This window comes from Osmerus eperlanus, chromosome 5, assembly GCF_963692335.1.
Source record: "Osmerus eperlanus chromosome 5, fOsmEpe2.1, whole genome shotgun sequence".
NCBI classification, from domain to species: Eukaryota; Metazoa; Chordata; class Actinopteri; order Osmeriformes; family Osmeridae; genus Osmerus; species Osmerus eperlanus.
The window spans coordinates 13259043-13330786 of NC_085022.1; the positions used below are offsets into that span (position 1 = coordinate 13259043).

A 71744-nucleotide genomic window follows, 5' to 3' on the forward strand; every position below is an offset into this window, starting at 1 on the left:
CAGAGATGGAAGAAGAGAGGGATGGAGGGAGGGAGGGAGAAAGTGGTAAATTGAGAGAGAGAAAGAGAGAGAGACGAATCCGGGGTAAAGAGTGAGAGAGGGAACGAGGGAGAGCGGGAGAGAAGGAGCGGGGTGGGAGGCAGGGTATTGGGTGACAGGGTGACTTGGAGCCAGACTGGCTGCTACTGACGGATGTGTTGGTCAACCTGACAGGTATGACAAACTGCCCCTCAGTACACAGCTTTACTGGACACATTGCTTTTCACACTGATGTGAAACCCTTTATGGGCTATTAGAGTTGGCATCGCTACATATCATCAAACAATCCTGGAACAGAACCAGGAATCTGCTACAATAAACTTTAGATGGTGTCAAGAAGGAGTCAGCTGTGTCATTGTCATCAGTAAATGAGAAATGAAATGTTGTTGGGTGTGGATTTTGAAGATGCAGTACAGTGTGCCAAGCATTCAGCCTACTGTGAACACAATGAGAGTAAAGTGAAGCCATGAGCACTCATATAATAATGTGAGTAAAGCGCGGAGACGGACGTCTGTCTAAAGTAGAAATATGAACCTGGCTGTATACTCTCACCCTCCTCACATGGGCTATTCATATCACAGGCTCCCTGTAGCCTGGGGGCCTATGTGTCTGTGTGTGTGTGTGTGTGTCTGTGTGTGTGTGTGGCGCCCTTGTTGCCTGCTTGTCTGAGTGTTCCACAGAAGGCAGGCCTATCAGGTTCAGGTTCATGCCCATTCATCACAATGCAAACAAGACATTTGATTTGGTTTACAACAATGTCACCCTAACCACAAGGTTGCACGCTGTAGTGTGTGGATCGTCTTATGGTCTTTCGTTCTCCAATGTTTCGTTTTGAATCCCCCCTCCCTCTCTGGGGGGGGGGGGGGGTATATATTAATAGACCCTGCTCCTCCATCTGCTCCCTCCAGCAAAGGTGAATGGGCGAAAGCAAACACTACAACATGCCTGACCTGCTTTCACCAGACACCAGTCATCCTGCTTTCATCTCCTCCACCCATTTCCTTCTCTTCTTAATGCAAACCTTATAAACCAGCCTTATAATACATCGAAATAGGGTTGACAATATACATTATTATTACATTATATTCCCGTCATAAAAGCACGATATCAAGTCAAGGCATCTTTCCTTTATTACATGTTTCGTACATGAGTGACTGGTCGGTTTTATGAATGCCCTTGATACTTTTTGTAAAATGGACCACAGCACGCCCTGTTCAAGGTTAGAAGAGTGGGTCCATGAAAGCACACACACACACACACACACACCACTCTTCCAACTATATTGTGTTAGGTTTCAGGCTCCTTCTCTTCCGTGTCCCAGGAGCAGAGAGCATTTTAGTGGAAAAATATATTATCTTCCCCTGGGGTCAATGTTCCTGTGCTCCCTGCTCTAGGGCCTGCTTTTGTGCTGACCGGTCTAGTCTAATACCTATAAGGTGGTCTTAAACACACACCCCCACATGTACACACACAGACACACACACAGAGCACAACTGTGCTGACAGGAACTGGGGCACATGGACTATGTGACAAAGTTCAGAGTGCTGTGGGACCAGTGTGGTTCTCACATTAATGTTCTCTGTCCCTGCGACTGGGAGCGTCTGGCCCAGAGCTGGACACTATGGCCATTGTGCTGAGAGGCTGACCACTCGCTTCCGCTCAACTACCAGGTGTTCAAGGGTCAGAGGTCAGACAGATGACCGTGAGTGTGTGTGTGTGTGTGCGTGTGTGTGTTGGAGAGACTCCTGCTATGGTAGTTACTGAGTGCTGATGACCCCCTGTTTCTTGTGAAAATGTTTAGTCTTGCCTACTCTCACTCATTTTCCCCCTCCTCCCTCACCTTCCCCCCTTTCCCGTCCTTCTCCTCCCCCTCCTCCTCCCTCCCTGCCCTCTCACTGCATTGAGTAGTTTACCACTCATCAGGTGTTATGTTAGAGGCCATTCTTGCTTGGACTTGATTAGCGTATGGTACTCCTGCTGTGTGTTTAAATCAGCACCTTGTCACACGCAAGGTGACACACACACACGCACACTCGCGCACACCCGCAGACGTCTCGGCCACAACACCGGCCACCTGTGACCGACCCTCTCAGGGAGCGCAGGGGGGGTCTGTGGGAGGTAAGCTTTCTAGAGATTGCGTGGGAGGGAGAGGCGGAGGAAAAAGAAAGAGGGTTCTAACATCGGAGGGGAAACGCAAGGGGCGTTGTGTGTTTTTTCCCTCTGCTTTGGATGTTCATTCAGGAGTGAGAGAATAACAATGGGACTGTCGGGGGAGTAAGCACACACTTTCCATGTCCCTGAGAGCTCTGTAAATTCCACTCTCGCAGCCACGCCTGGGCCACACTGTCACCCACAGCTGCCGCTCGCTCGGCCACAGAGACCACAGAGAGAGAGAGGGGGCGGGGCGGGTAGAGAGAAGTTCACTAGATGTAGTTGTGTGCGAGGGACTCTGACTTGGGATTGGTCATACCCATTGTGTGTGTGTGTGTGACCAGCCGGTTTGATTGGCGCAGTGTCCAATGAAACCGGGTCATCCCCTCTCTGTGGTCCATCTGGTTTCTCCATCTACCGCCACTGCTACTACCACACACACACACACACACACACACACACACACGTACACACACTAACTAGCCAGGCACACTATCAGGAATCAACACAGCACACGATGCTGGTCAAGACCGGGAGGAAGATTTAGATGACGGAAATGAAGATGACCAGTCCTGTCACACACAGCCGATGGGCCTTACAGTAAAGCCTGGTCCAGGGTGACTCAGCCCTGGTAGTATGGCCCTGGCCGCTTCGTCCAGGTCCAGTTACCAAACATCTCTCTCCCCCAGGTCTGAATAATAAACAGTGGTTCTGGCCAGGTTGGATCAGAGGGGCCTGTGTGTATTTTTTTACAGGAGAAGGCTGAGGGCTCCATCCTAATACCCTAATGCCTTACAGATGGCCCTGCTCTCCTTAGTAAACTCAGGACATACCCTGGCTGTCTCCTGCTTCTTTGATGTTCCCAACCCCCCTTCTCTCCATGGGGGTCCACGTGGACCTTTTTTCCTTTTTGCCAGACGACAATTTGTCAGAGGTTTAGCCCTAAGCCCTCACTGACGTCACCTGCAGTACCTTGATGTGTATCACATGTGTGATGGGTTATGTTGTCGATTGCCAGTCAGTGCTGGTCTCTATGTGAGGAAGGTAACATTAGGGATTACATGTTGACGTCTACTGAGTGTGTGCCCTGGCTGAAAACACAGTCACCTGTAGGTTCAGAGCCATGTCCACCTGGGAAAGTAGAGTAAACAGCATGAAATTCCCCATCGCCTTAGACTTCCTTATTGGATTAACCAACCGCTAGAGTGGGTATAATGGGTTTCTTTGTGAAGAGTTTTTTCACAGATGGAAGAGGTGCTGGATGGACAGACTACTGATACAGTGCAGTCTTCCAGGGAGCATCTTCATGCAAGGTCTTTAAGATGGTCAAGGTTTACCACCCACCCCACCCACACACACACCCCCCCCACACACAAACACACCCCCCCCCCCCCCCACACACACACACCCCCCACACACACACACCCCACACACAAACACAACTACCCTCTGTCCTATCTCTCCTACCAGTGTACGTATCAAGGTCAGGGGTCACATCACATTCTATTCTAATGGCATTCATAACCTCACGGATGATGACACAAAGTCAGTTCCTATCACCACATTCATTTCTCTCTTCACTTCCCAATTACAGCTGTGCAGGCATCTAAAGGTTAGAACTAATATGTGTAGCGTGTGTAGCTGCTCTGGCTTCTCCTTAATGGAGGTCAGGGTAATGTCATCTCTCGGTTCTGAAACGGCTGAACGCTTCAGTACAACACGTCAGGTGAAATGGCCGCCGCCTGCAAAGCTGGCACACGAACTCTGTCACGTCCTCGCATTCACGTCCTCACGGAGTGTCGCATCCTACTGGGGAGAAAACCGAGGACATAAATTATGTTTTGGCCGCCTTTAGATTTCATTAGGGTGCAGTATGGTTTATTGCTGTAAAATGAAACTGCCTGCAATCCAAGTTTTACTTCCTAATGGTTACCATGTTGGGTTATTATGGTTTAATGTCCAGCCTGTAAACGCTCCCTGTGGGTCTTCTGTTCTTGTGTTGTCCCCCCAGTAGCCTGGAGGAGGGTAGAACTATTTACCAAGCTAACCAAAAGCGTGCTAATATGGCCTGACATATACTGTAATTAAACCTCAACTTAGAACACAACTATCTTGTGGCAGTTTAGAATTAGAACCAAGGCAGCCAGCCAATTGTCTTGTGCAATTTAGATTTGATTTGATTTAGATGAGATTCAGCTGATGGAACCTATCATGCCTCAACTCCACCATTAATCATCTGCTGGAGTTTATGACAAAATAATTTTTCATAACAGGATGATCGTGAATGCTGTTGTTATAACTCTTTTTGGGTGACCAGTCACTCAGTCCTCATATGATATGAAATGGGGAATTTGCTTCATGGTACAGAGGACTTTTGTGAAGGTAGACACACACACACACACACACACACACACACATACAGTGGCAGTCTGGCAGGCAATTTCACCCAGTTTGGGGCAAAATAAACTAACAAAATGAACACTGGATGCTTGTGGTTTTTAATTTAGTGTCCTGATGGCTGTGCAACAGTCCTGTGGTGACATTGGATAACTTTACCACCCTGCCTGGAGGAAAGTGGGAAGCGGACCAGGACATGTACATCCAACCCCCAGCGCGGACACCAACCCCCAGCCCTGAAACTAACCACTAGCCCTGACACCAACCTCCAGCCCTCAAACCAACCTCCAGCCCTCACACCAACCTCCAGCCCTCACACCAACCTCCAGCCCTGAAACTAACCACTAGCCCTGACACCAACCTCCAGCACTCACACCAACCTCCAGCCCTCACACCAACCTCCAGCCCTCACACCAACCTCCAGCCCTGAAACTAACCACTAGCCCTGACACCAACCTCCAGCCCTCACACCAACCTCCAGCCCTCACACCAACCTCCAGCCCTGAAACTAACCACTAGTCCTGACACCAACCTCCAGCCCTCACACCAACCTCCAGCCCTGAAACTAACCACTAGCCCTGACACCAACCTCCAGCCCTCACACCAACCTCCAGCCCTCACACCAACCTCCAGCCCTCACACCAACCTCCAGCCCTGAAACTAACCACTAGCCCTGACACCAACCTCCAGTCCTCAAACCAACCCCCAGCCCTGAAACTAACCACTAGCCCTGACACCAACCTCCAGTCCTCAAACCAACCCCCAGCCCTGAAACTAACCACTAGCCCTGACACCAACCTCCAGCCCTCACACCAACCTCCAGCCCTCACACCAACCCCCAGCCCTGAAACTAACCACTAGCCCTGACACTAACCTCCAGCCCTCACACCAACTCCCAGCCCTGAAACTAACCACTAGCCCTGACACCAACCTCCAGCCCTCACACCAACCTCCAGCCCTGACACCAACCTCCAGCCCTCACACCAACCTCCAGCCCTCACACCAACCTCCAGTCCTGAAACCAACCACCAGCCCTCACACCAACCTCCAGCCCTCACACCAACCTCCAGCCCTGACACCAACCTCCAGCCCTCACACCAACCTCCAGCCCTCACACCAACCACCAGCCCTGAAACAACCTCCAACCCTGACACCAACTTCCAGCCCTGACACCAACCTCCAGCCCTGACACCAACCTCCAGCCCTGACACCAACCACCAGCCCTGAAACAACCTCCAGCCCTGACACCAACCTCCAGCCCTGACACCAACCACCAGCCCTGAAACAACCACCAGCCCTGACACCAACCTCCAGTCCTGACACCAACCTCCAGCCCTGACACCAACCTCCAGCCCTCACACCAACTTCCAGCCCTGACACCAACCTCCATCCCTGAAACAAACCTCAAGCCCTGACACCAACCTCCAGCCCTCACACCAACCTCCAGCCCTCACACCAACCTCCAGCCCTGACAACAATCTCCAGCCCTGACACCAACCTTCAGCCCTAACACCAACCACCAGCCCTCACACCAACCTCCAGCCCTGACACCAATCTCCAGCCCTGACACCAACCTCCAGCCCTGACACCAACCTCCAGCCCTGACACCAACCTCCAGCCCTCACACCAACTTCCAGCCCTGACACCAACCTCCATCCCTGAAATAAACTTCAAGCCCTGACACCAACCTCCAGCCCTCACACCAACCTCCAGCCCTGACACCAACCTCCAGCCCTCACACAAACCTCCAGCCCTGACACCAACCTTCAGCCCTAACACCAACCACCAGCCCTCACACCAACCTCCAGCCCTGACACCAATCTCCAGCCCTGACACCAACCTCCAGCCCTGACACCAACCACCAGCCCTGACACCAACCTCCAGCCCTAAAACTAACCACCAGCCCTGACACCAACCTCATGCCCTGACATCAACCACCATCCCTGACTCAACACTTTATGATTTATAGATTTTATGATGAATGATGTGTCTAGCATGAGTACAGTAGTAGTGTCAGAATCATGGAAACGTCCCCCCACCACACACACACACGCACAAACACACCCATAAACAGATGGATTCAATATTACCCATTGAGAGGAAATTTCATAGCAACTGCAGAAAACATAGTTTCTTCAGAAATTGTGTATCGGTTCTCTCTCTCTCCCTCTCTATCTCTCTCTCTCTCTCTCTCTCTCTCTCTCTCTCTCTCTCTCTCTCTAGATTCACATATCATCATGAATGGAGCTTGTATCCTCAGTGGGGGTTGGGGTGCACTGTTTGGATAATGATATGGAGGCACCATTTCACTCAAAACACACTTTCACTCACAGTGGCCGGGTTTCCCAGATTTGTTAAGAAGCTCTTAACGCCAAGAGCTTCTTAGGAGCGTTCTAAGAACGCTCTAGAACGCTCTTAGAACGCTCCTAAGAAGCTCTTAGCGTTAAGAGCTTCTTAACAAATCTGGGAAACCCGGCCAGTGTCTGTCAGAACACAAATGTATGTGCATGTGTATTAGTGACGCACATACACACCTAACCACCCAATGCTCTCTCTCTCTCTCTCTCTCTCTCTCTCTCTCTCTCTCTCTCTCTCTCTCTCTCTCTCTCTCTCTCTCTCTCTCTCTCTGTGGTCCACATGTGCTGTTGCTTTACATGTGATGGTATATGAACATATAAATGAACAGGAGGAAAATGATGGCTCAGAGGTGGCCTTGGGTGTGGGTTGTCGTTCGTGTGTGTGTGTGTGTGTTTGATACCTTTAGGTGGCAATTCCACTGCAACACAGAAAAGCAGTTATGACAGTACAAAAACCACATGCAATTGAAATGTATATGAGGTTGGTAAAAGTGCATGTGGTGTGTGGGCATGCGTGCGTGTGAGAGAGAGAGCGAGAGAGAGAGAGAGAGAGAGAGAGAGAGAGAGAGAGAGAGAGAGAGAGAGAGAGAGAGAGAGAGAGAGAGAGAGACAGAGACAGAGACAGAGACAGGGACAGAGAGAGAGAGAGAGAGAGAGAGAGGGAGAGAGAGAGAGAGAGAGAGAGAGAGACAGATGAAGGTTGGTTGGGATTTTTTAATGGATTGTGGGAGTGCCCCGGTGGAAATCATTGTAATGGGGACTGTCAGAGACAAGGAAATGAAACCAACTTTAAGATGTCAGTGTGTGACTATATGTCATGTGCGTGTGTTTGTGTCTGTGTGTGTCCTTTCTGAATGACTGGCTACAGAAAGCAGGCTGTATGAAGTCATGTGTTGGACTGGTGCATGGGAAACAGTGGGAGTGCTGCTGGAATAATATGAATGGTTCCTGGGCAGTCTACAGCTCACGGGAGACATATGATTCACCGTGACAGAGGGCCATGTGGAACACTGGAAAAGCACCTTTCCATCACATGCACTGTTAAAGGCCCATGAGTGGTGTATGTAAACATTTAATGATTACATAGCGAAGCCTTTTTGTGATTTGAGGTTGGCATGGTCATTGCATTTGGAATTTCAGTTCAACAACAATGAGCCACGGACCATCAATAGTAGATACTTTACCACACTGGCAGTGATACAGATAAGAACAGCAGCAATATTTAAGGCAGACACAGCAACACAATTATATGTACGCACAGCCATAAACAAGCATGCACACACACACACACGCACTCACACACACACACACACACACACACACACACACACACACAGTGGAGGAGTGTTCCATCCTCCGTGGAGAGATGTTTGTTTCCAGGTTCATTCTCTCACCAGAAGGAGAGACTCTGTGACCTCCTACAAACACTCCTTAATCCCACATCAGCTATCCCAAAGGGAGGACACAAGTAGCAGGCAGGCAGGCTCAGTGCCAGCCCCAGCCCCAGCCTCAGCCCTAGCCTTAACCTTAGCTTCAGCCTCTGCCTCACCCTTAGCCTCCAGCCTCAAGCCTTTAGCCTCCAGCCTCCAGCCCCAGCTCCAGCCTCCAGCCTCTAGCCTCTAGCCTCCAGCCTCTAGCCTCCAGCCTCTAGCCTCCAGCCTCCAGCTCCAGCCCCAGCTCCAGCCTCGAAAATGACTCCTGTGAGTATAGACGACATCTCTGCTCCCAGGTGACAGAGAAACCCAGCGCACAAACACACGGTCTCTATCGTGCATGCTCCGACACTAACACAACGGCAACCAGGAGGGCATCTTTGTGTGTGTAAAAGAGAGGGAGGGAGAAGAGAGAGCGCGGGGCAGAGCATTGTGTGCGTTACAGAGGAGGGGAATCACTGCCCATTCAAACTCACCTGCTGTTACTCCCACCCCCCCATGCTTGGCTACACAACCACAAACAAATGATCTTTACTCGCGTTCGCACACGCACCCACTTCACACACACACTGGAAACTGTACAGAGATCTCCCCGGCCTTGACAGAGTGAGTGAAACGTGTACGTTTGAAATGTTACGTTTGAAATGTCTTCCGTAGTGCTGAAAAGAGATACAGTAAGGTTAACCGACATAGGCATTTACAGTGTCACTGTCTATCGAAGGGACTCTGTACTTGTGATATGTGTCTTGGTGTCACAGGTAAATGTTTGGTGATTGCCTCCTTTGACTATGTGATAGAGGTTTCTATTTGCAGTGAGGTCATAGTAACAGAACTAGCGATTGTGCCAAGAGATACACCCAGGAGACACACACAGATGGTGTTGTGGATGCTGACAGGTGTGTGTGTGTGTGCGTGTGTTCGTGTGTGTGCACGAGTGCCATACCAAACTGCTTCTCATTCCCTCTCTGTGTGTTGATGAGGGCAGGATTTAGTTAGAGAAGTATTCTCCAATCTGATGCTGGTAGAACTCCCATCAGCTTGTGTCAGAGTAAGAGAGCGCAATATGGATTTGTCTCCAATGTTACCGATATTCAATGTAACAGTGCCACTGTTTTCTGTCTTACATTGGTACATCTGCTTGGTTGCTCGGTTAGCCTACAGGTAGTTAATGTGGAATGCTATTAAACTGGTTCTAGGATTTCCACTCCACTGTGTGTATCTCTGCTCCCTCTAAGACTGTCAGGCTGTTGCTCCAGCAGGGCCAGATCTACACTACATTACAGAACATGTCTGGTCCTCCACCTGGGTGACTTCATTCCAGCGCCCTTCCCCCCTTCCCCATCGTACTACCCCCCCCCCCCCCCCCCGCCCCCACCCCCCCCCCTCCCCCCACCTCTGTACGTGACCTCTACAGCAGCCGTGAGTGACAGGCCTGCTTTGATCAGAGGATCTGCTGGTGTAACCTGAGGATGCATCTGAGACTCTCCCCCACATGACTCAGCTCCATCACTCTTTACCAGGCTGACTGCTGCAGCCTGTCCCCCCCGCACGCTTTAAAGGGAGAGTTCTCCCAAATAATGATGTTATGGAAGCTAATTGGACTCACGTTAGCACTTTATTTATGATTGTAATTATTTTGAACTTGTTGTTATCTTCTACTGGAGGCTAGCCTGTCATGGCCACTTGGAGAGTAGGGTTTGGCGTTCTCCGTGACAGAGACTGGGTGTAAAAAACCTTTGAGCGCCAACCGTTAAACCCTAATGACAGTGTGCATTAGCTGCCCACTGTCCCCTTCATTCTCTTCATTCCCAAATTGAACAATATATAATTAACAGTCATTTAAATGCCTGTAATGTCTTAAGTGAGCAGTGGAGTGCCTCAAAGACTTTCAGGTTTATTTACTCTCTTGCTGTACTGTGGGGACTAGTTAAAGGTGCTGACAGTGGCTCATACTTTTGTGAGTCGTGCGCACACACACACACACATACACACACACACACAAACACACAGGCAAACACACACGCTGAGGCTGCAGCCCATTAGGCAGAAATAGATACCTCACAGCTGCTCCGTCTCTGGAGAGAGAGAAGGGAGAGAGAGGAGTACAGTATGACTCCATTCTCTTCTACATGACTACTCCCTATGTGCCTTCACACTTAATTACAAATCAGAGAGAGAGAGACAGGGAGAGAGAGAAAGAACGAGAGAGTGAGCGAGCAAGACAAATAGGGAGACAGAGAGCAAGACAGAGAGAGAGGGAGATAGAGAGAGAGAGAGAGAGAGAGAGAGAGAGAGAGAGAGAGAGAGAGAGAGAGAGAGAGAGAGAGAGAGATATGCATGTATTCATGACATTTAATGTGTGTCATTTTATGGTCCTCATTGGACAGACAGAAGCAGCTGTGGAGATAGAGAATTGGAGCAAAACAGACCGGGTATGCCAATAAGATAGGAATTCTTCAGAGAAATTAGGAATGCTAAGCCTCTCTAAAACATAAGTCAATAACAGTAATTCATGTTCAACTGGCTGCACATTGCTTTCAGCTGGACTCCAGTGCAGCTCAAAGCGCACACATTGTGTTCTGTTGGCTTCAGAGCCGGATACCAGTTTGGCCGAGCCGCTTAGAGGTCCGAACGCAAAACTCGGTCCCATGAAGCATGTCAACGCTGAAACACAGAGGTTCAGAGGTGACGCATTTCCCCTCGTCATGGTCACTTGTTGGAGAGCAAGAAACGTTGCCAGGGTTTCTGCTTCTCCGTTCACAAGGCAAAGCTGCACCTCTCAGTCAGGCTGGCGGGCCAAGGTCTCATGGAGGAGAGGTTAGCCGAGGTTAGCATCCTGACTCTGCTACTGCCCAACCAGCGCCTGTAAAACAGGAGTGGGCTCTGAGAGAGGGGCCCCGTCTGAACACAGAAGGTATGGAAACCTGGAAGGGCTTTCTCGTGAAACAAAATAGCTACCGTTTTGTCAGGCTTTGAAATCGCATCTCGGAGCGACATCAAAAGATGGTTGCTTTGTCGCACCAACTGGGGTGCGTGAGGGGTGTTTGTGTATGTGTGATACCGATTGTTCTTGCTCGGACTCCAGTACATGTTTTCACGGTGAGCACTCGGCTGAAGGATGGAGGGATTCGAGGAGAGAGGGCCATCACCAGGATTCATTTTCCTTCATTCAGGCAGGCAGCAAGCATGGCCTCACTTATGCTATTTCCTCTCATTACAACCTCTTCACACAAAGCGTGTTGGGGTCAGTGAACACAGGGCTAATTGAGTCTTCAGATACCTCCTCAAAAATCTGCTCCTAGTTTTCTCCTGCCATGGCCTGTCACTGAGATGACTGAGCTACCAGCCTCCTTCAAGTGGTTGTTATGGTTTCGCCCTGGAATGGGCATTCCTGGTAAACGTTTGCTGGCAGTTAAATATTTCTTTTATTAGGGACCCTTTGTTGATGGCCTGGATGAATTAGGGCTCTTTCAATGGTCTGTTGGTGGTTTTTCTGACCTTAGCAAAACCAGGAATGTCACAGGAATGCTTTCAGATGTTGTGTATCAATCTACCCGTCAGTCTTCGTAAAGTCCTTATTGCAATAATCCATCAAAAGTGTACTTTTCCAAAAACAATACACACACATTTGTGTATATGTTTTTCAAAACGCATTACAAAAATGCTTTTCATAACAACAATCTGGACTGAAAAAGGGCTGAAGTGAATTTTTTTTTTCTGTCGAGGGATTCAACTTTATGGGTTTGCAGAAGTCTGGAATCAGTTACCTGATTATTGGGGCAAATTTAAGTCGGTAGCTTTATTGAGTTGGCGAGGTAGCCCATGCAAACCCTCTAAAGGACTGTTATGTCAGGGCAAAATATATGAGGTGCTGAAAGATCTAGTTAAGACATCCTCCCATTGTTACATTAAGGTGATTTATCACATACACCATCTTTAACCATGATTAACCCCAGGCCTGGCTGACAGATGATATCAGAGGGGTTATCTTGGTGAAGCTCCCCTCTTCACCTCTCTCAGTTTCAGATCCACCTCTCTCTAATGGCTCTCTACTGAATTCCTCCAGCCAGCAAGCCCTAATGGAGGGCCTTGTTATGTTCGGTGGAAAACTCTCAAAACAACATTGTCTTCTTACCTCTGGAAGATTGCCTGGCTCTTCTCTTTTCCAGTGTTGGGCCATTTTAATGATGTAGCAGATTTTTGTTGAATGTTTGTTTGCTTTGTTTGTTTGTTTGTCTGTCTGTCTGTCATATCATCTTTAAACAAACAACCAGTGGAAAATGTTTGCCTGGATTAACTCAAGGATAATCCACTCTTCATGAGATTACTGGATTAGTAAACATCTTGGCTTTCAACTCCTGCTCAGTGGCTGTAATTCCCTGTGGAGTTGATCTCCCTCCATCCCACTCCTCTTTTAAACCTTGTGCCTACTTTCTTGTCCCAATCCTTTCGAATATCAACACATTTATAAACATTCTTCTGATGAACAGCTTTTCTACTACTGTTCATTTTATTTACTGCCTGTCCTCCTCCTGACTCTATCCTTCCTGAACCCTCCCCTTTCTCCCTTCCCTCTCTTCTCCCTTCCCCTCCCCCATCAACCCCCCCCCTCTTTCAGCCCCCCCCCCCCCCCCCCCCCTCCGTCTTTCACCCCTGCCCTAGTGGTGCTGACACAGACGGATGCCCGGCCTGTTCGTGCTAGCTGACCCGTCAGGTGGACCCCTCCGCCCCGCCGGACGCTTCTGTTTGCAAACTGTGACAAAGTATCAGATTCACCCCTTTCTGTGAGTGCAGGAAGCGTGGAGGAACAGGGGATCCGGGCATGTTCCTTTATTACCCCTACGCCCTCACACACAAGTCACACACCAACACACCAAAGCAGCATGTAAATACAAGGTTGACTTGTGAGTTCTGAAGACAACCTGTCATTTGATTGACTTATTTTAAGGTGATGAAGACATCGCCATAACTTTTTTTTCATACGGTCTGTCTGAGCCAAATGCAGTTATCTTAATTTGGCAAATGAGTTGTTCAATGTGGAGGAGACTAATTAAGATAAACTTAATGAAGGTAGCACTAATTAAGAAATGATGAATCACCGTGTCTGATACACTCATTAAAACACAATTTCCCGTTCCTTTGTTGCTGCGCTTATCTGAAATTACAGCAGATGGTTGGCAGGGAATACAAATGGAAAAGTAGTTCCTTTTGTTTCACTGCCTAGATTGGCATGAGTCCATACTTAGAGAGAAGGTAGTCTACGTCGAGCAAAAGTTTGGAACCGTTGTCCCTCAAAGCTTCCTCTTCTTATGCTTGGCCGGTAAGAGAGCAAGCTTGGTGCTCTGTAGGTGAAGTGATGAGGTAACAGGCCCTCAGGAGGTGTAGGGGAGGATACAGGTGAATACAGGTGTGGTGATAGCTTGAGGGGACAATGTGTGTGTGCGTGTGTGTGTGTGTTTGGAGGTGTGGTTGTGGTCTGGAACTGATTGGGTGTTTCTTCTCATTGCATCACTGCCAGGGAGGAAGCGCTGTTCCATGAAGTTACAGGCCATCCTCGTTTTACGACGGACCTCCGCTCCAAAGCGCTGCTTTAAGGGTAGTAAAATCGACCCCTAAGAACAGGGGTGGAGTGGTCACTGCTTGGCCAGTTCTAATGGGGTATCCACCATAGAACCTTTAAACTGTCAAGCACCAGTTGTGGCTTGAAGGCTGCCCTTTAAGAACAGCAACTCAGTGTGCTCGCGTGCCAGTCCTTAACGAGAGCTCGATCCAGACACAATTTCAAATCTCCAGACATATTCAAGGCCATCCTCTGACAGCTTGTCAAGGTCCCATTGCGTGTGTAGCATTCTTCACAACCAAACGCACAAACACACACACACGCAGACACACTGGCGCACGTACACACACGAACAGGGACCAATGTCTGTGCAGGTGTGTGAACAGGAGCAGCATCTCTATGAGGCTGTCAAGTGTCCTGACCCATTTAAACCTGCCGCAGAGCGCGGTACGTAGGGGAGGGTGAAGGTGTTCTACATGTGAGAACAAATGCGGAATGATCCGGAACAGTGAACTGTCATGTCCAGAAGACAGCATGGAGCAGGATTAAACACAATCTCATAGATGTTAGCAAATAGTTCTGCACCAGTGGCCAACAGAAACACACACTGAATGGAGCTCAGTGAAATGATTGGAAAAGTTGGCTCAGTTTTTTCCCCTCCGCTTGGATGCTTCTGTGTCTTGTTCTCGACGTGATTCGCGTGAAATTCTGTTTGTCTTTTACGAGGATTTCTGATTGTCCCGTCCATCTGTGCTGTGAGCTGTAGACTGAGTGTCCTCTGAGCTGTACTCACCAGACAGTCAGGGTCTGAACACTGCTCAGGCAGTCTGGGGACAGCTCCAACACTACTGCCACAATACATTATGCAACAGTATGCCACCATGGTAAACTGTGCATACAGCCCCAACCCTTCCAGCCAGTAGAGTGAGACTCATGGTGGGGGCAGGGCTGGAACACAAAATGCCCTGGCGCTCATGATTTACTCAATTTAACATTGTGTTCCCTAAGTAATGCTTTGTAAGAGTGTGTGGTTTAAGTGTATTACCTTGCTAACTCAATGCGGGTGTTTGATGATGGTAAAACAAAAGAGAGTTAGCAGCAAAGAATGGGTGACTGTTCAATGAAAACACCCCAGGCACTTCACATCACTGTACTGTTAGCTCATTAACAGAATGTGCGTGTGACAATCAGAGAACAACAAAAGGAAGCAAAAGAGGAGTAGATGAACAGCAATGTGTGGTTACATGAGCCAAGTGGGTACTAGAAAAGACTAAATGTGTTACTCTGGGCTCTGCTGTGTGTGGTGCCTTGGCGGGAACTGAAGGCTGACTAGCATGGTGTGAGGCACAGGACTCTGAGGGAACGGGCTTCTGGGCAGCTGCTTTCTGGACATGAGTCTCTGGTTGGAATGGACCAATGTGGTCGTCTCTTACGTCTCTTCCCCTCTCATCTTCTCCTCTCTCATCTCCTTCCATCTCTTCTCCTCGTCTTGCCTCTGTTTTCGTCTCCTCTCCTTTACTCTCCATACCTGCATTACCCGAGTGTAGTGAGAGTGCTTGTTGTTATCAAAGCAGTAATCAGAGAAGAGGAGATGGTTTTGTTTACCTTCTCTCTTCCCTCCAGGTAACAGCTTTTCTCACTCAGCCATGAAAACCCCAGCAGTTATTGATACTGTGGCAAAGGGGTCGTACAATAATACCCCTTCTCTTTCCATGGCTTGCTAGGACTAATTCTGAGGCTTCAACTCTCGTTAGTTGTTGAGTGCCCAGTATTAACTTACAGGAATGTTGGCTGTCTGCAAAAAAAGTGAAACTTAACACACGTGAATATCTTTTGAACGTGACATTTTTACACAGAATTTGAAGCACATGTTAATATTAAGACGAGGAATGACTGTATGAGGAAAAGAGGAAATGAAAATCATGTCCTCAGTCTGTGACAATCGTCTACATCATACCAAACAAACTGGAATGATTGGCAACCGTAACTTTGCACTTTAAGTCGTTTTATTGGTGCACCTGGCTGGCAAATAGCGGTTGCGGTATGTGTGTTAATCAGCTGATGTTGTGAAAACTTGAGGAGGACAGGAAGAGAGTTTCTGTGCTTTATGTCTGGTCTTGTTGAGAAAATTCTGGAATGGAGAGAATGGAAGAACCTATGAAGTTTTGAATGAGAACGACAAGGACGAAAGAACCATCCAAAAGATGTAGAGTATGAAAATTGATTGGGGAAAAGAAGGACAGAAAGAGGTGGGTGAGTACTGAATGGAAGAGAAAGAGATATTGTGTGTGTGTGTGTGTGAGAGAGTGTAAGAGAGAGAGAGCGTTAACACCTGGACTGACCAACCCAGGGAGAAAAGGCATGTTGTGTCAAATGTCTGTGGTGTGTGTCGAGCAGTAAATTAAAATGAGGTGCAATTTCCAGCTGTCCAATTAGTCTGAAATTGGTGCTGTCTGTTTTATCAGCCTCCCTGGGGCTTTGTCCACCCTCTGAGGGCTGTCTGTGTTCAAACACGAAGGACAGACACGACAGAGAGAACGAGAGGAGGGGAAGAAGGAATGGAATAGAGAGTGGAAAAGAGAGAGAATGACCGGACAAAAAAGGGGAGGGGCAGAAAATCGTTTTTTCTTTCAGGAGCCATGGTTGTCTCTGAGCCGATTTTTCAGACCGACAGACTGTGGCCTTCTAGGGCGACGCTGTCACTACACACCTACCATGACAAAACATCGATGCATGGACATAGCTCAGATAATGGGTAGCCTGGGAGATAATGGATGCCCCTGACCATGGTCCTGCCCTGATGACCTCTCACCTCGTAAGCCTGTGTGCCTGTTGAGAGATTGTGTTGAGTGATGTTCAGCTGTGGGCGGGGACGACTCAACACTCGACACAAACACTAACTAATGATCCTGTAGCCTGGTCCTGTCCTCTCGGCCTGAAATGGTTGGTCCTGAATGACCTTGTTTTCCCACACACACACACACACACGCACACACACACACACACACACACACACACAACACACACACGCACACACACTAACTCCAATCCATTGGGTCTAGGTGATTTAGAGGTGGTGGTCCCATTATACAAGATGTAGGGCCAGGATCCTTGGAGATTATCAGGTTTACATCCATCTCAAGGTTCTTAAGGAAGTGTCAATTTCAAATCCTTTGTGTTTGACCTCTTCTTAACACTAGAGACCCCGGGAGAAAGCAGCCTGGATCGATTAAAACACACACACACACACCATCTTTACCCTTCGTCATTAATCGGGACAGGCAATTCATGATGCACAAACATCAGAGCAGACACTTTATAGTCTTCTGTCAGAGGTCTGTATCACATTCGTGGAGCTGACTTGTATAAGTCATGGTAACAATCATCACAGCAACATATATGGATGGAGACATTTATTTCTTCTGGACTGCAGGATGATCAGAAACCATCAGAGATTGGCACAGAACCATTAGCCTCCACCTCCCCCAACCACCCTCTGTCCTCTGAAGGTGTCTGCTGAGGCAGAGATAAAGAGCCTGTATTGTGTGTGCTCCTCATTTGTTCAGGATTCCCAGATACCCATCAGGCATCCATCAAAAACAACTGCTGACTTATGTTCTCCAGAACCAGACCTGGATAGGCTTCTCTTCTAGCACAATATATGGCCATGAACCTGTGACCCCGCCTTTGTTAACGCCGTGCCACGTACTAACATTGCTGCAGAGGTCCTGGAGAGGTTGAACGGTCACTAGTACTTTCTTCTCCGCTGATCTAACAGGATTAGATGGGTGAAAGTGAAGGGTTCTGCTGTATTGTATTCACCAGTCAGATCAGCGATTACGATCTCAATCCTGGGGTGGAAGGATGGGTTGATGGTCTCCTAATGCTGGAGCAGAGTTAAGATTTAGGACTAACCCAGAGTGACACAATGTACCCCTGGCCGGATCGCTCGTCACTCATGATCAAAGAGATAGCGTGAGTATGTATCCCGGCTTGGGGCAATTGATCTTTAATGACGCTGACCTTTGACCCCTGCAGTCTTCACAGTCCTCAGAGCAGCAGTTGTCGCTCTCTTATCGATTGTGTTTTTCCATGTGAGGGGAAATGGGTTTGTGTGTGTGTTTGTGCACGTGGTTTTGGGTGGTGGGGGGTTGTCTACAGGAGCCATCCAGAGCTCGCTCTCAACAGACAGCTTCTTGTTCCTGACAGAATCAGGACATGCAATGTTGCTCTCTTCTTCTTAAATGTTGGTTATTATTTCAACTGATTTTGCAAAACTTGGCTAAACATTTAACTGAACAGAGAAAGATGCCTCTGTCCAGTGTATCATGAGGTATTTTTTAACGTTTAGATTCTGTTTGAAAGGGGAACAGTGGCTTCTGTGTCTCCCTAACCACTTTGCTTTGGGCACTGCCCGCAAAGAGGGAAAAAGAGCCCTCAGTCACTCACTTTTTAGCTTGGGAGAAGTTATTGTTATGTCTACTTCTAGAAGGTGTACCGGTGTACCGTTACATGCTCTCTTCCTCTTCCACTCTCCCTCTTTCACTCTCTCTCTCTCTGTCTAAATCTCTCTCTCTCTATATATATATATAAATCGCTTTTTCTGTCTCTTCCTCTCTCTCTCTTTCTCTCTCTCTCTCTCTCTCTCTCCCTCTGTCTCTCCCGCCTTCTCTCTCTCTCATTTTCCTCTCACTCATTCTCTCAATGCCAATCTCTGTTCAATCCCTGTTTCTCCATCTGACTCATAGGGTCACTGGGCGTGTAATACGCCTTGCAGGGGGACAGAGAGAGCGAGGTGTGTGTCCCTGGTCGGAGAGTGTGTTATCACAGAGGAAGGGAGGCGTGTGATGTCTAGACCACTGGCTGCCCCTGGCAGTGTGGAGCGGACGTAGGCCAGGCCTTCTGAGTCAATAAACAGCAGCAGTGATGGGTTTCAGCTTGCCTTTCCCCCCACACCTCCACCCCCTCACGGACAGACAGACAGGTCTCTACCAAGCGCTCTCCTCCTCCTTCATCACTGCTTTTCTCTCTCTGTCTCTCTCTCTCTCTCTCTCTCTCTCTCTCTCTCTCTCTCTCTCTCTCTCTCTCTCTCTCTCTCTCTCTCTGACTCTCTTCCTCTTGTGTAGGAGTGTATAGTGGAGCAGGACTAACCTCTCAGATATTGCAAGTGTAGGTGTTTCGTGAGTGTGTGATTTACGACTCCTTGTACTGTAAATCTGTGAAACGGCTTCACTTTTACAAACCTCGTAAAAATATACGGCACATGTGACACGCATCCAGTCTGATGATTGAGTGAAAGATCCAAAACAACTTGAGCAAGGGAAATATATTTTCCAGAGACAGGTTGTAATATAATAATGTGCCTCTGATGGGTCAGGTAAAACATTGCACAATACAGCGCCCTTATCAATTTGTCTGGTGAGAGTCTTTAATCTGAAAAATAATGGTATAAATGTCCATTACAAACCCAAATCATCAGGTATGATAATCATCTGATGGCCATTTCAAATTGGACTTTGTCTAAACTATGAGATTAGACTGCTGTGACAAAGATCAGGGATTAAATCCATCTCAATCCCAGAACAGCTGTGAGGGCATCAATGGTCCTTTCCTGGGAAACCAATAGCACTAATATTATGGTGAGGGTAATGCGTTGACAGATGGCTTGGACAGAGATGGTGTATCTGTAAAGTCCATGGTCGGTCTGGAGGATGTCCTGTTAGTGTTCCAGCCCTGCAGGGCTGAGAAGAGTTTAACACGATAGGGCAGACCAAATGGAAAAGGGATTTGACTGTATATCAGAGGAGGTCGGCAGCCTTCTCCAAGGCTCTTTCTGCTCTGTCATCACTTGGGTCTGTTTTGCCAGAAGCTGTCGTCAAAATCAGATAGTCAATTGGCCAAGTTGTATCTGGGTAGTTTATAACAAAGCTTTTGTCTGACCCAGCCCCAGATACTAGCCCACCTGGGTCGCTGGTGGCCCTGTAGACACACACTGAAGCCTTCCAGATCTCCTCCGTGTTTGTTTCATCTCCCAGAAAGTGGATGCGACTCAGAGTGAGACGGTCTATCCAGAATAGAGAGATCCCAACGGAGGTGATGTGCAGGTAGACTCAGGCTGAATATTTCATGGAGGATGATAAATTCATGTGGGTGGTGGTGTTGGAGGGCTGAAGTCCTATAGAGGGCTGCTGACGCTAATGTTGATGGCTCACTGGGCCATAGCTAAGGCACGCACCTGCCTCTTCGCTGTGTGCTGTGGTCCTACATGTCTGCATGCACAGGCTATCTCTGTGAGTCTGCGTTCATGTTTGTTTGCTTGTGCACGTGTGTTTGTGTATGTGTGTGTTTGTGTTCAGGAGCCACGTTATGGGTGGGGCTGTGGAGATGTTGAGGACATTATACTGTTTCCAGTCATTTATTCATAGCTCTGTGGTACTTCACTGTATTTGTCATCCATTTTTCATTAAGAAAGAGTAAATCACCCAACAGCATGTGGTTCATTCCATTATAAATACTGCACGCCAGTTGCTGTCTATTTATGCCGTACTTTTTCAGTTTGTCTTGATGAGACATGCATGGTGGAAAAAGGCCTTGTTACTTGGCTTGGGTACACTGTTGACACTGGGTACACCAGTTTTGTGTGCAACTTTTAATGAGGCATTCAGTCAAAGTGTTTCCCCATAGTAGAAAAGAAAAGTCAAGTCGTTTCCTCCCCAGAGTTTCCCTCAAGACAGCCCTTGGAGATCAGTAGTGGAGCAGAGGGGTCTGGTGGCTGGTGGTGTGGATGGGGTCTGGTCCTGGTGGCTGGTCCTGGAGGGTGGTGGCTGGTGGTGTGGCTGAGGTCTGTTCCTGGTGGCTGGTCCTGGAGGGTGGTGGCTGGTGGTGTGGCTGAGGTCTGGTCCTGGTGGCTGGTCCTGGAGGGTGGTGGCTAGTGGTGTGGCCGGGGTCTGGTCCTGGTGGGTGGTCCTGGAGGGTGGTGGCTGGTGGTGTGGCTGAGGTCTGGTCCTGGTGACTGGTCCTGGAGGGTGGTGGCTGGTGGTGTGGCTGAGGTCTGGTCCTGGTGGCTGGTCCTGGAGGGTGGTGGCTGGTAGTGTGGCCGGGGTCTGGTCCTGGTGGGTGGTCCTGGAGGGTGGTGGCTGGTGGTGTGGCTGGGGTCTGGTCCTGGTGACTGGTCCTGGTGGGTGGTGGCTGGTGGTGTGGCTGAGGTCTGGTCCTGGTGGCTGGTCCTGGAGGGTGGTGGCTGGTGGTGTGGCTGGGGTCTGGTCCTGGTGGCTGGTCCTGGAGGGTGGTGGCTGGTGGTGTGGCTGGGGTCTGGTCCTGGTGGGTGGTCCTGGAGGGTGGTGGCTGGTGGTGTGGATGGGGTCTGGTCCTGGTGACTGGTCCTGGTGGGTGGTGGCTGGTGGTGTGGCTGAGGTCTGGTCCTGGTGGCTGGTCCTGGAGGGTGGTGGCTGGTGGTGTGGCCGGGGTCTGGTCCTGGAGGGTGGTGGCTGGTGGTGTGGCCGGGGTCTGGTCCTGGTGGGTGGTGGCTGGTGGCTCGGCGTAGGGCTGGGGTCTGGGGGGTCCTGGAGGCTGGTTCTGGTCCTTGTGGCTGGTTGCTGGTTGTGGTGGCTGGTACTTGTGGCTGTCTGCTGGTCCTAGAGGCTGGTCCTAGTGGCTGGTCACAAGGCTGGCCTATCCCGCTGCCTCCAGGGTGATGAAAGGCAGACCCCTCTCCCTCCCTAGTGAGCTCTGACGGCTCATACAGCTGGCTTCCATCATATGGGGAAATACAAAAGCATTTGTGTGTGTGTGTGTGTGTATGTGTGTATCCGTGTGTGGCAGCGGCCCTTCACATCCATTATATCTAGGACCCAATGCATCTGTCCTGTCTTAGGCAGCAACCCAATATCCGTGGCAACATAGTGTACTGTATCTTTGAGTCATACATCTCAGCTCATCTCAGGTATGAGACTCATGTGTCACCTCAGAGAAGCATTTTAATATACTTCATGGTCATTCATTCTTCTACAGCGTGTCCCACATCTGCTTGACAAACGACCAGCCTCAACATTCTAGAATCATCTGTGGCCGTGCATTTTGGGCTATACAGTATGTTATCCATACAAGTCTGACGTCTCCAGATACAGTATAGTTCTCCAATATTAGACTTGCTGTAGTCAATCACCAGTGGAATGCGTAAGGCTAATCTAGAACAGTGGCTAGATGGTTGGACATGGGTGCATGGGTAACCTGGCAGGCTGGTGTAGTACAGGCTAGGTGGGCAAGGACTGTTGTTCTTCTACTGGCTCCAAAGTTGTTCTCCATTTGCTGAGCCAAATCCCTCATTTGGAGGATTCGACTCCAAACCCTGTGGAGATCCACTGGAGAGTATGAAGAGGTCAGAGAGAGAGGGGGAGAAAGAGATGACAAGGGAGGGAGTGAGAGAGATGAAAGAGTTGTGGGGGTATCTGCATGGGGCGCTGTAAGGGTGTGTGGGGGGGAGGTGTTTGTGCTGTATAAGGGTAAGGTGTAGGCAGGGGGTATGGTATGGGGGGGGGGGGGGTTTGTTGAAAAAGTGGGGGAACGGCCTGCCTGGATGAAGTGGAGCTCAGAGATCTGAGAGTTAGGGTGCTTGTGTGGGCGGGGGTGTAGCGGAGCAGTATTGCTTGAGGAAGGCTGAGTGTGCATTGATGGGGGGTCCTCCCGACCGCCTCAGTGGATATCGACAGACCTCCTAAACGGCCTCCCCTTCACAGGCCACTTCAACCTCCCCGCCCCCATCACCCCCCCCCCCCAAAAAAAAAACGCAGCCCCCCACTCCCCAACATACCGAGGCTCTCCAACAGTCCAGCCCCTTCCCTCTCACTCATCCAACTGAGTTTGTAAACTCTTCAACGCCCAGAGAGGGTCACACCACTCCAGACCCTCTCTGCTTGTGAAAAGGAGAGATTATACCATGAATCTGTTTTGGCACTCCTTACTAGACTCTTAGAAAGTCTTCTTGAAACATAACCCCCTCCGTAGGGATTTGTTTACACTCCTAAATACTCAAGGGCGTGTCCCATTTTTTACTGGACTAATGTTATTCAGTGTGTTATTGAGCTGTACTTGGGTTTATAGGCAAGACATGAGGACAGATAATACGCTGAAATGTACTAGGTAGTAAAACCATATTTAGGTGTTCTAACGTGATTGAGTTCAAGGAAAGGATTGAGCTCAAATCTGGAATAAACATTGTTGCAAGTGTAATGAGGAAAACAGTGGAGAGGAGTGTTTATACAGAAGCTGGGAAAAAACACTTAGGGGAGGGACGGAAAAGATGGAGGGGAGGAACTGTGAGTTGGGATGGGAACATTGAAGCGATGTGTACTTTACAAAGAGTGTGAGGGAGGATAGAAGGAGAGTAGTGATGGGCGAAGACAGAAGCAGATTGAAGAACTCTTCAGTGTAGGGGCATGAAAGCCTCTCTGCGTCACGGCCTAATGGTTTCCCACAACTCTCTCTCTCTCTCTCTCTCTCTGTCTCCTCTGTCTGTCTCTCTGTCTCTCTGAGCTAAGAAGAATATGCTGTAATCACACTGCATTTGAGCTGCTTACCTTCAAAAATAATATTTTTTTCTCCCTCAATATGTTCCTCATCATATTCCAAGTACAGAAAGTGAACTTTAACTGATATGTTTGTAACTCAGAAACTCAACCCAATACCTTGTGCAACGTTTTGCACAGTTTAAATATACTGTTTGGTCTATGATAAGAAGGCTATGCATCATTTCATACTTTCACAACGCTTCGAAGTTCCTGACAAACCTCCATCAAATGGAGTTTGATTTAAAGAGAGCTTGGACTGCTGAAGTGTGGACTAACATCCTCAAGTGGGCCATTCACTCCTAATTTACTTCCACAATAGTTCTGTCTGGCCTAACCATGGCAGATTGGGTTACATCCCTGGAATAATGAGAGAATGAGTTAACGCTGCCAATCCCACCTTGTTGAGAATAGAGCCTGTCTGTTCCAGCCCCTAATCCAGTCTGTCCTGGAAACAGAGTCTGTACCAAGACACTTGTTCTGAGCTTTCTGCTGGGACTCCAAAGACTGCTAGCTAGCTCCCATTCAGCATAAGCAGGAGGCCCATCCGCTCTGGGCAGGATTAGTTCTGCTTCTCTCCTGCTGTCTGATGGCTCTTTACAAACAAGGATACGGCCTGTTAGTGGTGTTTACCACCAGCCCCCTCGGGACCACCGAGGTATGGGGCCCCATACCCCAGGAGCGGACCCAGACCTCTCACATCCTTACACTGTCTCCTCACCATTAACCACAGGCTGGAAACGCCTCTGTGAGGACCAGATGTACTAAGGGGACTGACATCTCATTTAGAACAGTATAGGAGAACGGACAGGGGGACTCCCTCTTATGCTATGATGGATTAGCCTGCTGACTGGTTCGGTTGTTGTCTAGGTCCGCCTGGGTTTTTTTTTTTGCCATCTTGTGTCATGCATGTAAACATCAAAATACATGAGACATTCCGTGAAGCAAGAATATCTCTTCTTCATTGTTCGTTTCAAATGATAGGAGATTGGAACACAGAAATGACGTCAATGCTGTGTGCATTACTTCCAGGGAGGCCCATGTACTACAAGCTGTGAAAGTGTGGGAATGAAGGCTGGCTCCAGTTCTCCTGAAAGACACAAGGATGTTGTGGTCTATCTGTCTGTATCCAGGCAGTCACACAGGCAACCATGTGCCGGAGCACTGAAGCCCTTCTGTAGTGTGGACTTGATCCGAAATCCATTGGATGCATTCAGTTGATATCTCTGATGGTTGTCATCATGGAGGAGCCGGTCACACACACCAGTGAGTTTGTTATCTCACTGTAGACCCATCCATGGCTAACCCATGTCACACACATGCAGTTACATCAGAGGTGTCTTCCACTGATGACTGGATTACGTAAACAAATAAGCGAACAAACAAACACACACCCAAATGAAAAGGACACCGTGTGGCTGGCTTGATCTCTATTAAGATCCAACCCAACAGTGGAGCCGAAAAAAAGGGGAAAAGAGAGGATCATCTGACACACTGAACATCACAGTACCGTCACAGGGTATTACTAAGAGTGTTCTTTTCTCTAGACAGCATTTGTATCACACAGTGGTTCTCTCAGGCAAACAAACCAAGAAATCAATGATGATGCCCGGTACTGTCTGCGTTATCAAAGTTCATCAGTATCTTAAGTTACAGGGTTGGAATCAGTCTCGCCATAAAGAAGCATCAACAACGACACTGATGGTTGGTCAAAAGACCTGAACTTTCAAGGGAAAGGGATTTTTTTGGGGGGGGGTTGGAAGAAAGGAAGGCATCAAGGAAGGAAGTATGAAGGAAAGAAGGAAAGAAGGAAGAAGGGAAAGAGAAAAGGAAGGAAGAAAGAATGAAGGATGAAAGAAAGGAAGGAAAGAGGAAAGGAAGGAAGGAAAGAGGAAAGGAAGGAAGGAGGGAAGGAAGGAAAGAATGAAGGAAAAATAAATGAAGGAATGAAAGAGAAAAGAAAGAAAGAAAGGAAGGAAGGGAGAAAGAGAGAGAGAGAGAGAGAGAGAGAGAGAGAGAGAGAGAGAGAGAGAGAGAGGGAGGGAGAAATAAAGACAGGAACAGGAAGTACAACATCCAGGTAAGACCAGAACTGGAAATAGCTGGCCAGTCATTGTGACCTGTTGAAATAGATCTTTATTTGCTTTGATTATCTGTATAAAACTATTAAATTGCCTTTTGTTTTATACATCAGGGTTTATAGCCTCTTATATTACTCAATCTACTCCCAGTCTCCCTGTGCAAGCTAAACTATAAACAATTAATGGAATGACTGGATAATCCCTTGTGTTTAATGGTAGATCCTGGTGCTGTTATGACAGGCTTTCTGTTTGTGTTCTCTATCAGCATGTATATTCTTCAGTAATCTAACCATGACCTCACTTGCATACTATTAACATGCAGTCTGTGTTTTAGTTAAGGCTTTTGTGCAGGGTTCTACTCGAAGTCTCTACAAGTCCTCTGACAAACATACTCATCAACATAGACCTCGTGTCCTCCTATGTCTCCCTGCTTTTGTTTCTTTTCAACAGTCGTCCTCTACCCACATCTCTGCCTTTCCTCTCAATTTCTCTTACTCTCTCGTACTCTCAGTGCACTCCCTCTCACCCTTTCTCCCGCCTCCACTATCTATCTTTTCTCTTCCTCCCTCCTCCCTCCTCCCTCCCTCCCTCTCTCTCTCTTTCTCTCTCAGGCTACGCTGTCTGGCTCAGCTGTTCTCAGTAGCTCTGTGTGCTGTGTGGACGAGGCTGTGCTGTGCTGGACTAGTACTGGAGTGCTGTTGAGTACTCAGCAGGTATTTGAGAGCTGTCTACCTACAAGACTGGATTAGCAGCTGAAACACACCGGGCTGGGTTTTGTTACTGAACAACAACAAAAAGACAGAGCAAAACCTTCATGAAGAGAGAAGGATATCGAGGAGAATGTATTAGACTGGAAAGGTGCTGGAGAAGAGACCCATCTTAGGTGGATGTCAAGTCCAGATCCCCTCACTATCTGTGGACACAGTATGGTCCAGTTCTTCCCTCTAGGACATCTTTTGTGGCTGTGAACTGTGGTGCTTTGGCTGAGTTCTGCGGTGCGGTTAGATTTGACCTGGTTCGGCATTTTCTCTGTGACACTAATTGGTACAGTACCTGCAGATCTGTTTTTAGGTTCTAACAAGCTGGAGTTAGACCCTAGTAGTGACTTTTGACCCAGGACAGGTTCTGATTCTGGTGGAAACTGGTCCATATCTGGAGGACTGGATCCACTAGACATCATTACTGGACCGGAGAACCGGGTTACACACAAGACCTTGCCCCTGGTCGTGGACTGATCCTGTCTTTCTGGAGAATAGGACCAGAGGAGTACTTTCGGGAACCTGTTGGGCCTCTCTCCCCCCACGACCATGGGCTCTCTCTGGGGGACAGTCGTGCTGCTGTGTGGGGTGGTTTTCCTCTGGAGCCGAGGCAGTGGTGCCCAGCAGACCAAGAGCAATGTCCCCAGACTAAAGCTCTCCTATAAGGGTGAGTCCTCGTCTCTTAACGACTCCCATTGCAGTTTAAACACTTGAACTCCGATCTCCTAGAGCATATAATGTCTGTGCCTATGTTGGGCTGTGTTATTCACACGCTGTCTCATTACACCACACCATGTTTTGTTCAAAACCAAGTCTCCAGGTTTAAGCTGTAAGGTGTTGCTACTGTAACGGATGGTCATTAAGAAATTGATTGCTGGAGGGTAAAATATTATTTCACTTTCTTTTTTTTGTGTGGATGGGTATGCAAAATACAAACCATGAAGGGGAGAGGTTATCAGGTAAATCAGTGGGCATGTCAAATCCCCCTGAACTAGATCTATTGGTTCTCAGATTTAATTGTAAAATCTACTGGTTCATTTGTGCAGCTTAATTTGCACATCCAATGTATTGAATTAAATATTTAAAATTGCATAGTTGTTTTACTGCATTAGTGCTAACCTTGTGTATCTGCTGACAACACACAATATTCCTATACTCTATGTGGTATCTGTTGGATCAGAGAGTATCAGACACAGTCCGCAGTCTCCTTTGTGGTATTGCCATGATGAACAACCATGTAAAAGCGACCTGGTACATACCTTGGAATGGTTTGGTTTCAGTCTAGAAAGCATCAATGAACATCAAGAACTATGTGTTCACAGGTTGTGATTAATGCAAAATAGTTAACTGCTTTATCTGAGCTATCGATACTGTAGGGACTTTACTGTGAGCCATATCTCTGACAGACTACACCAGAACCGTCTTGAATAAAGTTACCTAGAAGAATAAGGCAAAACCCTTGAGTATTCAGTTTATTACAGTGTTTAATGCTATTTTAGCTTTCAGTGTTAAAGCTAATATATGACAGTACATGCATAAGTTTTAGCTGTATACTTTTGTTAAATGGATTGGCACCTGTTCATGTTTCCTTTAAAGGGAAGATAAACTTTAGTTTTATTTATCTTTATTTCTTTCCCCTCCCCCCAAAAAAATATCTCCCCCTCTTTCTACATTTCAAGTTCTTTTTATTTATTTCTTTGGATGAAAAGAGACGGCAGAGTTGGACTCTCCGGTGGCTCAGTGAAGTGTCATTCATCTCTCCCTGCCTCTCTCTTCCCTGCATGTCATTTTTTCCGCTTGGTCCGTGTCTGCATGGTAATTATACTGAGAATGAATGGTGTTAGTCTGTTTCGGCAGATGGCTTCCCAAAGAGAGACATTTCTCTCTCTCAGCACTACCAGATCCATAATTACACACTCACACACATGCGTGGTCCCACACAAACACATGCACGCATGAACACACACATCCTTGCCTATTAGTGCAAGCGTGCACGCACGCACACACACACTTTCCTGTTTGGAACCATCTGTAGATAGCTAATGATACCTGTGTGTTAATCAGTCAAATATAAACCACAGGCTGTCACTTATAAGAAACTCCCCACTGTGATAACTCTGTTAGACCATGGGGCATCACACAGGCACTCTCAAATTCAGTCATAGAGTTACATCCCTGTGCATGCAGACTCACAGTGACTTCCAGAAGTCGGCTGCCTCTGACTTTCCAGCATGTGAGGTGAAGGAACCCTGACCCCTACAGGTGACTGACTAAACACACACATCCACACACACATACCCCAATGTCGCAAGAGCATAAACACGGACCACAGTTGATCAAGTACACACAAAGTGGATTCCGGAGAATGGCGTGCAAATGGTCAGTGGGCCAGAGGGAATGATAACAATACTGGCCCTGGATACCTACACACAGTGCTACATAGCTCAACTACGTCAACAATCATTGAGTTCGAAAGGCATGCAATGTTTCTGCTCTCTAGTCTTCCTTCCCGAGGGACCCTGTATTTTTCGGTGCTCCTGTTCTCCTTAATGGGTGCACTCCCTTCCGGTGGAGAAGGGAACAGGAAAATACACCGTACCTCAGCCGAACCTCTCGTCCTACATGCGTTAGAGGACTGGAGCCGTGGAGCTCCTGCTGTAGCTGCTTGGAACAGAGAGACTGCTTTAGTTTTACAGGCTGCTGTGTCCTGCCAACATCCCTGCCTCTCAGAGACCTGTCCACCCCTTTGATAACCGACGCCAAGGTGCACACACACACACACACACAGACGCGCACATGCACACAGACCCACACAGTGAGACACTGAGACACCAGCAAAACCGGCCAAAGTCTAACACTCGAAGACCTTCAACAACAAAAGGCTAAGTGTGGGACAGGGGAGTTGAGGCACCAGAGGAACATTAGTGTCTCTGTGGAAGCGGCCCTCTCCCTCCGTCTGCCTGGGCGTGAAAGGACTTTTAATCAGAGACGGGAATGAGGAAGTCCCATTAAAGGCCTCTAATCCTGAAGCATGTCGAGAATCTCTGCGATAGCGTTGGGTTTCTTAGGGGTGTGAGAGCGAGTGCGTTCTTCTCCATCGGCTGGTATTGTACAGTGCACACCAGAGAGGTGGATGCACGGAGAGGGCGTCAGCCAGGGCGTCAGCCAGGGAACCAGCACTCTGGTTCCCTGGCTCTGGTCCCAGATAGCAGTTTCTGATTGTTGTCTTTGTCAGGTCTGAGTGATATCACAGTATTCCCTTATCTAGCCTTCTGCACATGTCAGTAATTCCAGGGTTTCGTTCTGAGTACGGGATTTGCATGTGCATCGGTTCTCACGTCCGTTTGTTGACATCTGCTCCTCTGTTTGCGCATCCTGGCCCATTCGCAGGTGACATTGGAACCGCGTCGTAACTGGTGTTCTTAGTATTGACTGCTGTAGCGTTAACCCACAGACAGACCGCGAGTACCTCTATAGGGCTACAGGCCGTGGGGCATAGAGCGTGACTGGATGGGAAGCGTATTTGTACTCAACATGATCAAGAGGTGCTTTGTATGTTCCCACTGAGCAATCACACACCACCGCCCTACACTGCCCCAATGAATGAGGGCCACAGACTGTGGATACTATCCAACACTGCTTCATGTGCTGTACAGTTGATTGTGTTGATTTTTTTTTCTATTGGTGGCAGCACTTAGATAATGCTTCTTGTGCCCTCCAGTCTAGAGAGAGAAAGAGAGGGAGAGAGAGAGAGGGAGAGAGAGGGAGAGAAAAGAAAGAGAGTAAGATACAGAGGAGGGAGAATGTAGGGTAAAAGAGTTTATTTATATCAATCTCACATGGGAATGTTGATTCTTTGCGTCCATCTTCCCCCTCCTCCCTCATTCTCCCTCTTTCCCCCTCCCTCCATCTCTCACTCCTCTCTCTCTCTCTCTCTCTGAACGAGAGATCCATTATAATAGAATCAAACAGCATCCCGATGGTGTCCAACAGACTGAGGCATTCAGGAAAGATGGAAATAAAAAGAGAGAGATAGAAATGAGAGACTGGCAAAAAGTGAAGGGTGAGAAGGTGACACTGACACCAAGCAAGGGAGAGTGGAAAGTGGAGAGGGAAACAACAAAAAAGGAGATGCCGAAATGGAGTGCAGGGTTCAGCAACCACAACTGGTGTTTTGAAGGAAAAAGTGGTGGAGGTTGGATAAAAGTGAGAGCGGGAAATATTTGGAGGTGGCACCTGGTGATGGCCCAGTGGCCACACAACTGTTTGTCCACCTGTCTGTCCATCTGTTAGTAAGACAATAAGAAAGAGTAGCTGTCTGTGTTTTCGAATGTCTGGGCATACTGTGGCTGAAAATGGTGCAGAACAGAGGTAAGACCAGTTCAAACCTGTACTTTACAGTGTATGCCAGTACACCTGTGTGTACACAGCTGCTGCCATGCATGTGTGTGTGTCTGTGTGACCACAAAGGATATTATCGGTGTGAGTATCATGGTTTCTTTTAATAACTTTCCTAACACTCTGTTTGTTTCCATGGATACTAGTCCTATGGTCTCCCTCCACACACCTGAGCAGGCTGCTTGTGTGCGTGGTGTGTTGACATGGAGATGCGAAAACTCTCTCACAGACACAGTTGGCGTTAAGCTATAAAATTACAGCAGACTGACTCTCAAAAGAGCTCTGACAATCTCTGTTTATAAAACAAGCAAGTTGCTCTCCAAGCAATTAGTTGCTTCCCTATTCAGACACCCAGATTCGTACACACACACTCAAACACACCTGTTGGTGTCTCATTAGAGGTTGAAAGGCGTGGGACCCCCTGTGTTTATTCAGGTGATTCATCACTGTGTTTGTGTGTGAACCCCCAATTATTTATGACATTTGTAAAGAGGGTGTATGTCGACATTTGGATCATGTCAGTCGTATTACGTACACTCAATGAGGATGGATATGACATCACTAAAAAGACTTAAGACAATGGAACATTTACCAAAAACACATCTCAGACATATACACTAATGTGGGTGAAAGGTCAGTGATACTGTAGTTGTTTTATTGTAGCATCAGACAAGGGCTTCCAGGACTCCTGTTTATGATTGATCACCATGGTTACAGGAACATGTTTTGGGACAGGTTGGACTCGAAAAGCTTTTCTTTTTTTTTGTACATTCACAGTTCACAAAGGTTTAGGTTAGTGTGCTTATTTAGTAACTACTCAGTAACAAAGTAACTACTGGAGCTAATCAAGGATCCTTAGCTCTAGCTCAAGCCATACCACCTTCAGATCTGCTAGTTGGGTCTGTTACATCATTTGGACTGCAAGGTAACATTGTGATGCAGAATGTTCCTGGAAGACTTCTGGATGGGGAAGGTGAGCCTCTAAGCACAGGGCTCTATCTCCGAGTTCACAGAGACCTGTCAGGAAAACAGCAGACTATAATCCACAAATCCACAAATCCACCAGAGTGACTGGGAGACTTTTCGAAACATGTCCTACCCCAATGGAGGACGCCCGATTTATTACATTGCACGCGGCGTTCACACGAGTTCTTGTATTTGTGTCCAGTGTGTGTGTGCTCCCCCAGAGAAGAGGTATGTGTTCTGGAGTGAGAGCCAGAGAGCAGGAGAGAGTGCTTGAGGGGATCTGTTCCTAACTAAAGCCAGGAGGTCCTCTTGTCTTTCGCTCACTCCCCCATCCCCCTCTCTCTCCATTCCTCACCTCGCCATCCCTCTCCCAGCCAGAGGAATTCTGACTCGGCCTTTGTTCGTCTCCTTCGCGCGTCCCTCGGTGTTGCCATCACTCTCTCTCGACGTTCCTCTCTCCTCCTCCTCCTCCTCGAGCTGCGTGCCTCCTGTCCTCCCATCCTCTCCTCGTCTCCCCGTTTCCTCCTGCCTGTCGCTTTCTGCAATCCCTCTCAGGCTGTGGCACATAAACACACACGGAAAAGAGTCTGTTTTCCCCGCTAAAACATTCATGGAGCTTTGTGTTATTTACTCCCGGAGAGCGAGGGAGAGAGATAGAGAGACGGAGAGAGAGCGAGAGAGACAAAAAGAGGAGGAGAGAGAAGAGAGAGGAATAGTCTCCAAATGTCTTTGAATGCAGGGTTTTTCCAATGACCGTCTCTCAATATAGTTACAGTTCTAATCGGGTTATATCTCTCACTTTTCGTTGAATCTTCCTGCTCGACCCTTCCTCTCTCAGGCCTGCAGTCTATCTGCTGGACATGTCATTTACTTCCCTCTGTGAGTTCTGCCTGACTGCTCCAGTCAAGGTCAGTTCCCCCAGCCAGAACGTTTGGTTGTTGGCTAACTCGAGCACTGCCCGTTCGGTCCAAGATGTGTTGGCAGTGCACACAAACCAGACTTGCTCTTTACCACCCCACCAGACTCTAAGTGTGCATATTTAGTTCAGAGGACAAAATGTCAAATATATACTGTATTTTACAGAGACATATAAATGAGAGAGAATTATTTGGAACAATGGATCGAGAAGGAGAGAACAGGAGGCATCTGAGAAATGCATGTCCTTCAGCCTTATTGGCCATGTTGTACTGAACACCCCTGCTCTTGTCTCTTCCCCTACAGAGATGCTGGAATCCAATAACCTGGTAACGTTTGAGGGCCTTGCCAACAGCTCTGCCTACCACACCTTCCTATTGGACGAGGAGAAGGGCCGGCTTGTGGTTGGAGCCAAGGACCACATCTTCTCCTTCAACCTCATCAACATTAGCAAAGACTATGCACAAGTAAGTGTTACTGTCCAGTTTCCTGTAGAATCCCAAACAGAATAATGTCTCTGCCTGCCTGCCTTCCTGCCTGTCTGTCTGCCTGCTTGTCTGTCTGACTGTGTCATTCTGTCTGTCTGTCTGTGTCATTCTATCTGTCTGTCTGTCCATCTGTCTGTCCACCTCTCCAGAGTGTGGGTCTACACCCATGTGGTTCATAGGCTCAGGGATCCAGGGACTCTGTTTCAACAGAAAAAGAGCCTTATGAATATTTCAGACTAGAGCTGTCGCACAGGATCACACGCTGTGCCAGGCATGTTAGCCGCTCCCCGCACACCTGGATGAATAATGGAATAAACGGATACAAAGTGGAGAACAAATCGCATTGTGACCCCCTCTACCCCATCACACGCATGCACAGACAACTCACGCTGCGTAGGCAAAACCGTGAAGAGAAAAGATGAAGACTTGCTCTGTTTGAAGAGAGCGATATCTGTTGGTCACATCCAAACATAGTCATGACCAAACTGCGGTTTATGTTGTCATTGTCTCTGGCCTGTGGAGGGAAACTGAATGATTACTAAATGGGGGATTATGACTCCTTAAACCGGGAAGGCTTTTCCACGCTTGAGCTCAAGTAGAGTAGGATTTCCATGAAAACCATCTTATTTCCTACATAGCTGCTGCCATTTGGCAGCCACTGGAGTTCTGTTCATGTATCCCTCTTTCTTGACGGAATTAAATAATATTGCTTAATTACGCTCCTGTTTCGCCCGCGTGACAAAAATGCTGCCTCCCCCTCCCTCAGTTACTACGCACTAAATTCTAACAAATATATTTTTAGACGCTACACATGTTATACATCGTTGGAAAGCTACGATTCTTGTGCTTCCATTGAAATAAACCAATTCAAGATCAAGTCGCAATAGCAAGCAAAGTCAACGTCTTTTTCCGGTGAACATTCCTTCAACAATGCCAAAGAAAAAAGTTGTACTCACCCTAAGTGGTTCAAATAGGTCCAGGTGTGCAAATCATGCCATCAAAACTTGATATGCGTAAGTCCCAAGGGTTCAAAGTATCTAACCATGTAAAGTAATTCGTCCAAATACAATGTTTTACGTTCATGAATAGCCATTATCCTTTGTTTCATTATGCAAGTTAGCCGACGGAAGACACAACTTGTTCACATAAAAGTGTTCTTTTCTCCGGTTAGCAACGGAGTATTTACAATATGAAGGCATCAAAATGTCCGTTGAACCCTCCCCTTTTGATTGACACCTTGTTTGACCCAATAGGAGCTTCCATGCCCCGTTGACAGCCCTCTAAAGCCAACTAGGTCTGTGCGTCCTGCCCCCCCCCGCCACACTCGTTCTAAACAAATTTCTCGAACTGGCTTCGACTGGCTCTGAAATTAGGTCGTTAGCCTTGTAGCTGACAGCTAGCTGAAAATGCCAATACCTCATTTGTATGCGTCTGTGGAGCCTTCAAAATAAAAGTCGATTGCGCAATATGGTTGACAGAATCAGTGTTCTTTGTGCGCCAATCCTTGGAATCAGATAAAGCACTCCAATGTGTTCATGCTTCAGTTTTTGTGTTTCAGTAATACTAATTAGGGATTTAGCTATTATATATGATAGTTCTAAGTACCACCTTTCATTAGAGATAACAATTATGAAAAATAATACCTTTTTATTTGACCTTGACCTTGGTTACAAAGGGTCATTTTGGAGTCTCCAAAAGACCCTTTTAGAAAATTCCTGGATGTACTCTTATAAAAACATGTGTCAAATATGAATATATTGTGGTATTATGTTTGACTTTTGATTTGAATTGGGTAAGGCTTCAACCTGTGGTCCAATTTAGTCTTCCAGCTAATACCTACCACCTCTAGGCCTCTTCAGGCCTCTGTTTTCAAAACAAAATCTAGGCGGAAATAGAAATTTTCACTTTCCTTGTGTTCAAGCTTCTATTACTCAACACTAGTAGGACTGACAGGGGTCCTGACAACAGGGGACATAACTTCAGAGTGTCAGCTTTCAAAAGAGATCATTTACATGCATGTACTCCAAATGGTTCAAGAACTGCTTCCAATTTACTTTGGGTATGCTGTTTAGGCGTTTTTAGGCACATTTAACAGGATGCTTAAGAGGTTTAAAGCAGTCTTTTAAACTGTTTTGAGTACTCTCACTAAATACTCTTGGATACTCTTGCATGAGTAAACAGTCAAATCAAGTGTTCTGCAGGAGCTGAACCCTTTTTGTGACATTTTCGTACTCCAAACATAAAACTCATGCATTAAACTGAGATGGTTTATGGCAAAACAAATCATTACGGCATGATACTTGCTGAGAAACAGTGCAAACACAGGCAGGAATACAGTAGCTATATATAGCCAACAACGCTAGTGCTAAATAACTATTTAGCTGGTCGGCTCCATGACGCCAGGTAAGTAGGGCTCGTGAGACTGCTCACCAAAAGAACAAAGTGGAACCCACTTGTCTAGCAGATTAAGACATGTTCGTAGGTACCTAGCGAAAAGCAGCCTCAACTTTCCTAGACTTTTAGCTACGGTAGCTGAGTTAGCGATGTGTCGCTCGTGAACGATTCGTTCATTTTGAACGAATCATTAGTATGACTCGGGAGTAACGAGTAGTCTCAGAGAGCGATTCGTTCATTTTCTCGTGGCCGAGGGAAGAAAAAAAAGAAGTTAAAATAACAAAACCTATAATTATCACTTGTGAACGAATATCATTCACGTCTTACTAAACCTAGTCACAAGAAAGTGAACGAGTTAAACAAAAAATTATCCAAAGACTCGTACCCGAAGACCCAGTCAAAATGAACGAGTACTGAGCCTATGCAGGTCACGTGAAAAATGATCCAAAGACTCATACCCGGAAGATGAACGAATCATTGATCCGAAGACTCGGTTGGCAGAAGAACGAAACATTGATCCGAAGACACGGTTGGGAGGTGAACGATTCGTTCATCTGCCGGGTACGAGGCTTTGGAGAATTTTTCACGTTTTTTCAGTTGCTATGTTCAGTTACTGTATAAAGAAAGTAAGCCGTTTCTCCTGTGGCAAGCGTTGTCAGATTTGATAACTATTTAGCTGGTCGGCTCCATGACGCCAGGTAAGTAGGGCTCGTGAGACTGCTCACCAAAAGAACAAAGTGGAACCCACTTGTCTAGCAGATTAAGACATGTTCGTAGGTACCTAGCGAAAAGCAGCCTCAACTTTCCTAGACTTTTAGCTACGGTAGCTGAGTTAGCGATGTGTCGCTCGTGAACGATTCGTTCATTTTGAACGAATCATTAGTATGACTCGGGAGTAACGAGTAGTCTCAGAGAGCGATTCGTTCATTTTCTCGTGGCCGAGGGAAGAAAAAAAAGAAGTTAAAATAACAAAACCTATAATTATCACTTGTGAACGAATATCATTCACGTCTTACTAAACCTAGTCACAAGAAAGTGAACGAGTTAAACAAAAAATTATCCAAAGACTCGTACCCGAAGACCCAGTCAAAATGAACGAGTACTGAGCCTATGCAGGTCACGTGAAAAATGATCCAAAGACTCATACCCGGAAGATGAACGAATCATTGATCCGAAGACTCGGTTGGCAGAAGAACGAAACATTGATCCGAAGACACGGTTGGGAGGTGAACGATTCGTTCATCTGCCGGGTACGAGGCTTTGGAGAATTTTTCACGTTTTTTCAGTTGCTATGTTCAGTTACTGTATAAAGAAAGTAAGCCGTTTCTCCTGTGGCAAGCGTTGTCAGATTTGACCCAAGTTTAAACAGCTGTAATTCAGTCATATTTTGACATATCAAGGTGATTGTGGTAGGAAGATGATTAGATGACATGCTTGTGATGACATTTCCAAAGTTTCGTCTCCAAACGGTAAACCGTTGCAGATTCATGGCCTCACGTCCGCTTTGGCGATCTTTGTCAAAATCATTTGGGCGTTATTCGTGAACGGTTTGACTTATCAATGAAATTCTAAAGAGTTTTTGTTGGCACAGTTTGAAGATGATCTAATACGATTTTCATGAAAATCGGAGCAACGGCCGAGGAGGAGTTCGAAAAATTCATTTTTTTATGAAAATACAAAATGACGGAAAAACCTTCATGACGACAATTACGTCATAGGGTCCAGTCGAATCATCTACATCTAAGGAATCCAATGATACCTCACAAAAATGGTCTTATGGTTCAAAAGTTATGGGCGTAAACACACCTCCAACTTTGACCCCTTGGTGGCGCTATAGTGCTTCAGGGGTCGACATGAAACTTGGTGACAATAATCAGGAGACCGTTCCCAATCAGTGTGCCAAATTTCAAAACTTTGCACCATAAGGTTCTATGGGCTGCCATAGACTCCTAGTCCTAAGTATAATAATAAAACTAACGAAAACAATAGGTTCCCTAGCAGCTTCGCTGTTTGGCCCCTAATGATAAATATATATGAGAGAGAACAAAGGTTGTGCGTGCCTTAGGTTGTGCTCGCTGAAGGCAAGCACACCCAATAATGTGGTGTAAAATCATTTTGGTGTCTGGACTGGTAATCCCTGGGTGTGTTTGTTTCCATGTACACTGTATTGAACAATATTGTAACGCAACTGCATCTCTCCGTGTGTTGTAGATCCCGTGGCCGGCCTCCCCCTCCAGGAGAGATGAGTGCAAGTGGGCAGGGAAAGACCTCTCGGTAAGACCTCCGCCACAAATCACTTCTGCACCTGTAGAAGGACACTCCTGCGCCGGTCATCCTAGCCCACTATCCATGGCCTTCTGGCAAAGTGCACTTGATCACGGATGACATGTTGTGCTGGATAAGTCATCTTATTGTCCTTGGGTCTAATTAATCGGAGTGTTCCATTGAGAACCACAGCGCGAGCCAGCTTATCCCCAGTCTTCTCATCAGAGCTTCGTGACATGTCATGGTCGGTGTTGTCTACCTCCTTTATGTAATCTGTCACATGGTTTTGAGTGCTCTGAATCTGACCATAAATCTGGGTCAAGATAGAGCCCTCAACATGACTTTAATCTCCCAGTGCGCCAAAGAGCATGGTTGTTTAATCACAGACTGACCGGACAGGAGAGAGAGAGTGTCACAACAGGATAAACAAGGAAGTGCGCGGCGCTGGTACATGTTATATGGGATGCTTGTGAATAACGGTGGCCCCTGGCCAAGGGCATCATCAGAGCACTCGAGCCTGTCAACTAGGTTTGCCAGGTAGTTGTACCTTGCAGGGTTTATCTCAGGGCGGCGGCTGTCAGGGCAAGAAGCAGCCTGCTGTACACTGTGGTGCACCAGGATGGGGTGTATCATGGTGTAACAGGATGGGGGGTATCATGGTGTAACAGGATGGGGTGTATCATGGTGTAACAGGATGGGGGGTATCAGGGTGCACCAGGATGGGGTGTATCATGGTGTAACAGGATGGGGGGTATCATGGTGTAACAGGATGGGGTGTATCATGGTGTAACAGGATGGGGTGTACCATGGTGTAACAGGATGGGGTGTATCATGGTGTAACAGGATGGGGTGTATCATGGTGTAACAGGATGGGGTGTATCATGGTGTAACAGGATGGGGGGTATCAGGGTGTAACAGGATGGGGGGTATCATGGTGTAACAGGATGGGGGGTATCAGGGTGCACCAGGATGGGGTGTATCAGGGCCGTAATCATAATTTAGAACTATCATATATCATAGCTAAATCCCCCATTAGTATTGCTGAAACACAAAAACTGAAGCATGAACACATTGGAGTGCTTTATCTGATTCAGCAGGATTGATGCACAAAGAACACTGCTTCCGTCATCCATTTTGCGCCTGGATTTGTATTCCTTAGCTGGACCGTTAACAGGATATATTGGGGGGGGACACAATATTCAAATCTGGTAAAAATGTCCCCCAAAATATATTTATATAAAAATTTAAATAAAATATAAATGTGCTACGCTACGACAGGCAAGCACGCACACTGTCCAAAATTATCATAAAAAATGTAATCATATTCATAACTAAACGTAAAAAGTTTTCAGGGAGGGACCCTCAGACTCCCCTGCAGATTTCGTCCCCTCCAATGTTGACTCCATGGTCATGGTGTACTATGGTGTAATGTGGTGTATCAGGGTGGGGTGTGGTGTACTGCAGTGTGGTGTACCATCACGTAAACATTCATGCATACGTGCTGTACATGGCTACAGCTTTCAACAAGCTTGTCTTCTGAATTTCATCTCAGTCAGGTCCTAAGGCGATGGCCTGGTACATGAAATCATAGCAGTGCTGCTTCTGCCTCAGTGCACTGCCTGGGATACAGCTTGGCCAAACTCAGCTCTGGTGCCTCTGCACAAGGCTCATTTAAAGGACCATAAAGTCCTTTGTGTTTGTGTGTTTTCTGTAAACAGGCTGGCAAGTATGAGAGGGGAGGCCTGAAGGGTGGTCTTTGTGTGTTTGAGGGGCAGGGGAGAGGGGGAATGAACGATGGATGAAGAGAAGAGAGAGAGGAGCGGTGTGCACTCTGATGAACTGGCAGAAAGACACGTCACATGTTGCCGCGGGGAGATGAGAGAGTGTGTGTGAGCAGAGAAAAAAAGATGGAGTGGAAGAAAAAGACAGAAGGGACAAAGAGAGAGAGAGACAGACAGAGAAGAGTGAGAAGCCCCAAAAACTTGTTCAGTAAACACTAGTACTGCTGGAACACCTGAGTACTTATTGACCCAGTCATATGTATTTACCTCACAAGCAAGTAAGAATACTTTCGATAATTTGGTCACATTTGACAATTTTTGACTGTTTCTTACAGTCTTATTTTGTAGCTGTAAATTCCCTATGACATTCCTTCTTATATCACAGCAGCTCTAGCATCAGGTCCAGGTCATCTACACAGGGAAGACAGCTGTTAAAGTAAAAACAAAAGCTTAAGCGTGGCAGCTTTCTGCTTCTGACCTAAAAAAAAGCCACATAAACTTAGCCATGCATTATTTGTGGATCTGTTTTCCTGCTTTTTCCATGTGTGATGACACATTCATTTTCATGTGAGGTCAAGTCTGCTCAGGCACGTGTTGAGGAAACTGCCCACGTGGCACTGGAGGAACACACACACACATACATGGACATACACACACACACACATACATGGACATACACACACACACACATACATGGACATACACACACACACACACACACACATACATGGACATACACACACGCGCACGCACGCACACACACACACATACATACAGACACACATAATCTCATGGGGGACACTCAGAAAAGGGGTGCTTTAATGCTGGGTGTTTTGCAGTGTGAGTGCGGGGGCAGCATGGCTATCATAACAATCCCAGCTGTTGTGACGTTCCCCTCCCTGAGTTGGCAACAGGCAGTCAGGGTGAAGAGAGGTCAATGTGAGGAGAGAGAGAGACAGAGGGAAAGAGAGAGAAAATGACTGGGAGAACGAAAGAGAGAGAGAGAAATTGAGAAAGCGAGATGATGAAATAGAAAGAAAAGTAGAGTGAGAGAGATTAAAAAGGAAAACAGAGGAAAAACAAACACAGATTACCACGAGTCAGTTTATAAGAGAATTATTACTCAGCATATAAACATTGACAGAGAGGCTTTAGGTACCATGGGTTATCATCTGGTTAGTCAGATTAAATGTCAACGACGCAGGACATTTCCCTGAGGACAAGCACTTTGTTGTGATTAGAGTTTTGTCTCCCTCATTCTAGCCTTCTGTTCTCCAGTGGGTGTTGACCTTTCACAGGGTCCACTAGGATCAACCCAACACTGGTCAGGGCCACCTCTTTCCCTGGTCTTCAGTACTGGCTGGGCTAACTGACCCAAATAGACAAGGATACAGTCGACTCAAGCCAAGAGACAGCCTTACCAGTAAAACGTGACCTGTGTTCGGGATGTGAAATGTAGTGGAATAAATCTTTTTGTCCTTCTCTCCTCCCATCTCTCTCTCCCCCCCCCATCTTTATCTCTCTCTCTCTTTCTCTCTCACTTTCTCTCTCGCTTTCTATGCTAGAGGGAGTGTTCTAACTTCATCAAAGTGTTGCAGCCATTCAACCAGACTCATCTCTATGTGTGTGGGACTGGGGCCTTCCACCCTGTCTGTGCCTACCTGGAGGTGGGCAAGAGACCTGAGGTACACCAACTCTCTCTCCCTCCAGTATCCAAACTCTCCGCAGCATGAGAACCCGAGTATAGGCCAAGTTCACAACAAGTACAGGCCCAATGTCAGAAGTCTACCATAGGTATACAGTATCCCTTTTTAACAAAGGCTCTCTCAGTGAAACCATTTTGGTCCTCTAAATTGATTTACACTGTAATGTCATTCGGCACTGGTTTATTAGACGGATTTCGACATTTATTTCAAATTGGCTCGAAGATTTTACGTGCATGTGAATGGGGGAGTGTCTGAAAGACAAATTGATTTCTCACACTAATCTCCCAAATGTCAACGAGTCAGACATGCAAATGTGTTTCTTATTCAGGAGACTAAAGCAATTTTCAGATAATTAGATAAAACTCCAGTAGCTCTCTCTCGCGACATCCCTTCAGTGCACCTCCAGGGCTGGTCCTTTCAGACAACGCCGGGGATCCGACTGTGTCGGAGAGAGCTAAATATCTCCAACTCTTCCCCTGGGATTCTCCTTTGAATCCTGGTGCACATTGTGCAGGTTAGACTACAGGGTTTTAGATAGCAGAACACATTCATTTAGCTTTTCGTCCAAAGCACCGTTCTGTACAGGGGGGTTTTGAGCCGGCGACTTCTTGATATGCAGTCAAATGCTCTACACGTGAGCTACACCCATCCCCTAGATGAGGGAGGATATTTGTGTTGAACCTTTGGTGTCGCCCCCGCCCCTGCTCCTGTGTGACCTCGTCTCTGCTTGTGTATATCCAGGACAATGTGTTCAGACTGGAGTCCCACATAGAGAACGGACGAGGCAAGAGCCCTTATGATCCCAAGCTGCTCACCGCCTCCATGCTCATTGGTAAGTTAGACACACACACACTTTTATATAATGCGCAAAAAAAGCTTTACAGTACAGGCCTTCAACTTGAACCTTAGGTTTGGAGCGTACACTGCGCACTCGTGAAATGAGGGGCAGAGCCATACGTCACACATCCACGCTCCTTCATTTGAGCCTCTGTTAAAAGAAAGCATCAATGACAAGACTGGCGATTCATGAAGTCAGTCATTAGGCGAGGCCGTGCTCTGTACTTGGGCTTTACACACCAGAGAACCATTCATTCCCGCGTCTGTAAAACCTGCTTTGGTCTGACAACTCAACAGCATGCTGTTGGGTGGCACATTAGTTAATGGGACCAGACCGAGTGTGTGTGACGAGCGACGATTTTCCGGCCGCATCCGGGCCCTATCACAGCATTTCATCCAGCAGATGGTCGTTTTCCACTCCATCACCACTCTCTCTGCCCTTCTCTCCCCCCCCCCCCTCTCTTCCCCCCTCTCCCTACGTCTCGCACCTCTCTCCTGCCCCCGCCCACACGCATGTCCTTCCCTCCCCTCTGTTCTCCGTCGGGTTCCACGTGAATTTCTACTGGTGACGATGCAGGGCTGTCAGTCACGGTGGGTCAGGCCAGGCTGTTTCCTCTGGAAAGCCCAGCTCTGTCTGCACTGCTAATCTCTGCTACCTGCTAGAGCAATACTGCGGCTTCACACCTGCTTACGATCTGGGTCGTTGTACGTCACGCTCTCCACACACACACACGCAGTCGCACACTCATGTCCGCACACGCGTACACACACACACACACACTCGCCCGTTCCCTTCACCAGAAGCTCGTTCCTTTCTCTGTTTCCAGATGGGGAGCTGTACTCGGGGACGTCAGCTGACTTCATGGGGCGGGACTTTGCCATATTCCGGACCCTTGGCAAGCACCATCCAATCAGGACGGAGCAGCATGACTCGCGCTGGCTAAACGGTGAGAGAGGCCAGTAGGGTTTTCTGATGAAGAAGAACCAGACTCCATTATCCAGCAACACACTGTGCAACAGGACTATGAGGGGGAGGGGGGGGGGTTAAAGAAAGAAACACAGAGAGGAAGACATGTGGCGTGACAGGAAACAAAAGCAGAGAGGAGAGACGATAAGCAAGAGATGGAATGTCACCTAAAATAAAGAAATAAATCCTTCCTTAAACATTTTCCGGAGAACTGGAGTGAAATAAGACCCTGTGCTGTTTCTTAGTCACTGCTTACCAAACAAAGATTTCAAACTCGACACCCCTGCAGGCAAAGGGCCAGGGTTGAAATACCAGTCTCATAATATCATTATGTTCATGTGTGCGCAATGCTCGTTGTGTGGTTGTGTGCGTGTGGTTGTGTGTGTGTGTGTAGACCCGAGGTTTGTGAGCGTCCACCAGATCCCTGAGAGTGACAACCCCGAGGATGACAAGATCTACCTGTTCTTCCGAGAGAACGCCATGGATGGAGAGCACGCAGGGAAGGCGACACATGCTCGCATCGGACAGCTCTGTAAGGTAAGCTCTCTCTCTCTCTCTCAAAAACACTTGGCGAGTGTCAGAAAGGCCTCCATGAGGGGTCTTTCATGAGTAGTTATCTCAGGTTATTTTTATCCTGGGGATGGGGCGTGCGGTTTGTTGTGTTTGGTGCCTCCCCACCCCGCCGCCCTCCCGCCGCCCTGAGAGAAACCTGAGAGAGATGGCTGAAATGTCACTGGAGCCTGAGAGAGACAGGCACAACAATAGCACCACAGTCTGCTTAATGCCAGGCTCTGGCAGAGCCTGCCGTCTGCCCTGCCATCCTGCTCCAAGACCAAAACCCCACCAGGAACTGGTCCGGAATCAGCTTCAGCCCCGCCAGAACCCAACCAAGTTCCCTAGGAGGAACGGCCCCAAACTGATCTTAGATCAGTGCTATAACCCCCCCCCCCCCCCCCCAGAGTCCTCTGTTCCTGCCTGATTCTCCAGTATGCGAGGAATCTGCTCTTCTCAACACAGAACAATCCGTCTATTATGCAGGATGCCATATCAATTTAGGCTGTGCATATTTGGGTGTGCGCTTGAATTTGGTATCATAAATCACTTGGGGGCTGGATGTGTTTGTTTTGTGTCCTCACTGAGGAGGCTCACACTGCAGGAGCCAGTGTTCTGTCGCTGTCTGAGGGAAAACAAACACACCAGTGCAGACACCAAACACGCACAGGGGTATTAAAATGCCGACTCAGATATCTGTCAGCGCTTCATCATCTTTAGGTTGTGGAGTTCATCTGTAAGTACTTAGACGGTGCCTCTGAATGTGGTCCATCCTTGTTTGGGCAGTGTGTGACTGACTTGGCGGGTATACCAACAATAATCAATAAGTATAATAAACAATAAGTTAAATTCAGCGATCCAGTCAAAAGCTTTTCTTGATTCCCTACTCTGGCCTAATATGTAGTTGAGATGCACAGTGTGGCTGGTGTTAACCGTGTGTGATCCACCCAACAGAATGACCTAGGTGGCCACAGGAGTCTGGTGAACAAATGGACCACCTTCCTCAAAGCTCGGCTGGTCTGCTCTGTCCCCGGCCTCAACGGCATCGACACACACTTTGATGAACTGCGTGAGTGCGCGACACGGTTGAATGACATTCACGAGTGTACTGTGAGCGTGGATCATTTCAGGACTCAAGTCGTGTGATTGTCGTCCACAGAGGATGTGTTCCTGATCAGCTCCAAGGATCCGAAGAACCCCATAGTGTATGCCGTGTTCACCACCTCCAGGTAGGCAACCAACACGGGGTTTGTTAGTGTTACTTATCTACTATACATTTTGTGTATCTAACCAGATATTTTCTGTCTTTATCCATCTCTCTCTCTCTCTCTCTCTCTCTCTCTCTCTCTCTCTCTCTCTCTCTCTCTCTCTCTCTCTCTCTCTCTCTCTCTCTCTCTCTCTCTCTCCCTTACTATCTCTCTCTGTCTTTCGTTCTCTGTCTCTACCTCTCTGTCTCTCTATCCTGCCACATCCCTGTCTCTCTCTCTGGCCCTCAGTAACATCTTCAAGGGGTCAGCAGTGTGCATGTACAACATGGCAGACATCAGGAGGGTGTTCCTGGGTCCCTATGCCCACAGAGATGGACCAAACTACCAGTGGGTGCCCTTCCAGGGGCGAGTCCCCTACCCGCGCCCTGGCACGGTGAGGGCAAAGTGTGTGTATGTGCGTGTGTCTGTGTATGCGCGCATTTGGGTGAGTGTGTGCGTGTGTTATCAAGTCATACGTTGAATTACAGTCATTAAAAATCAACGTGGTCTCTTAAATCCTCACATTTGCATCCTCAGTGCCCTAGCAAGACCTTCGGAGGATTTGATTCAACGAAGGACCTCCCCGACGACGTCATAACCTTCGCCAGAGGTCACCCCGCCATGTTTAACCCTGTGCACCCCATCAACAACCGACCAATCATAGTCAAAACAGATGTGGACTACCAGTTCACTCAGTTAGTGGTGGACAGGGTGGAGGCAGAGGACGGACAGTACGACGTCATGTTCATAGGCACAGGTACACTTGCACCCGCACGCATGCTAAAAACACACAGCGTTGCGTGTCGTCGCGTGTCGTTGACCCACGTTGCCCTGGCGCAGATGCGGGGACAGTGCTGAAAGTGGTCTCCGTCCCTCGAGGATCCTGGCATGACTTGGAGGAGGTCCTCCTGGAGGAGATGACGGTGTTCAGGGTACGTCCACGCCCACCCAGCGTCTAATGCAGCCTGCCTCCCCGTGCGAACGCATCATTCATTATCAACCTGTTCTTCTTCTAGGAACCGACCGCTATAACGGCAATGGAGCTTTCCACAAAGCAGGTAACTGAAGATGTATGAATTTCTCACAGCATAAAACCATCATGGGTATACAGATGTAACACACCGTGACAGGAACAATGTCATAACATGCGGACACACTGCACAGTCTCTGTGGTGTGGTGTTCTTCTTCCAAAGAGCTAGAAGTGATCATCACCACTTTCAAAGTCAACTCTATGAATATGTGATGAGAATGCCGTGTTCTACAGTCATGGTGTGTTCTCTTAACGCCAGTCAGCTCCTGTTAGCATCATTCCTGCAATACCCAGAATCCTAATTAGCTACCCAGGAACAGAGAGGCAGGAAAACAGGGAAAGGATATAGTCTTACGGTGTCACTTTTACATTTAATTGGAACCCTTATTGGAACTCAACTTGGAATGACAAAGAGAGAGTGAGAGTGAGAGAGAGAGAGAGAGAGAGAGAGAGAGAGAGAGAGAGAGAGAGAGAGAGAGAGAGAGAGAGAGAGAGAGAGAGAGAGAGAGAGAGAGAGAGAGAGAAGTGGAGCGAGAAAGGGAGAAAGAGAGAGAGAGACAGATCTCATCTTAAAAAATTAAAAAAGACACAGGTCTGACACCTTGCCTGAGGGCCGTAACACTGAACAATGAAACACTTGTCAGCAGAGTGAGGTTACACCGTTAAGAAATCAGGTTAACTTTGAATGCAGACAGGTTGTCTGTGGTTGACATAACAGGTCTTGCAAATGAGAGATGGAAAGTGTATTTGACGTGTCATATGAAAGAACACCTTTTACCTGCTGTGACCTTCTCTTGCGTTTCTACTAAACCACATGCAAATGTCAATAGGTATTTCCACACGGCTGTGATCGGTGAAATAGTTTGCGTACAGGCAAATAAACATCTTATCTGACCTGGCTTTTTTTGGGCTTTCCTCAGCAACAGCTGTACCTGGGCTCGTCCATGGGTGTGTCCCAGATGCCTTTGCACCGTTGTGAGGTGTACGGGAAGGCCTGCGCCGAGTGCTGTCTGGCTAGAGACCCCTACTGTGCCTGGGATGGCACAGAGTGTTCCAGATACTTCCCCATGGCCAAGAGGTACACACACACACACATACACATGCACACCCACCCACCCACACACATGCCTCCATGCAGTTTGGAGACAGACACTTTTCCATACAGCTACAGTAGCGTGTATTCTTTCGAAGGGTAAATGTGATAGACTGTGGATGGAGGCGAGGGGCTTTTTTAGACAGAGCAGCAACCATGGAGCCGCAGGCTCCACCATTCAAATGCACAGCACATGCATCAAAGGGCAAACATGTTCAACATATCGTCGAAAGAAAGAGGAGGGTTTTTCATATCCATAGATGGGAACATATGGAGGCTGGCACGTTTCAGTGGAGGCAGGGATTAGAAATAGAGCAGTCTTTGTGTGCATGACGGAAAGCCCTGTAGGTAGAAGGGTTGCGTTTCTCCCGACGTCGAAATAGAACCTTCCGCATGTTTACTGTAAATGAGGACCAATATCAGAGATGTCTGAGGAACAGTTTTGTCTGGGTGAAAGAGAGGTGAAATAAATCAGTTTGTGTCTGTGTGTCTGTTTTTGTGGTGTGTGTGCGTGCGTGATTATGCAGAACTCCTCTGCAGCCTCCCACTCATAAAGCTCCACTGGGCATATTGATTTGAATTTTAGCTGCTCCGTGTCAAGTTTCCTCGGCTAGTTGTACTTTCCAATGTACAGAGAGCAGGATATAGCTACCCTGCTAACCTGCCCAGTCGAGCAATCTCACACCTCCAATTATCCACTCATCTCCTGGCTGTCTCTCAAACATGGACAGACGAGAACACAGTGCCTCCTATTCTCTGTCCTGTTCTTCAACTTTCCAAAGAGCCAGAGTTGTTTATTCAGTCATTATTTACAATACATACCTCAACTGTTCATGCTGTGTTTGTGTGTCCGTGTCCGTGTGTGTGTGTGTGTGTGTGTGTGTGTGTCGGACAGACATGAGTGATTGATTAGGTTTGAATTCCTCTCTTCCACACACCCTGTAATTAGAGCTAAGCTGTGCTTTTACTATGGGTTTATTGAGGTAGGCCTCACTACAGTTAGCTTATCTGCTTGGCTCACACCACTAGCGCAGATCCCAACCACAGACCATTAACTCACTTTACTCATTAACTCTCTCTCTCTCTCTCTCTCTCTCTCTCTCTCTATCTCTCTCTCTCTCTCTCTCTCTGTTTCTTTGACTGTAGGAGAACGAGGAGGCAGGACATTAGGAATGGAGACCCTTTGACCCAGTGCTCAGATCTGCAGCATCACGGTATGGAGTTCCTTAACACACTTGGGTGACGAAGCAATAGCAATTTTCTTTTCGTATAAGATCAACACGAAACACACATGAACGCATACAATAAACAGAACTTGGCTATTTGGCTGTACTTTGAAGACCTTGTAAACCTTGTGCCTCACCCTCTCCAATTCTCGGTAAGAAAAAAAAAAAAACGTTACACTGTATGTGTTTTGTCTTTTATGTGTTGCTGGTGGTGTGTAGATTACAGTGGGTCCGTTTAAAGCTTTTAATTAACATCTCCAGGATTCCTCTCTGCCTCCTCTCAGTCTCATTGCCTGGTACTAGCCAGTTAGCGGTCTTTTGACAAAAAACAGGGCTTAGACTGCAGCCAAAGAGACTCTTTCACCATGTTGATTACATATTTTACTTATTTCAACACCGCTTGCTTAAGCTGCCGTCCTTTGGCAGACGAAAACACAACACACACACACACATACACTCTAAGGGACACAAACAAGCGCACGCACACACACACACACAAACGCACCCACACGCAGTGAGTGCCCTATAACCACCCACACAGCATATGCTACACATTGATTTCTCATTTAGGGTGGAGGAGGGGTGGCTTTTGGGCTGAGGAGGGAGAGGATGTTGTTCTGCATCGCCTGGTTTCCACTGACAGCCAAAGCCGATGACATTCCAGAGAGTACAGGAGCGGCAACACAAAGCCCGGCCAGGAAAGACACGGACGAGGACGGCAGTCAGACTGACGTCTCTGCTCTACTGTAACATTTGGAACGTACTCGTGACCTGACTTCAGAAATAACACTGCTACAGCCCTGGATTCACGCTGTAGGAACGCACCTGGACTTGATTGAAAGGCTCCCACCCTTTATAAACTCCGGATTCTGTTACAGCCCATTTCCCCTACAAAGCGTCATAGGTCGGTGGAAGGAAGGCTTATAGATTGAGTGAGTGTTGCTTGGACGGGGATGGAGAGGCTAATGGAAACACGGGCAGGGGAGAGACCCCAGGCTTCACCAGACACGCACAGGCTGATAGGGAGCGGACAAGCTTAAACAGCTGATCTGCCAGACAGAGTGTCATTCTGTGGGTGTTTTTCACACAAATGTTGCCAGTGCACCGGTAGTTTTCAATGTGATGTCCGTACTAGACAATACGTTGCAATTTGTCATAATAACAGTGCGTGGGGCACAACAATATTGGGATGATGTGATTGTGATGATGAGCCATGCTAATTTGTCAACTCAACACCCTGAGGCACACTGAATTCATGTTGTTCATGGAATCAGGTGGCTGAGCGGTTATGGAAGCGAGCTAGTGCCAAATGACGTTGTGTCCTTGGGCACCCCACTTGCCTTGGGGGAGAATGTCCCTGTACTCTGGATAAGAGCGTCTGCTAAATGACTAAATGTTAATGTTGTGGTCATGATGTGTGTTTCTCCAGACGAACTCAATGGTCAAACCACCCTGCAGGATAAGACAGTGTATGGGGTGGAGAACAGCAGCACGTTTCTGGAATGTACTCCCAAGTCTCAGAGAGCTCTTACTTACTGGCAGTACCAACAACCCAACGACGACCGCAAACAAGAGGTGAGCTGTCCCCTCATTGTCCCCTCATCATGTCCCCAAAGGAGATTAAAAAGAAGACTCTTAACGTTACAGTGGTGAAGGTGGTGGTGGTCTCTTAGGTAATGGCTGTTGTTACTGTCTCTCTGTGTTGCAGATCAAAGCCGGGGAGCGTTTCATACGTACGGAGCAAGGCCTGCTGATCCGAACCCTGACCAAGCAGGATTCCGGAACCTTCCTGTGTCAGGCGGTGGAGCACAGTTTCATGCAGACCCTCCGCAAGGTCACCCTGGAGGTCATCGACACCGAGCGCCTGGACGAGCTGCTCCACCGCGACGAGGAGGCCGCCGCCCACTCCCCCACTGTGCAGGACCTGCCCCCCGTGCGAGAGTCGCCCAATCAGAAGGTGTGGTACCGAGACTTCCTGTCCCTGGTGAACCACCCCACCACGAACAGTGTGGATGAGTTCTGCGAGCAGGTGTGGAAGAGGGAGAGGAAACACAGGAGGCAGAAGGCCAATCTTGCCCAGCAGGTACAGCAGCATCATCAGCAGCAGCAACAGCAGCAGCAGCAGAAGGGGCTCGTGCACGCTCACGGCCACGTGCACGCCCACGGGCTGGCCGCCAAGTGGAAACACCTGCAGGAGAGGCAGAAAGGACGCAACCGCAGGACCCACGAACTGGAGAGAGCCCCTCGCAGCGTCTGACCTCGAAATCTGACCCCGCAACTCCAACCCGAATCCCATGTCTGTGTCCTGGTCCCCATCACCTCGCCCCCCCCCCCCACATCTCCCACATACTGAGACATAGACTCCTTCCTTCCACACAGACTTGTGAATAAAAGAAGCTCAACTGGAAACAAAGGCAATATCCCTCTGGTCGGTATGTTGTGTGTGTGCGTGGGCACCGTGTTTACAGTGAGCCGCTCAGAAGGACGCCCAGAGACAAGATGTTCCACAGGACTGTTATCTCAGCTGGCCTGCCTGGCCTCTGCCCCAATGGCGAACAGCTTCAGCCATCAAGGCCCCTTACCATGCTCCACTCCTGAATATACTTACCAACAGCCCTGTCTAGATAGCTATGTGTCATCCAATAATAAGGTTTTATGATTTACTGTTGATCATCTCCCTTTTACAGCCAGATTCTAATACCTAAAATGTATCTAGACGGATCTTAGGAAACAAGGGATGATAGTGTTTTAGAATCGCTCAAAGAGCCGGAACAGACCTCCAAACGTATCATAAAGACAATACAAATCTTCACAGCTAGGTTAAAAGCACAAAGGTTTGATGTTTTGTGGAGAACGTGTAGGATCTGAAGGACTGAGGTGAATGCCCAAGCACTGCAAGCAACGTCACAGAGTCGCTACTACTTGTCAACTATGATCTTGTTCTAAGTTATGTACTATGTGTAAATAATTGCTTTGTTACCTCCTCGTACTAAAGGGAATGGTGTCTGGAATTCTTGTTACTTTCTGTTGCTAGCCCCATAAACAAATGTATTTAAGAAAAAGTGATTACTTGTTTTGGATTAAAAAGCAGTCAATTATAAAAGTGACATTGTGTAACAGTAATGGTGTTTAAGTGTATAGTTGAGCTCTTCCAACACAGATGTTTAGTATTTTATTTTTATGCTCGTCTTCTGTTAGTCCATACAAGTCCTAGTATTCAATAATCCAATGATTCTGCTATAACTTGCTACCAGTTTTTGTTACATCATTTTTAATTTCCTTACCACTATTCACTGTCCAAGTCATTATCTATATACCAAGTTGATTATATTGATTATGCAATTTACATACAACAATGTGTTTATATTTATTGAAGTATATGTTCATTGTGAAAATAATGTGACATATATAGATAAGCCTCGTTTTTGGTATCATTTCATCACTATTCATTGTAACTTGTACTTGTGACTTTTACGTAACATTTTGTTTCACGTAATGCAATCACACTGACAAACAGGAGAAAACACACGTAACATAATTTCACTCTCTGGACAATGGTATATTGCATACCGTTGTCAAGCAATTACATTATGTTCATGAAGGGTACTGCACAAGACGTTCTTCTGAGAAAAACATTGACATTCAAATATTTTTAGGAGATATTGCCACCCCATTTTACAGAATTATTGTTGGCAAAATACTTTTTAACACTATAGGTAGGTACGATCCCTGGAGACAGAACCCTGTTCAACCTTATGTTCCAGAGTCTGGTCTGACATCCATTTGAATCATGAAACATCCAGCCAGTACAGGATACTGACATACACACTGACAGAAGGTTGCACAAATACGCAGAAACAAAAAAGCTGGAATGTAGCTGGAAAGGTCCTGTAAATAACATTAAGAACAACTACCATGATTCAGAAGTACCACAATGTGTACAAATTGCATGTGGATGCCATCTTGGTGTACCTGTTTTGCTGTGACAGTGGTCTCTCGTCTAAAACAGTTGTTTGTGGTTCCTCTGCTGTTAACTTACAGACAGCACACGCTGACTATGTTTCAATGGTGTAAATACTGTCATTTATGTAAAGACTCTCACGTGCATAATGGACTATACACACCGAACTAGCCTAAAGTACCATGGTGTACTCAACTGGCCCCAAGGAGCTTCCTCATTGATCCTGACTGTCCACTCTGGATCCAGCCAATCACTCGGACCAGTTTAGATCACTGACCAAGGAACAGGACGCGGAGCATTACAATACAGTTTAATTCTAGTGAAACGTAACAACGCAACAGTATACAATCAGACAAAATGGTTGAGCACAGGGGATTGGAGGTGTAGTCACTTGGGGGAGGCTATAGGACGGTTGGTAAGGGACTTGAACTAGTGACCCCGCAGTGTGGGAATCCTCTCCTGTTCCGTGTGATGTCAATGAGGGAGTTAAGTGCTGCTGCTGCTGCTGTAAAGACTGGCATGATGATATTATTCTACTGTTCTAATAAATGTCCCTTCATTAAGTCATGGGCTCAAGTCTGTTGCAGTTCTTTTCCTGTTTTCCTGCAATCGAAAGTTGGATTTGACTGTTCCTTTAAAGGTGTTTTATGTAATAATATACTGACAAACAGGAGAAAACATACATAACATGATTTCCCTCTCTGGATTGCACCATGGAGATCTTAGGGTCAAAGAGAATATCGTATATATTGTTTTAAACAGCCCAAAAAAACATCATTATGATCTAGGGAAAAATCACAGTAAATCGAATGGTCATACAACGTTGAGAAAGGATGTCTTTGTGACGCTTTTCAACTGACTCGCACCCAGGATTTAGAGTTATCTTTAGTGTAAACAGACCAGATCAGAATGGTGCACTACTGCTCTCTGGTGGTGGGTGTGATACGGCATGACAATTTTACATCTGGGTGGAAAAGAAGGCAAAAGTCACATGATCCACGCATTAAACATACAGTACTAGAGAAATTATATGGATGCTATCAGCATTTGTCCATGGTTTTGCATTGAAGCCCTCTGTTGTGGTTTTTGCAATGAAGCCCTGTGTTGCAGCAATGCAGCCTTCCACGACAGTACATGGTTGCAACAGATTGCTTTGTCGGACCAGAGGAGCTGGAGCAGAGGTCAGGGGTCAGTGGATGAGTCAGTTGGGCATTCACCCTGACCTGTAGAGTTGACTCTGTCACACCTGGGAACGCCTGTGAGCTTTACTCTCTACTACCTCACACGCTTCAGACGACTCTTAATGGGTGAATTTTCACTGAACGTTTTCCTCGGGGAAGGGAAAACACACACATATACACCCATACACATGTGGAGAGGGAGAGGGGAAGCAGGCCTCCGAGAATGTGTGTCAATAGAGATGTGATAGATATATGACGGTGAATACGCGAAGCTGCGTGCGTGTGTGTGTTTTTAGGTGCTCTCCTGACAACACTTGAACTGAGCCCATGTTGCCACGGGAAATGTCTCTGTGTGCATGCGTGTGTGTGTTTGTGTGTGTGTGTGTGTTTGTGTGTAGGCGCAGCCCTCCCTCCCCAGTACATCATTCACACTTTCAAAACAATACGTGTAAGACAACTTACATTTCGTTCCTGTGTCTATGTAGACATGTTGATACAGTAGTCTGCCTTCGGTGAAGTGCAGGTTGATACGGTGTTGTTCCTTGACATAACTGGCATGCCTTTACCCAGAGAGCATGACTGCCCCCCGGTGGCTGAGAAGACCTCTGTCACCATGGTTCAGTTGACGCAACACAGTCTGGTGGAAAATCAGAATGGGAGTTTTCCCATTCCGCTGCGCCAAAGTCATGGATGAGGGAGCAGGACCGCCCTGACACTCACACAAAGGACCGATACAGTCAATGGAAAACCCGACACATGGAGGACAGGGGTTGATAAATGCTCGCGTTAAAGTCGCAATCTCTTTGAAACGGTTCCACTGCGATGACGAGGGAACGCGCTCAGAACAAACACATACACAGCCAATCAGAATTCATCGTGATCGAAAAATCACACAAGCTGAAGAAGGGTAACAGTGTCCGGCCTCTACTTTCTCTGCTCAGCATGATTTATTGTGGCGTAACCGTTGACTGCTTCACCGTGATCAGGAGGAGAGGCCCGAGGCTTGAGTCATCTGGAAAGCAGCTGAGCGAAGAGCACGTTAACACAGGACACACACGTACACACGTACACACGCGCTGCTTTCGAAACCTTGTGATGCGTTCTTCTTCTCCTCTGCTACACAGCCGCTGAGGGACCTGGTGATCAGGGTTGTCCCTCTCATTGGAAGGTTTAGGCAAGGTGAAATGGAGCAGGGATACCGTCGTTTATCACAGGCAGTCCTGAGGATACCTGGGTCTACTCGACCATGGGGGACTACTGAGGTCCTCATCAAAATTCCCACAGCTTTGGTGGGTCACACCATGAACATGGCAACCCCTGGCTTGGCTCATGTATTTCACACATAACAGTCCTCTTGCGTGACCCCGGAGGAGTGAAGAAGTGTTCCAGGGATGGGGAGAGGTCTTTGGGCCTCCACAGCTACACCCTCTGGACCGCTGCAAGTCAGACATCCACCCAACTGGAGGGTGACGCTTACTCAACTGGAGAATGACCTCTGACCCCATTTATCACATCAGCAAGGTGATAAAATACATTCTGTCGTTTAACCACAAACCTGCACTCTCCAGCCTACGGTGGATGTTCCAGAATACATATTGCATACTGAGGTAATGATCCTCTCAGCTCCACACTGAAGACACATCAAAGACCTGAGTAGGGCTCTGGCGGTGGCCTCTATATCATCACTGAGTCAATACTGAGGGGGTTGAAGTGATTTTCTGGCAAATCTAGTTGTGCAAGCCGGGGATATTGTTGATCCTGGTTTGAGTAATGCCTTGCAGTCTGGTCAGGTTCGTTCGGAGGGACTGCTCCTCCTTTGAGCCGGCTGTGAGTTAGCATGCACAGGCACATCCCCAGCCTGGGGTGGGAGAAAGGACAGAGGTTCGGAGAGTTGGCTGTGACACTGCGGCCTGGTGTTTTTGAGTGTTGAAGGGTTGGCAGTAAATATCAATACCCTGCTCTGTGAGTTACCTTATCTCTCGTGCTCAAATGCTCTGCTTTCCGTCAACGTCGTCTCCCTGACCTTGCATAGCCTCTCTCTCTCTCCTTCCCCGTCCCCCACTCTCTCTCTCTCTCTCTCTCTCTCTCTCTCTCTCTCTCTCTCTCTCTCTCTCTCTCTCTCTCTCTCTCTCTCTCTCTCTCTCTCTCTCTCTCTCTCTCTCTCTCTCTCTCTCTCTCTCTCTCTCTCTCTCGTCCCTATCTTCTCTGTCTGTTTTCTTTCTGTTTCTTTTTGTTATTTATAGCTCACAAGCCAGTCCAATTAGTAATCGCTCAATGACTGAGATCAACTTCTTTCAAGTAAATGAAATAAGGGAAGATGTCAAAACCGTGTTACCTATCATTAAGTCCACACTCCATAGCGTGTGTAGGGTTGTATAGGGTGGTCCAACCCTACTGCTAACATGTCTGACTGACTGGAGGAAATGATACAGTTTTGACACATTAGTCTTATCACCCACTCCTGACCCATCTCCCATACATAGCCGTCCACATCCATAAATACACTCCACTAGGAAGGAAACAGCACTAGGAATGGTTACAGCCTGCTCTGGCTTCTTCCCACTCTGCTTTTATGGTTCTCTGAAATCCTGTGAGGTGGACATATAAACAGACGGGGTGCTGTGTAATGTCAGGATCTTGGCAGTCCACAATTGGTTTTGGCCACTAGCTGTGAAGTATTTATCTACCAGAGAGTGACTTGTGCGTTCTGATTGGCAGGGGGCAGCGTGGGGGCGCGGTGCTAGTTGAAAGCGTGTGCCAGGCGGGAGGCTGCGTGTTGTTCACACTGCTAACGTCACACATGGACTCACCTCTCCCTGGGGACAACACGCTTGCGCTCGTGATACAGACGTGTACCGCATGTGCGATGGGGAGAGACAGCCGAAAGTCACACAGTGGAAGGAGAAAAAATAGAGAGAGAGAGACAGGGAGGTGAAACAAGAGGGGAGAGCTGAGGAAGGTGGTGGATACTCCCGGGGATTTGGGGGGGGCGCAAGGGGGTGAAGTACGGACCAAGGAGAAGTAGGGCACATACGCTGAGGTAAGAGGGAGGGAGCTTGGGCCTTTTAACCAGAGGGCAAAGGTCAGTTTAGAGGAGAGAGTAGACAGGCAGCAGATCTGCCGTGTGGCTGAGAAGCTTTTGGCAGCTCTCCTTACTAATCTGGGACTAATTGCTTAGGCTTTTACTCAAATTGGGCTTGGCTTTCTGCTTCTTGACGAGCTTACCAGGTTTTGGTACCTACCAGAGGATTTAAAGCAACTGTGTCAAGCTGTGCGGAAATCCAATTTAAGTCAAAACCAGGGTATTAGCAAGACGTTTTGCTTTGTGAATACAGTCCAAAGCTTCTCTAATAGCAACAAAGAGTTCCTTCCTTGCTTGAAACTGTCTTGAGTCATTCTACCACCAACAGTTGAAACACGAGCTCCACTCCTCAGTACCTCGCAACAGACTTGGAACAGTTGAGTCACAAAATTTTCAAGCATTCAATCTGGAACATGTTAAAAATGGGTGACAATCAACCAAACTATGTTTTATGTTGGGAAATTGTTATGTGGCGAAATAGTTTGTGACAATCTCTTGCCATAAACAACATCTTTAATTGAACTTGACCAAACCCAACTTTTTAACAGAGTTTTAGTCCCGGAGCCAGACTGAATGTTTTGATGCTGGGTGTAATTCCTGCAAAACTTCTGGGCTTCATCTGTCCACTAATTCCAAGTCTGAGAAAAAAAACTAAACAATCACTGGAGTTCTAAGGTATTACGAGCGGGTAAAAATCTCAAAAACATTTGTCAATCTGTTTAAAACGACCTTACAATCACCAAGGCAGACACTGGCATCTGGCAGTTCATTTGAAGACAAAGGGCTTTTATATAGAAACATCTGATTTAATAATTTGATTACATCTGTGTGGCGATTCCCTGCTGTCACCAGGTGGGTTCTGGGTACAGTAGTCATCCAGACCCTCCTTCAGGAAAAGGACTCAAATGTGTTTAATGGTTGCTGCGGGGTTACCCTGGAGCCCCACCATGCATGCCTTCATCCTCAGGCCAGGGCAGGAGACACAGGGCCAGACAAGAGGAGGCGATGAGAGGGAGCATGAATGAGATTTGTGGCAGACGGGTAGAGTCTGTCCCACTCACAAAGACTCTGAGGGAAACCATAGCTCACAGGGACTGCACAACTGTACCCCAGAGCTTTGGAGCATGGTGATCGGTCCATGCTTTAAAGCATTTGGCTTCAATTAGGACTATTTCAGTTTCAACGGTTTCTTTTTTCATAATGTTGCGGGTGTTTATTTGTAGTTCTGTGAAGTAATTAATGTCCGTTTAAAAGTGACTTCTGGATTTCAAAAGTCAAAGACAATCAGCCGAGTATTTGGTTTGTGGCAACTCGTATAGCCTCAGTGCCACTTCAAAGACTGTGGAGGAGAACAGAGACTGATAGAAATTGCCAGAACGTTTCCCCTGTAGCCGAGCGCATGGTGGTCCTTCCCCGGAACAGGATGGGAGGAATCTGATTCAATTTTAAAAGCCACCATTCAAACCACAAACCACATACACACACACTAACACTGCGGGCACTCTTCAACACGCACACAAGACACATTCCACAGCATTTCTCTCCATTTTAATTGACTTAGGCCCCGTTGCACATTCTTATTAGAGAGATCCACACATACGCCAGAGAAAACATGTTTCCCCAGCAGCCAGGATCCAGGGATTCCACACAAACCGTCTCCACCAAGGACCCCACTCCAAAGGCACACCAGCTAGGAAGTGACACATGTCTGACAGTGGCCATTCCGTGAACGGAGGGATCATAAAGACACCTCAGGAGAGAAACGTCCGCATCCTGTTCCTGCCCGCATAAAAAACAACGGTCTGCTTTTTCGATCCCGCTAATCCGCTCTCCTTCCCTATCCTCGACCTCAGCATTCCATACATAAATAAATGCGTGTCACTGTGTCTCGCATGATGGATGACAATACACCGAGGAATGGACGCTCACTGCCACTTATCCCTGCTTCCTTTGATGTGCTCCACACACACACAAACAAGCACGCACACACACACGTCAGTTATTCCGAGATAGGCACACCTGTGTGTCACCGAGGTTACCGTGATGGATGTGAATCCCGGGCCGAGTCTGGACGCTCACTTCCACATATCACTCCAGAGGCGTGGAACCCCATTCCTCCACTGCAGTGACTGTGACTGTGCTGCACAGGGCCCAGCGAAAACCTGGCTTTCCCATTACTGGCACTCCCACCGCCACTGTCCAGAGAAGCCCAGGCACAGACAGGAAGGACCGTGTCACGATATGGTGACGAGAGACCCCGCATTGTCCCTCAAAGGGACAATGTCGGCAGCATGGGGGAGACGTGCTGATATGCTGTGTGACACTAATAACACAGCCACACACCTCCCCGGTTCTGGTGCTGAAGGCTTTGTGCTCTGCTGGAGGGAGAGGAGGCTGTGACAGGATCTGTGGGGGGGCGTTTGTGATATACTGTATATGGGCTCAAAATAGATGGCTTGGCCAACCATAACACACCTGGGATTTAAGTCAGAGTGGGTCTACCTCTCATATCCCTACCTCTTATTGAGGGCTGGTGGAGGAAGACTCAGTAAAACAGCATGAAAGGAGCTTCAGTTAGACTATGTGGTGAATAAAGCTTTAGAGAGAGGGTATTGATCAATATAATATATTCATTTAGCCGATGCATTTATACAAAGCAACAGACGGGGGATTTGAACTTACAACCTCTTGATCTGTAGTTGAACACTCTACCTGAAGCTATACCTAATCCCTAGTATGAAAAGTAATGGACTTCAACTAGTTACTATAATACAAACATAAGGCTGATATGATGACATTACTTGAAATGATATCTACTGCAAACTTGTGCATTCATAAGTTCTGTGTGTGAATCACTCCTGGACGTGATCCACTGGTGCACGCATATGACAGCCACCTGTGTAAACGGGCCTGCCCTCTCCTGGCCCTGGGGAAGGGGGGAGGGTGGAGCCCAGGACACTGCTTCTCTGCTTCTGGATCTAGGGGGGTGGCGCGGGCCTTTGACGCGGTGCTCCCTGACCTCACTCTGCTCAGGGAGCACCGCATGGGTTCCAGGCACACACACTCACACAGATATGTGCGCACGCGTGTGTGTGTGTGTTTGTGCGTCGGCATGTCGCTGTCCAACAAGGACGGATATTGACACAGCATTACCATGAATGAAAATATTTTCTCTGTTTCAGGAGGGCTTGAAAACCAGACCAGCAAGCGTTGGGACATGGCATACTAAAACAAACTGGAGACATCAACACTCAATCAAACAACCTTTGCACTCCCAGACTTCCTACAAAGCTCGGTAAGTATTAGTGGGGGGGATACATATGAAGAGCTCTTTGTAACACCCCAGGTTACTAAAGGTGAAATATTTACAGATGAATACAGCCCACTTAGACGTTTCACAATAGCAGACATATTTCAACCCCCAACATTACTTCGACATAGTTTTCGGATTGATTCCAGCAAAGTGGAAGAATGTTTGGAAAAAAAACAAGGGCACTTATTATGCTTGCTCGTGTGCCAAGTATGCCAGTCTCGGTAGAAATCTCAGGGCTACATGTATTATAACTGGGAGAGAGCGTGTAATGTAGTACTGATGTGATGACATTGCTTGTGTGTGATGTGTGTGTGTGTGTGCTGTGTGTGTGTGCATGCGTGTGTGTGTGTGTGTGTGTGTGTGTCAGGTGGATGTGGGAGAGCCCCTGGCACAGGCTAGTGGTCTCAGATATTTCTAATGGACTCACCACAGTCTCGAAGACGTCTCATAAAGTAACGGAGGAAGGAAGGACGGAGGGCGGGGGGGGGGGGGGGGAGTGGGAGGGAGGGTGGGAGGGTGGGAGAAAGATGAGAGGAGAGAAGCGTGCTGTAGCGAGGTTCAGAGACGGAGAAGTGACTGATGGCCGCTATTAGACCGAGAGAGAAAGAGAGAAGCTTCATCGGTCAGAGAAGGAGGGAGGAGACGGAGGGACTAGGTGAGGAGAGGTGGGATGGATGGTGCGGAGTAGGGAGGTTGTTTCCAACGGTCTGTGCATTAGCCTCCCTCGACGTCGGTATAAATCTAAAACATAAAGTCCTAGAAACATCTACAGCGATATTGCATGTCACACCACACTGGTTAGCGCCATAAACATTATTGATATAGTGACACTTATGAACATTTGTTTCCCGCTATCAACAACAGATGATGGTCTATAATTAAAGAATGGTTGAAATAACAGGGATGGTGTGTGTAATGCGACCTGTCCACACACAGAGCCCCTCTGTTCCTGAAGGGAACAGGTGCAGCGTGGGAGTTGGAGTCATTAGATCCCAGGGGGAGGCAGCTGCTCAGATAGACCGCAATTATTTCCCCTCAATTCAAACGTCCCGACACTAAGAGAAGCTTCCAAATGTCAGCGGTCTCTACTCTGTCTCTCTATCCTTCCGTCCATCCCTCTGTTTCTCACTGAATCATGAATCATTCATTGACACATGGAATCATACAGTATCAACTTACACACAGGATAAGGTCATTTAATTAGTTGCCAGTACTTTGTAGCAATGAGAAGATGAACGCAATACAACGTAGGAGGTTTTACATGTCATGTCTCATTAGGTTACATATAGTTTATAAGAAGGAACACAATAATACTGTAATCTTTAAGCTCAAACTTTGGTGGTCGTGATAGTGTGTGTAATATCCTCAAACCAAAGGGAGAGAGAAAGAGATAGAGAGGGGGAGGGAGAGAGAGAGAGAGAGGGAGAGGGAAAGAGAGAGAGGGAAAGAGAGAGAGAGGGAGTGAGAGAGAGAGAGGGAAAGAGAAAGAGAGAGGGAAAGAGAAAGAGAGAGGGAAAGAGAAAGAGAGAGGGAGTGAGAGAGAGACAGACAGAGAGAGAAACAGATGTATTTCTTTGGGGTTGAAAAGAGGCCGACTGATTCACTCCAGTAACTGATAGCCTATGGGAGCTGTATTTGGGCTTTGGGGAGATACACTAATGAATCGAATCCGGAATATTTCTCACTGTAAATGTGGTGTGTGTGTGTGTGTTTATGCGCGTGCTTGTGTGTCTGTATGCATATGTATAAAGGCTGTACAGCATTGCACTAGGTAATCAAATCATGAGAATCAAAGGAATGTTGGAGGAAATGGAGAGACCTAAGAAGAGCGACATGAAGAAAAATAGACGCTGCCACCAAAGATGGCATAGATTTCTGAACAGCTGCAGCTACTATACACAACGGTGACTGCGTGTCCCCAGTTTGAAAGACAACCATACAACCACACCCACACACACACACACAGCCTAAGGGAAGAAGAAAGTGCAATAAAAGGAACAGCTACCGAACAGGACACCATAATGACAGGGCTTCAGCGAATGAGGGGAGGATGAAGAGAGAGAGATAACGACACATAGACAGAGAGAGAAGGTGATGAAATGGACAAAGAGGAGGAAGACGTCCCAAAGAAAGAGTAACAATTGTCAAAATGATGATGATGATGATGATGATGATGATGACAGTAATAACAGTAACGATGGGGCAGGGACAATACCACTTTCAGGACATGGAGCACAAACAGAGGAGAGTGATTACAAAGAGCGAGGAGCTGAAAAAGCCTTGACTGTGGTCCATGTTGCCGTAACGCTAAGGAGGGAAGAGAGGGGCCGAAAGAAAGACGGGGGCGGAGAGAGGCGAGGACGGGCGGTGGACGGGAGGTGGTGGAGGGCGGGGCGGGGGGGGGGGGGGTGGGTGCTCTGCAGAGTGGCGCGTGGAGAGGCAGTATTTCTCCGAGCGGAGCGGGGGAGAGTCTCCCACTGAGCCAGAGACATACTGAACACAGCTCTCCAGCTGTCAGAAAGAGAGTGGGAGAGAGAGAGGGAGAGAGAGAGAGAGAGAGAGAGAGAGAGAGAGAGAGAGAGAGAGAGAGATTGGGAGAGAGAGAGGGGGGGAGACAGAGAGTGAGATAGAGAGAGAGATTGAAGGGAGCGACAGAGAGACAGAAAGAAAAAGAGTGGGAGTGAGAGAGAGAGACAGGCAACGAAAAAGACATAGATAACAAGAGGAGAGAGAGGATAAAAAGAGAGAGGGAAAGAGAGACAGATAGACAGGGACAAAGGCAAGGGAAAGGTCAAGAAGAAAGAGAGAAAGAAAGAGAAAGAAAAAAAGAGAAAGAGAAAAGGGAGAGAAAAAAAAGAGAGAGCTTCCTTTCAATAACCAGGGTCAGGAGCAGGCAAATTACAGTCCACCACACTAATGCACACACCCAACACATCACACATACTCAACAGAAGACACGCACACACTCACACATCTCTGGCATGTGCTGAATCCTGGTTCTTGTGCAGTGGGAACAGCAGTAATCCATTTGTGTGACTCACTGAGGTTTGGAACCTCGCTAGCTCGCCTGTTCAGAGGCTCACAAGAAGAAACACCCAGAGGAGAGACCAGACGCCCGGCACGAGGCCTCCCCACTCCCCCTCTGCTTCTCCTGGGCATCTTTCCAGAAAGGGACTGGCTCGGCTGGACCCTGGAGGAGCTTCTGCCTGGAGATACAGCAGCCCTGCCCTGTCTAACGGGGCGGACGGTCCTTTAAGACAAGAGAGAGGATCTGAGAGCAGCTCTGTGCATCCATACCCTGCTGTGACTCCTGCAACAAAGATCAGGCAGACAGACGGGAGGACAGACGACACCACCGTCTTGGAGAGGACGGACACGCCGACGGACGGACGGACGGACGGAGAGACGGACCAACAGGGAGCAGCAGTGGGCATGCAGGCGTGACTGCAACAGCTGGACTCCTCTCTCTCTCTTCTCTCTCTCTCTCTCTCTCTCTCTCTCTCTCTCTCTCTCTCTCTCTCTCTCTCTCGCTCTCTCTCTCTCTCTCTCTCTCTCTCTCTCTCTCTCTCTCTCTCTCTCTCTCTCTCTCTCTCTCTCTCTCTCTCTTCCTCTCTCTCTCTCTCTCACTCTCTCTCTCTCTCTCTCTCTCTCTCTCTGTCTGTGTGACTACAGAGACCAGAGAGGGAGGACCGCACGGTCAGAGTCCCGCTCCGCCACATCAACGCCGGACTGACACCTTCCAGAGTCGAGGGACCCTTCCTGTGTCAGAGGGAGGGAGGGAGGCAGAGCCCGGATTCCTGTTCAGGCTGGTGGGCAGTGGGTGGAACACACCTGATTCAACATTCACCGCGACTGGAACTGTTTTAGAGAAAGGGCTATTTTCTTCTCTCTTCCTTTGGACGTTTATGGTGCTGCCGACTGGATGGACTCAGTCCTGACCCCCTGACTGTTTGTGGTGTGACAGTGCAGATCGTGTGTGTGTGTGTGTGTTTAAGAATGGTGGGGTGTAAGAGGAGTGTGTATTGGACTCTGGTGCTGCTACACGTCCTCCAGAGCCCAGCGCAAACCTCCCAGAACATCTTTCCCAGGATACGACTCTCCCACAAAGGTAGGCATCGCACGGCATGAGTGTGTGAGAGTGCACTTGTGTGTGTGTATCTCAGTTGCAATGGATGTTTGCCAACCAATACAGCAGACAATTACGCCACGGAACTACTGCAGTCATGCGGTGATTGAAACTCGCTAAGAAAGGTACAGGGTGTAAGTGCACGAGGCAGGACTGTTTTACAGGGTCCTCACATACAAAACTCATGTTCAGCTGCTCACTGTTAAAACTAGTCAATGCATGCTGTTCGGAGGGCAACATTCTTCTCTCAGCTAGTTCATGCTAGATTGAGGATCAGACAGGTGTAGGACTTCAGACGCAAGCGTTTTTAGACATGATTCTGTCTAACCCTCTGGCTCAACACGTAGATGTTTACACAAACGAGACCAAAATAATCAAATAAATGTGTATTTCACCATCTACAGAATGGCAAAGGTGAGATAGATCGTAGGGTTAGATCATGATCATAAACCATGACACCTCCTGTTAGCCACTTCATTTTGCCTTTGTTTATGACAGTAAGCAGATGATTATCGTGCCTGCTTCATTCCAGAGTTCTAGATAGTTGTCTACACCTACACTACCTCGCTGTAAGAGGGTCTAGTGGAGAGTGTCACGGTGTATGAAGAAGGCTGTACTATGGCTCATGGTGAAGACCCTGTGGTCACTATGAAAGGTTGTTTTCCTCTTCTCAGCCATGGTGGCTGAGAATCCACAATGTGGCTTTCTCTGCCCAGTAGTGGTTTGTTGAGAGATGAGCAGACAGATGGGGGTATGTGTGTGTGTGTGCGTGTGTGTGTGGGTGTGATTGAGCGTGTGTAAACGTCTGAGGAAATGATGAGGGTTCTGTCTTTGTAGATACCGATTCTGAAGTTGATAGTAAACAAGGCATTTTGTTCTGTTTCTTTGATCCCAATGTCAACAGTAACAGTAACAGTAACTGTTATAATTCCACATAAATGTGTCAGTAAGGGTAGAATGCATGTGTGGAATTTCCATGTTCAATAAATCCTAAATATGTCAGGAGCAGTGAGTAGCTATTTGAGTGACCAACATATATCTTATGAGGCATCCAACAAAGGCAGTTAAAATGTGTATTATTTAGTAACGGATATTTATTTTGAAACGTAATAATAAACAATATCCCAGTTAGAGGTAAAAGAAAATAAACAAAGTTAATATACAGTATATATACTGTATACGCAGATGCATAGTTTAGAGAGAGAGAGTGAGAGAGAGAGCGAGAGGGAGAGAGGGAGAGAGAGCGAGAGAGCGAGAGAGCGAGAGAGAGAGAGAGCGAGAGAGAGAGATACTGTTGTCACAAGGGAAGGGAAGAGGAAAACATCTGAACAGAAGCAAAGATACAAAGAGAGAAAGAAAAGAAAGGGCCACAGGGAGCGAGGACCAACGAGAGCATAAGTACAGGATTTGTTTGCTTAAAATCTCATGTTAGATTGGAGAGTATTGACAGAACCTCCAGCTGGGTGTCGAACAGCGCTGATGTGTTCACTCATAAACGCCACATGAACAAAGAGTAATAACCACGACTTTCATATTTCACCTGAGTCATTAGCTGCCCGGGGCCAGAAGTGTTTCAGTGACTGCCTCTCTCTACACCCCCCCCAACCTCTCTCTCTGTCTCTGTCTTTCCTTCCCTTTCTGTCTCTCTCTTCCCTTACATGTCCTGGCTGGCACAGTGTGTTGTGGGAGCCTTCTGTTGGATCCTATCATTATGGAATGAAAAACATCTTCGCTTTTATACATTCTCAATGTCAGTTTCCACACACCCTCACTCTCTCGCTCTCGTTCAAACACACACAACCTCACACGCAGATGCACACACACACACGCCAAATAGCCTCTCATTCTGAGTCCTTGGAGGCTGCTCATGGAGAGCGAGGGGGAGGTAGTTTTAGAAGTTCACCCCCAGGACTAGGAAAACACTCCAGCTGGTATGAAAACAGATAGGGTGTTGGAAGCAGTTCTAATTCAATCTATCTGGATTGATTCCATTGTTCGTGGAGGAATGTGATCACAATAATAGTACGACTGAAGCATCTGTGGCCCACTTTCTGCGTAGCAACCCCAGGGCTTCTGGGGAATCGATACAGACTGACCTTTAGATCCACGGGGTTCTATTCTGATGCAGTCTTTTCCAGGTTTTCCTCTGAAGGAGGGGAACTGCCGTGTCGGAGATTCCAGACCGGTCTCTGATTTTAATTATTCATATGGTTCTCCACTCTCGTCTCCTCGTCTCTTCTTCTCCTTTCTCTTTGTCTCACCTCAGGGAGATCTAAGAGAAAAATAATAGGAAGGATAGTTTTGACCTCTGCATACGATATGTGCTGTCATTTTAGTAGGATAGAGCAACCTCAAACTGCAGAGCTGATTATACTACAGACAATTGGTCATCTTTTAATTTAAAAGTGAACCTTTCAAGGAGAACATCTTTGGGCTACTTTTTAATCCTCAAATGAAAATAATTCGAACAACATTAACCACAACCATGACCCTTAACCTTTCAGTTTGTCGGCCTAAACAAAACCGAATCATTCCGTTTCCTTTGCTTTTGGCTCTTATGATTCGCGGAGGCGTGATTTTGATTGATCTTGGTGATTCGTGACACGTAAACACGTGATCTCGCACCAGCGTGCATCATGTTTGAGTAGGCAGACATCGTCGAAGAGCTCGGTTTTAAAAAGCAATCAGTTTGCTCGGTTTCCACAGCATTGAGAGTTACTGAAGCACACTCGCATCCCTGGTGATATTTTCCACTGCCCACACACTCCATCTCATTCCAATAGGTTGTTACTGAAATCTACCAGGTATTATGTGATTATTATAGACTGACTGCTGTCTTCGAAGCAGAGAGACTGCATATCTTCCAAAGACTTTAAACACATCTTCATGAGAATGTAATACACCCTGATTAGACAGGGCTTTTGGCCAATCAAAAACTTTGATTGCTCTATGTGCAAATGGCACATCTGTTTGATTGTGAAACTAAATATGCCAGAGACACTCCGGACCACAGCATGGAGATCAGCAGAGCAGATCATCCATAAACGATCTTTTTAGACATGGCATAGCTTCTGTCATTTAGAACTTGTTCTAAATCGAGTTCTGCGTGCTTTGGCGTCAGCCAACACTTGTCTTTTCTCCCTGGAAAGACAAGTGTTCCTTTCTATTTCTGATGAAGTATTTTTGCTGATAGCTGGAATCCAAAATTTGATCCGATGGGGAAAGCTGGTCAAGCAGAGGTTAATCTATAGGCTATATTCTGACGCTTGGCCAGAGTCAGAATTAAAGGAGATTAAATAATCCTGATAGGGTCAGATGTTGTTTTCCCATTGAAAAAGCCTTCATTACCCACTCCAGAGGTCTCCTCCAATCCTGTTTCTGGGGAACTGCCTTCCTGTAGGTTTCTGTTTACAACCCCAGTTGTAAATCACCTAATGCACCACGTCAACCGGCTAATTATGAGAATCAGGTGTGCTGTATTAGGGTTGGAGTGAAAACCTACAGGGAGGCATTTCTCTACAAACAGGACTGGTGACCCCTGACCCAATCAAACCAGAGTCTCTGCCGACTAGGCTTCCAAAATTGATGCTGGAGCAGTTGAATGTCTGGGATGCGAACAACCTTTCCAGGGAGCCAGGGAGATTATCAGACCAACCGTCTGCACTGGGTCCTGGTTGTTGAAACAGCAGGAGATAATTCTCTGATTCATACATTCCAGGTTTAGTGAGATTATACTGTAAGCGTCACCACACCCATATAATGGATACCTGTTGGGATCCTGTTGAGTTCAAAAAGAAATCATTATGTGTTTAAGAATGTGTTAAACCCAACACATGAGTTGTCTTGCAGCTCAGACTGAGAGCTTCATTGTGATGCTGCTGTTCATGGCAAAAAACATTCCTTTGGTTAGCAAAAACGGCCCTTCTGTCAGGAAAGTATGAAAATGGTCTGCTTCAGTTCCTCAGAAATAACGTGAGAGGTTGTGATTTAAAGACTGACAGGCGAAACCATCAAGAACTCCCTCTAAAACATGCCTTAGTTAAACAGCGCCCAGCAACTACAGCTTTTACATGATTTAACAACGGCAACATGCTTGTATTTAAGGCTAATTGAGTTTAGCAACCTTCAAACATTATTGATGCCAAAAAACCTATTTATCTAAAAGTCATGATAGTTTTACACGATTTTTAAATATTTGTGTTGAGCAGGTCTATGCGATGGTCCAAGGTGAATAAAGCAATGTGGTGATGTCAGGGTGTTTGGACAGAGTTAACGTCATACACATTAACTAGTATAAATAAACTCAGGTCCTTTTCCCTGTTTCAGAGCAACAGATCCCTCTTACACGCTCAAACATCCAGCTCCCGAAAGTCCTCCGACAGCAATACCTTACCGGCTCACCACTTAAACAGAATATATGTTTCACGTGCTCAGAGAGAGAGCAGAGGTGACCTGGCACAGCTGGTGTACTCTGGCCAAGGAAAGCTGGGTTATCACATACTTACAGTATGGCCTTATCAGTCAATTACAGAGAAGGTTTGATTATATTTGACAAAATATGACACCCCCCCAAAAAAGAAAAAAAAAATAGAAATATATATATTTTGATTAATGACCTCTGTAGTGCAAGGCTGGAAGGTTGACAGCAGTGATATGTTTAACTAAACTGAGGGAGGGTGAGGTCTTAATCTAAGATATACATTTAATAAAGCTGCACATTTCATGCAGGCTGTGCTCGCGGATCCCTTGCTGTGAGAGGCTCAGGTAGTAATTACTTAAATGTGGACCCCCCCCCACACACACTCCCCCATCCCCCCCACACTCCCCCCCTTCCCACACTGCAGTCATTTAAACCCTTCCTTCTCAGACAAGAAAAGAGCTGCTCTATGTACTTTACAATCTCCAAATGATTTAGCTCAAGGTGCATTTCTCCCAAGAAACTCCACGGGGAATACCAGTCTTCCGTGAAGCTCCGCCACCTCAGAAATGAGGGGATTTTTCTCATTATAGCTAATGTGTGAAGTGAAGACTTGGATGAAGTCGCTTCCACCTACATGTGGAGCTATAATTAGCTTCACCCCTACGCAGGAGCCTAACCATCGGGCAAGATATCTGCCTGCACTACATACAGTACTCTTCAATTATGGAGAGGAGAGGAGAGCTAAATCAAACATTTGGCAGAGTAGAGGATAGTTGAAGGATCCCAGCTGTATGGCTGCTCTGTCAGGTGTGTTCTCTGTCCCTTCTCTCTCGATCTCGGTCATGTGGTCTCTGTGCTCGCCCGCTCGCTAATGAAGTGTCCAGAGGGGGAGCCAGCTGGTGATGCCTCTCTCATATCCTCTCCGACCTTTTCCCAGCAGAGATGGGGGGGGCGGGGGGCGGGGGGGGGGGGGGGTAGGAGTGGACAGCAGGAGGGGGGGGAAAGGTGTGGAGGTCAGCCTGTGTCAAAGGGCAAAAATGACCAAAGGATACGACGACCAAAAAAAGTGAAATGTCCAAATACTGTGGGTGTTGGGGTGACAGGGTGATGGCATGCTAGAGTCGGGGGCATGTCAGGGAGGGAGACGGGCATGAAAGAGTCAGGTGGTGGCAGGGGTTGTGAGGGGTTGTGAGGGTAATGATGTCATGGGAGACTGTTGTTTGACGAAGCCCACAAACAGTGGAAGTAGTGCAAACACACTCCAGTCACGGCTGACTGCGGATGAGAGGCTGGACACTCTTGGGTGCTATAATAGCTCCAGTCCTCTCTACATACACTTACGCTGGCCATATCCTTTCATGATAAGCCTTGGTTACTATGTTACAGTGTGTACAGTCTCATTGTGGAGGGACCGTGAGTGGTTCAGTGTGTGATGCCGTCTGGAGAGCTGTGAGGAGATGTACTGATCTGTCCTGCTCGCGGATCTTCCTGGTCCGCCTGTTCACGGTCACCGATCCAAAGCAAAACCCGAGGCGTAAACGCATCAGCTTCAGGTCGTACCTCCTCTCCTTCCCTCTTCCTTTCATTTCCCCTCGATTCTTCTCCCCCGAGACCGCATGTGGCTCTCATTTCCTCGTGTGACATCACCACCCCCCTCCCAGCCCCAACGTGATGGGATACAGGAACACAAGGCCATGCCGATAATGGTGTAACAAAGGCGGGCTCGCACGCGCGCGCGCGCACACGCGCTCACACATCCCTTCCCCCGTAGCGTCTCTCGTCTCCTCTGGGGACTGTGCAGTCTCCTTCGATGCTGCCGCAGCACGCAGAGGACACACACTCACTTTCTTCTATTCGTTTTTATAATAGAACCTTTTCCATTTGGTTTTTCCTTTTGTAGGCGTTCCGGCTCGGGTCCCATAGCTCTGTAAATGATATTCTGTCAGAGGAAGGAAGGGTCTGCCTGTCACAAGGACACACGGTCTAACATGCTTCATGCGGATACTACTGGCAACACGTGAAATTGTTCCAGCAAATTGAATTATTGTTTATTAATTTGCCGTACAGTAAGGGGTTGAGATGAGCCCTTCTGTGCGTTCATCTTGGTTTCCATGACGGCTCGCTAGTGTGTGAGGAAACCTTGGACCCCCCCCCCCCCCCCCCCCCGACCCCACCTCCACCCCCCCACAGTAAGACACACTCCTCCACATACTCTTCTCTCTCTCCTTGGGAAAAACAGGGTCGTAGATTTCCGTACGGGCCACGGAGATGATTATGGCGTTTATTTTTATTTTATTTCTATAAATCTCCCCAGGCATCTCTCACCACTTCAGAGAAGGGGCGATGAAAGTGTCTGTCTGAGGAGGGAGTGAGGGGGGCGGGGCACTTCCCCCCTCCCCCCCCCTCCCCCTTTCCATTTGAAGTGGGAGCACAGTAGGGCCGTGTTTCTCTCCCAGTCGTTTGTTTTGCGGAGCCGCGCTCTCGCTCTCTCGGCCCGTGAGCCCGCGCAGGCTTGCGTGTGATGGCTGCAGCTGGGAGGAGAGAGAGAGAGAGAGAGAGAGAGAGAGAGAGAGAGAGAGAGAGAGAGAGAGAGAGAGAGAGAGAGAGAGAGAGAGAGAGAGAGAGAGAGAGATAGAGAGAGAGAGAGAGAGAGAGAGAGAAGAGAGAGAGAGTGGAAATCCCCTCCTCTTTCCCTTTCTCTCGCCCTCTCTCTGTCTCTCCGTCTGGGTGTGTGGAGACAGAGGTCTGGCTTTAACAACTGTTACTGTTTTAGATAATGATAGGCCCGGGCCGCTTTTACTGCCCCCAGCAGATGTGAGGTACATCACAGCATCCTTGATTGATCACAGGGGCCCACTGAATCAAACCGTGCAGATGATTCACACTAGGAATTCATCAACTCACTTAGATAAATGTTGATGAGGCCGGTCATTTGTTTTACTGCTTGACACCTGTCTGGCCTTCGTGAATGAATGAATGAATGTGATGGGCCCCACAGGGCCCCAGTACAGTACTTCTCCACACAGCTCTGCCCTGCTTTCTTGTGCCAGTTTCCCCGACTGAGCGTCACATTCCACCGGGCTACACCCACTGCACCCCATCTGTGAGCGCATTCGTGTGACTGTGAGCGCGTGTCTGCGTGTGCCTGTGCACGCGTGTGCACAGTTTGTCCGTATGGGTGCGTCTGCGTGTGCCTGTCCCATGCGATCAGTCATTCACCATCAGGGCGTGATGGGGAGGGAAAACGTGGATGGGAAAAAAACAGGTTTGGCAGAAGAAGTACCACCCTGCCCCTTTCACTCTCCATCTCCATCAGAGTTGTTTTGATCAGAAGAAGCAGGACCCGGCATCACCGGAGAGAGCGTTCACTGTTACCCGAGCCAGCTTACACGATGAGGGAAATGTTGGGATGTCAACAGCGATTAGTGAGCATTGCCTTGCCTTGCCTTTGTTTGT

General features: G+C 47.6%; 3 protein-coding genes across 4 annotated transcripts in view; 2 read left to right on the top strand and 1 right to left on the bottom strand.

Annotated features, from left to right (window-relative positions):
- Nucleotides 1-20681: 20681 nt before the first annotated feature.
- LOC134020647 (uncharacterized) lies at nt 20682-21692 on the bottom strand. The gene is made up of 2 exons (XM_062460808.1): nt 21671-21692; nt 20682-21571 (listed from the first exon to the last, which is right to left on the bottom strand). Exons 1-2 carry the CDS (start codon nt 21690-21692, stop codon nt 20682-20684), a joined length of 912 nt encoding a protein of 303 aa, XP_062316792.1.
- A 4549-nt stretch (nt 21693-26241) lies between these two features.
- sema3ab (sema domain, immunoglobulin domain (Ig), short basic domain, secreted, (semaphorin) 3Ab) lies at nt 26242-52733 on the top strand. The gene is made up of 17 exons (XM_062461725.1): nt 26242-27006; nt 32925-33085; nt 37712-37774; nt 41112-41231; nt 41994-42084; nt 42917-43036; nt 43451-43593; nt 44563-44677; nt 44768-44837; nt 45105-45249; nt 45393-45612; nt 45696-45787; nt 45872-45913; nt 46807-46964; nt 48126-48193; nt 49635-49780; nt 49914-52733. Exons 1-17 carry the CDS (start codon nt 26889-26891, stop codon nt 50460-50462), a joined length of 2421 nt encoding a protein of 806 aa, XP_062317709.1. The 5' UTR covers nt 26242-26888; the 3' UTR covers nt 50463-52733.
- Nucleotides 52734-63242: 10509 nt separating this feature from the next.
- sema3e (sema domain, immunoglobulin domain (Ig), short basic domain, secreted, (semaphorin) 3E) overlaps nt 63243-71744 on the top strand; it is a 20811-nt gene continuing 12309 nt past the window's right edge. Inside the window, exon 1 of one of the 2 annotated variants that reach the window (XM_062461730.1) lies at nt 63243-63850. In XM_062461730.1, the coding sequence (XP_062317714.1) occupies nt 63739-63850 (112 nt within the window). In that variant the 5' untranslated portion in view covers nt 63243-63738. The remainder of the gene's footprint in view (nt 63851-71744) is intronic. The other variant, XM_062461729.1, reaches the window with a different exon arrangement.

Excerpts from the sequence above, each read along its gene's own strand:
- LOC134020647 (XM_062460808.1), bottom strand. The coding sequence starts at position 21,692 with ATGGAAGCCAGCTGTATGAGCC. Across the intron at positions 21,572-21,670 it reads GGAAGCCAGCTGTATGAGCC|GACCAGCAGACAGCCACAAG; the intron begins GTCAGAGCTCAC and ends ACCAGCCTCTAG.
- sema3ab (XM_062461725.1), top strand. The coding sequence starts at position 26,889 with ATGGGCTCTCTCTGGGGGACAGTCGTGCTGCTGTGTGGGGTGGTTTTC. Across the intron at positions 41,232-41,993 it reads AGGTGGGCAAGAGACCTGAG|GACAATGTGTTCAGACTGGA; the intron begins GTACACCAACTC and ends GTGTATATCCAG. Across the intron at positions 48,194-49,634 it reads CTCAGATCTGCAGCATCACG|ACGAACTCAATGGTCAAACC; the intron begins GTATGGAGTTCC and ends GTGTTTCTCCAG.